The sequence below is a fragment of the Paroedura picta genome, chromosome 3, assembly GCF_049243985.1.
Source record: "Paroedura picta isolate Pp20150507F chromosome 3, Ppicta_v3.0, whole genome shotgun sequence".
NCBI classification, from domain to species: domain Eukaryota; kingdom Metazoa; phylum Chordata; class Lepidosauria; order Squamata; family Gekkonidae; genus Paroedura; species Paroedura picta.
In genome coordinates, this window is record NC_135371.1 from 151,387,010 (window position 1) to 151,459,098 (window position 72,089).

Sequence of the window (72,089 nt, forward strand, 5' to 3'; positions counted from 1 at the left end):
TTCTTCTCAGAAGACACAGGTCAGTTTCTCTCTCTCTCTCTCTCTTTCAATAGGACATGTAGTTAGCAACTCTCCTCTGCACTATCAACTGTGTTAATTCCTAAATAAACATTTATCTATTCTTTAATCGGGCTGTGTTATTTACTCTGCTAACAGAAACTGTTGTGTGATTGCACATCCAGAATCCTTCACGTGAATTCCTTATATATAGAAAAGCACAGTGAATAATTATGGATACCTCTTATTGAGGACCAAATATGAGGATCTATGTACAGTCTGCATGCTTTCTCCTATATGGAACTGCTTCCTGTGTAGAAAATTCTTTGGAAGTGTGGATTAGATATGTTAAAATAGCAATATGCATTATTGCCAGTTTTTCTAGCTTTAAAATATAGCATTGGGACTTCCACATGTCATATTGCTTCTCTGAATAACTGTTATAGGGCTGGGCATTCCCTTGGGCAACTGCAACACTAGGGTTATCTGAGTTGGGAAATACCTGGCCACTGGGGGTGGGGGTTGGGAATGGGCGGGATTTGGGACAGGGAGGTGTTACCCTGGCATGACCCCCCATAATAGAAGGCAGTCTTCAAGAAGACACCTCCACATGCCTGGCACATATTGGACACTGCTCAGAATGGTGTACACATCATGGCACCAGACAGACCACCCAGATACACGCCAGTCTTGCATCTGCACCCCCCCAACCCCCACTTTTCAAGAACCCTCTCGCTGCTGGAAAGGTTGTATGCTTTCCTTGGCCCTCACATCCATTCCTCTATCTTGGATGTTATAATAGTTATTTCTCCCTGAATGCTAGTGTATGTGTATGTTTTCTCCAGGGGAACTGATCACTTTGATCTGGAGATGAGCTGTAAAACCACAGGGGTCTGGAGGCTGGCATCCCTATGCAACACTTGCTGGAAAGGGGGGGGGCACTAAACAGATTATGCACAAACCAATCTAGTCCAAGGACACAAGAGAGAAAATAATGGGTGGAACATATTCAGTGTATGGATTGAGAATGAATATGCTACATCCACATGCCCATAATGAGGAAATAGATTGGTTATGTGTTCAATACACTGTCTATTCCAGAGTAATTTATTTCCACTCTGAAATATTTCCATGTCTTACTTTCTCTCCTGTGTCCTTGGATTGGTTGGTGCGTAATCTGTTCAGTGCCTTTCCACCCTTCTTCCCCTCCTCTGCATCATTTTCCTCTCTAACTCGATTGCATCATCCTTTCCCCTTATATATAACGGTTACTACACCTTGTACTACCTTCTACTACATACACATTCATGACTCCATTCGGTGTTTGAGGATTAATTCATCTGGACCTTGAAAGGAAGGTAAACATTTTGAATTTCAAAACATTGTTCTATAATTTATTATTCCCAAAAGGTGTTGGAGTCAGGCAACAAAAAATGGTTTGCAAACAAAGACCTGTGAGGTGAGCGAACTGTGTGGGCAGTGAAAGTATAACTTTCCATGATCATGCAGGATGGAGGTCATGGAATAAATGCTGTACTTTTTGATGGCCAGATTTTTAGCACTTTAGTTTCTATTGAGGTAGAAAACTTGCAAGGGCTTCTTTTTTTGTGTGACAAAGGAGCAACCGTCATTTTTCAGTTGATGAAGTTTTTAAGCAACCTGCACTGACGTACAATTCACCCAGAAATGCTGGCGGTGGCAGATAACAGCACAAGAAGGGCAAAAACTTGGATTTTGACTGTGGCCTTAACCCCTAGCAGTGTTAATGTAATGGTTAATCCAAACTGGGGCCAAAATAAACACAGGAAAAAGGGCCCATTGGGTACAGATCTTAAGTTAATGGATCAGAAAGGTAGCATAATGCCATTTATATGAACCCTTTATCTTGTGTTATCAATGATATACTTAATGTGGCATGACTGTTTAAGTAATTAAGGACCTGGTGGGGACATTAACAATGGAAGACTTTATTTGCATTTTCACTAATGACTTTATAATGAGGGTTTTATTATATTAATGAACAGTATTGGCAGGAAAGGTGGAGAGAAGCAAGCTGAAAAGTGGAGAATGCCATTTGTTATTAAAGTATCTGCTGCCGACACTTTGTTGACATAGGTGTTAATTTGCATGAAGGGAAACACGAGCATTTGCAATGATCTATCATCATATGCTCAATGTACTTTGGAGTAATTGCTATATTAATTTAGCCATTATCTCAGAATTTAGACAAGGATCTATTTATTTCAAAACAATATTGATTATAAGGGTTTGAAAGAAGTGGACGAGAACAAGACCATTTATGCACTGGAGGTTTCATGCCGGGCTGCAGGCTGGAGTTTTAGTCATGGCAGGTTGTCCCACCTCTTCCTGCACCCACAAAGGGGAGCATTTGGCCTGTGCTCATCTGCCCCTGATTTTTGCTCCTGCACGGGAGCTGGGACGGTGAAGTTCCCAGTGCATAAATGGTCCAACAGAGAACTTGCTGTTGGATTCCACCCTATCCAAAGCTGGATTTATTTTTTTACAAGCTCAGTAAACTACAGTTTACTTTATCACATTATGAAGGGGCCTCAAAATACAAACCCAAAATACTACAGGATCATTTGAGGTCATGCTATGAGCATCCCTGAAAACTGACACATCTTACGACCTCAGCATGTTTCAATAGCAGCTTGGGCATGGTGATCTGGAGGTCCGCTGGTACCATGTTTTCTTCTGGTAACCTTTTGGCACCTGGTGCCCTGTGACCTAGATTCTGCAGGTTAATGCCTAAAGTTTCTCCTTTTCTGTTGGTCTTATGGTGTAAATGTAAGTAAAATTGCACCCTTCACAGGCAATTATTTCAGAGAACATAGAAAGGTGCCATTCTTCTTGTTTATTTAGTTAGGAAATTAGTATGCCATATCTCCAGAGCTGCTTGAGGCATGGGACTCAATGTAAGTTAGCCCATCTTGTTGTCCACCTTTGCCAGTGCAACCATAAGCAGAGAAATGACATTTTCAGTCCACTGAAGTCAATAGTTTTATTAATGTTCAAAAACAGTTGGGGAAATGTCTGTTTGTTTTAAAGGCAAAAATTTTGGTGCCAGAGAACAGAAAACGGTTTGCAAACAAAAAACCCATGGGTTTGAATGACTGAAAGGAAAAGAGATGTTGAAAAGGGGACTTCAGGGATGAGAATGTTAATAGCATCCCTAATATTTAGTTCTTCTTGCACATTATGTATATAGAGTTCACATGCTTGTAATCTCTCTCTCATGTATGCGTGTGTGTTTAACTATGGCCAGGAGCTCCAGAGTTCAAAGAAATCCCAAGGAAACAATATGCAAAATCCAGGTTTGCTTACAGGTTGGTTTTTAAATAAAGCATCAAGCTTACAGAAATAGCAGGCTAAGCTTTCATCTGCCAGACCTCAAGCATGCATGCATCACACACACACACACACACACACACACACACACACACACACAAACTTGCCAGAATCCAAGACCACAAGCATAACTAAAACTAGGCATCTTATACTCTAGGTGCTGGAACAATGGGCTTAGATGTAGATTTAAGACTGTACTAATTCCTTTCCTATCAAACATGAATAATCCAGTGTTTGTATCCCATGAAACACAACTGGGACAATAATGTCTAGTGGGCTGGTAGTTCTGCTAGGATGCTTGTTTCGCTTAGGACTACAAGCATCTGCTCTGTCCCCTCTATCACTTAGTCTACTTCCTTGTGGCGCTAACTCCAAGTGTCTTCCTCCTATGCAAGTGAGAATTGTAGATGTCTGTCAAACTAGAACCCTTTCTTCAAGCTGGCTGAAATTTGACAGAAAGGATTCATTTAGTGAGGTGTACAGTCCTGAAGAACATCCTCCCAGTTGTTCAGAAAACAGGCATAGCTGTAAATGTGTCATAAGTAAACTTGGACCCTCTTGTATAACAGGGAGTGTTTCCACACTGGGAACTTTGCTGCCCCAGCTCTGGTGCAAGAACATAGATCTGGGGTAGATGACGTGCACTGGGCCAAATGCTCCCCCACTCAGGAGCAGAAAGTGGAGAGGCAGCCTGCCCCAACTCAAATTCCAGCCTGCAGCTGGCATGAAGCCTCCAGTGTGGAAATGGTCAGGGTATAACCCAATTCTAAAAGGGCCCAGAAATCAACTCCGCTCCTATGGATCCAATTGGATTCCTGAATGCTCTGTGGGATCCAATGCCTCCTGGCACTTCTCTCAATGGCCTGGTCAGCAACTGGCATGACAGACTGCTAACTGCCATTGACAAGATAGCTCCCCGATGCCCTCTCCAGCCCCGTCTCAAGCGGGCTCCCTGGTACACGGAGGAGTTTTGCACTAAGAAACGGGAACTGAGACGGCTAGAGCGAGTTTGGAGGAAGACTCAACACGAAGCCTCGAGAACATCTTATAGAATGCAGATGAAGGCCTATGAGATGGCGGTGAAGTCAGTAAAACACAATTTTTACTCAGCTTCCATCGCAACTGCAGACTCATGCCTGGCTCAGTTGTTTAAGGTAGTTTGGTCTCTCATTGCCCTGGCTGAAGGGCAACAAAACAGGAGCAAATTGAATATCAGCTGTGAGGCATTTGCGAGTCATTTTGCAGATAAAATCTCGACACTCCGCCATGACCTCCCTCCAACCTTAGGTACAGAAAGTGAACTAGAGGCCCCTTGGCCATCTTTGGAGAAAACCCTGAGAAACTTCAGATGACTCACGCGGACCGAAGTGGACAGGATGCTAGCAACAGCGAGGCCAACCACATGCCCACTAGACCCTTGCCCATCCTGGCTCTTAAGAACAGCTGACATAAGGATAAAGGGCCCCCTCCGGGAGATAATCAATCTATCTCTGACAATGGGAGAATTCCCGGAGGGATTGAAAGAGGCTGTGGTATGCCCACTGCTGAAAAAAAATATCCTTAGACCCATGAGAGCCCAACAACTATCAACCTGTTTCGCATTTAGCGTTTCTGGGGAAGATGATAGAAAGGGCAGTCGCAAACCAACTGACAGAATACCTGGAAGAAGCTTCGATCCTAGACACATCCCAGTCAGGCTTGCGGCCTGGCCATGGGGTAGAGACAGCGCTAGTCGCCCTGACGAATGACCTCCATCGCCAGTTGGACCAAGACAGGTCGGCACTGCTGATATTACTAGACCTCTCAGCACCGTTCGACACAGTTGGTCATGAGTTTCTAGCTCGCCACCTCATCGATGCCGGAATACGAGGGACAGCCCTTCAATGGCTGATCTCCTTCCTCCGGGATCGTGGACAGAGGGTTGCAATAGGAGAGAAAACATCAGACCGCTGGGAACTCATGTGAGGAGTTCCCCAAGGAGCGGTCCTATCCCCTATCCTATTCAACATCTTCATGCGCCCTCTCGCACAACTGGTATGGAAGTTTGGGCTGGGTTGTCATCAATATGCCGCTGACACCCAACTCTTCCTCCTGATGGATGGCCACCCTCACTCTCCAGAAGCATTAGCCAGCTGCCTGGAATCAGTGACAAGATGGCTCAAGCAGATGCACCTAAATCCTTTAAAGACAGAGGTCTTGTGGCTGGGTAGGAAGGGCCCATGTGAGGAAGCACACCTGCCTGCCCTGAATGATGTGCAGCTCTCTACGGTTGACTCCGCCAGGAACCTAGGCATGATTCTGGATGCTTCCCTTACAATGGAAGCCCAGATCACAAAGATAGCGTGGCTGGCATTTTACCATCTCCGCCAAGCCAAGCTGCTAGTGCCCTACCTGGCCCTGGAAGACTTAGCCACAGTTATCCATGTGATGTTCACCTCTAGACTGGATTTCTGTAACTCGCTCTATGCAGGCCTGCCCTTAGCCTTGACCCGGAAGCTACAACTGGTCCAGAACGCAGCAGCCAGGATCCTCACAGCAAAACCATGGAGGTCCCACATCCGGCACATTCTCCATCAACTGCAGTGGTTGCCAGTTGAATTCCGGATCAGACTAAAGGTTTTGGTACCATATTTGCTGGCGTATAAGACGATTGGGCATATAAGACGACCCCCCCCCCAACATTTCCACTCAAAATATAGAGTTTGTTTTATACCTGGCCCACCCCTGCATCTCCGTGTGACCGGCACTAGTGCACAAATGTGCACGTGCAAGCTCTGCGTAGACAAGGGGTGGGCCAGAGCGCCACTGCTTCCTGCCGAGCAGAATGTGCCAGTAACACCGAAAAGGCTGGCCCCCCTGTCTCATTTCTGATGCTCGCCGCAGCCATGCTGATGACCTGCCGTGGCTGCACTGGATAACGCGCGATACTGGATGGAATGTAGAATGAGGTGGGCGGGCATCGGGAGGCCACTATGGGCAGCTATGTCTATCCCAATTGAAGTGCACTCGGTGTATAGGATGACCCCCCCCCCCACTTGGAGGCATGTTTTTCAGAGGGGGGAAGTAGTCTTATACACCAGCAAATATAGTAATTACCTTCAAGGCCATATGCGGTCAGGGCCCATTGTACCTGAGGGACTGCCTCCCTGCCTATGCCCCCCAAAAGAGCTCTGCGCTCCACCACTACCAACCAGCTAATGGTCCCTGGCCCTAAAGAAGTCCCCCTGGCCTCAACCAGGGCCAGAGCATTCTTTGTTCTGCCCCCGCCCTGGTGGAATGAGCTCCTGGAGGAGATCAGGGCCCTGATGGAGCTTAAACAGTTCCGCAGGGCCTGCAAAAAGGAGCTCTTCCGCCAGGCATTTGGTTGAGACCAGGTATAACCAACAGCAACTGAAGGGCCCCTGCTCCCCCCCTCCCTCCCAGAACTCCAACAGAGCACTCTGGACTAAGGATGGGCGATTCGGATTCGGAAACGCCCGAATCGGCCGAATCGGGGCCGATTCGGGCGTTTCCGAGCCAGAAACGGTCCGAATCGGACCTCTGGCGCCCCCTAGCGGTCCGAATCGCCGAGATTCGGCGATTCGGGCCGAATCGATTCGGCAGGCCCGAATCGATTCGGCATGAGTCGGAGGCTTCAGGCAGCCGTTGCCTGAAGCCTCTCTGCTGTTTGGCTTTTTTTTTTTTTTTCAAACAGTATTTTTTTGCCGCCTAAAATGGCGGCGGGGGGGAGGGGGGGAGTGAGTGGCCAATCAGAATGCCTGTAGCTTTTCAGCTCAGGCATTCTGGCCACTCACAGAAGACTTTTTATTTTTAAATCCCCTTGCTTTGTAGCCTGCCCGGGAGGAGGCTACTTAAAGCAAGGGGCTGCTTGCTGGAGCTCACTTTGAGCTCTGGCTGGCTGGCTGACTCCTAAGCTCTGCTTGGTTGAGCAGCCTGCCTGCCCTGCCTGCCTGCCTCCTCTCCTGGGTGGACTTCTGGACCTGGCTGTGGACTCTGCGCTGGACAAGACAGCAATAGTTTGTTTTAGGGGTTTTTTTCTTCTGCTTTTCTATTTTTCTCTATTTTCCCCTCTCTCTCTCTCTCCCCCTCTCTCTCTCCTCTTTTCAAAAGTTTTTTGCCTTTGGGTTTCTGTGGGTGGGGGCCTGGGGGGGTTGGGGAATTGTGTTTGCTGTTCATTGTGTTAACTGTTTGCTGTGTTGTTTTTTGTTAAAGTATTTTGGGGGTGGGGGTTGGGGCTTGTATTTTAAAGTTGCCTTGCCTTGTTTCTGATTGTTTTTTTTGGGGGGGGGTTGGTTGTTTTGGGTTTTTTTCTACAGGTTTCCTCAGTTGCCACCTTTGGGCTTCGTGCCCTGGGTGGCAGCTGGTTGTTTGATAGGTGTGTAGGTGTTTTTTTGGTGGGGGGCTAGTTTTAGTTTAGTTTGTTCTTTAGTTTAGTTTAGTTTGTTAGGTTGTGTTTGTTAGGTTGGTTTAGCTTAGGGCCTTGCAGGGCCAGTTTTTGCCAGCCACCTTTGGGGGAGTGCCCTGGGTGGCTGCTGCTTGTTTGTTGGGAGCTGTTTCTTTGGTAGAGTTAGCTTGTTTGGTTAGGGCCCTGCGGGGCAAGTTTTTCTTGGTGGACACCCTTGGGGGAGTGCCCTGGGTGGCTGCTGGTTGTTTGCAGAAGCTGTTTGGTTGGCCTAGGCTAGGCTTGGTTTGATTTAGCAGTTTGGGCCTTGCAGGGCCACTTTTGCTTGGTTGCCACCTTTGGGAGAGTGCCCTGGGTGGCTGGCAGCTGGTTGGTGTTTTGGGGATTGTTTGTTTCCTTCCTGGGGGGAATTGCTGCGTTCTTCTTGGGGTGTCCAATTAGTGACCCTTTAAATAGGCAGTAAAATCCATAGTGTTAGGAGAAATTATAAAGTGCAAATAATTTTTTAGAATAGATAGTTTCTTTCCTAAGTAGCCAGATAGGATTTTTATAAGAGAACAGTGATTTGGGTTTTAGGTTAAAATTGTATTTTCTTGATAGTTAAAAAAACATTTAAACCAGCAGGGGCTGTGCCTTATTGAAGGCCAGCTTTCCTGGTAGAGACAGGAATTGATTTAGAGGCCAACAGGTTTAGGGGTTCTTCTTAGCAGATCAGGTGGGGGCTTGGTGCACAAATCTGCTCCAGCCTTCCTTCTAGCTAGTAACACTCAGGTAGTTTAAAACACTTTGAAAGTCTAAAAAGGTTTTTTTTCCTAATTTTTCCCTGCTGTAGGTTAGGTAGGGACAGTTAAACTTAGCTAGGACCAGACAGGTTCCTTTAGTTTAACAAAAAAAAAAAAAAGGAGAGAGAGAGAGAGAGAGAGAACAGGAAAACTCCATAGAAGTTAGGTCAGCTTAGGGTCTAAAAAAACTAAACAGGTAGCTGGTGGGAGGGTTTTATAAGTTTCAAGGTTTCCTTAGAAACAAGTGTTAGGGCAGTTAGTGGTAGGGCCTCAAATTTCCCTGTCTCTTAGATTACAGACAGTTAGTAGGAAAAGTTTGTCCAAGGGAACATGAGTGGGAAGAAGGAAGGTCAGGCTAGGGGCCCTGGGGGAAAGGCCCTACAGAAAACCAGAGGGGTGGAGGGGAGTGAGAGGGGGAAGGAAGCGTCCTTCCCCCCACCTGAGAAGAGGCCTGTCTTGGGTCGACCTTCCACCACTCCGACCTCTGGCCGGAGTGGTGCAATAAAGAGTGTCCGCAAGGGTCTCTTTATTGAGGCGGCTGACGGGGCGCCCCCTTCTAAGGTGCGGCAGGCAGGGGTCTTTGCTGGCACTTCTGCGGGGCCTGCTGATCAGGCAGCCCCTCGTGCTGCTCCTTTTGCTAGCGAGGCATGGGGGCATCAGGAGGAGTTGCCTGATCTCTCCCTCGGGGTGAGCCTTGGGGACATGAGTGGCTTGTCCTTCATGTCCCCAGGCATCACCTCGGGGGTGCAGAGAGCCCTGGAGGAGATGGGTGAGGGACTGGCCCGCCAGTCTACTCCCCTTTCTCCTCCAGGATCCAGCAGGCTTCAATTGGGGGGGGAACAGGAGCAGATGGTTGAGGTGGTGCAAGAGGGAGAGATGGAGGTGGCACCCCCTGCCCCACCATCTCGACCCCTTCCCCCTCTCTCACCTCTTTCTGTCCCCACCTCAGGACACGGTGTGTCCGGCCCGAGCTCCTCACAGGAGGCAGCTCAGAGGACTTCGCAGGCTGCAAGCCAGCCTGCGTCGTCCAAAGGCTCCAAAGTCTGGAATTACTTCCAGATAGTGGAGGGAACCCACCTAGCAGAGTGCCAGCTCTGTAGGCAGAGGGTTAGTCGTGGAAGGCAGGAGCGCCACTACACGACTAGCGGCCTCATGAACCACCTGAAGAGGCACCACCAGGCTGTCCTGCTTCAGGGGGAGAGACAGGCTGGCAGTGGGGTGCCTGCGCAGGCACAACCTACCAGCACGGGGCTGGAGAGTCTCCCTGGGACCTCCACCTCGAGAGCTCTCCCTAAGAGTTCTGCTCAGGGGGCGGGTGGAGTTAGAGGGAGGCAAGCGACCATGGTGGAGATGCTTGCCCGGGCTGGCAGTGGCATGCCAAAAGGGGGGTTTGAGGCAGGGTGTAGGGCCGCGAACCATGACCTAGCTGCGCTCATGGCCGTGGGTGGGTACCCCTTTCGTCTGGCCGACGACATGTACTTCCACCGACTATGCCGTCGCATATCCACCTGGTACACGCCTCCTAGTCGTACCACGATTAGCAGGACAGTGTTGCCCTCTCTTTATAGGGCAGCCAGGTGCCGGGTGGAGGTAGAGATGTCCCGAGCTTCAGGGACCGTACACTTCACCTCGGATATATGGACGTCATGTCATGCGCAAGATGCGTACATCTCGCTGACTGCGCATTGGTGGGACGTACGGGAGGTGCTGGGTGGGGTTGAGCCTGTTAGGCAGGGTGAGGGCTGCCGGGCAGGCTATCGCCATGCCTTGCTGCACATCGAACCCTTCGATGTGCGGCACACGGCAGACAACATCGAGGGCACCATTCGTAGAATGGTAGATGGCTGGGTAGGCAGTGGGACGGGGGTCACCAAGGGCTTCTTGGTGACAGATGGTGCCCTCAACATGACCAAGGCGGTCAAGGGCATGGGCCTGAAGCACATCTCCTGTGCGGCCCACCTTCTCCACCTCGTGGTTAAGGATGCCCTTGGGATCGGCTCCAAGGGAACCGGTTCATCCGCCGAAGCCATTGACTTCAGGCATCTCATCGAGAAGTGCCGGAAGATCGTGGCGCATTTCTCTCACAGCTCGTACGACGTCTCGAGGCTGGAGAGAAAGCAGGTCCTGATGGGCGTGCCGCAGCACTGCCTTATCAGAGACGTCAGCACGCGCTGGAACTCCACCCGCGCCATGCTTGAGCGCTTGGTGGAGCAGAGGAGAGCCTTAGACGCCCTTGTCCAGGAGACGAGGATGTTTATGCCTGGGGAGTGGCTCACCCACCGAGAGTGGGAGATCATTTCTCAGACCGTGGAAGTGCTTGCGCCCTTCAAGACTTCCACGGAGATGCTCTCGTCTGACACGGCGAGTTTGGGTCTGGTCGTGCCCATGGTCCACAAGGCCCGTGTGGTGCTGGCCCCCTTCCTGGACCCGGCTCGAGGACGTGCAGACGTTGTTCCAGCCGTGCGCGCGCTTGCGAGGAGGCTTCTGAGAGGGCTTGAGAGCCGCTTCGAACCCCTCTGCAAGTCTGTGACATACAGGCTCGCCGCCATGTGTGATCCGCGCGTCAAGGGCAGCTTAGCAGAGAGGGAGAGGAGCCTTCCTGAATGGCGCGAGCTGCTCATTCAGAGGCTTGCCTGGTGGAAGTCCAAGGAGGCTGAGGTGTCAGGCCAGGCAGGGGAGGAAGGAGCCAGCACGTCCGCTGCTCCTTCCCCCCCAGCCTCTGCTGGCACATCAGCCACTGCGGGCCACCCTAGCGAGAAGGCTGAGCAGGGCAACTTCTTGCTGGGGTTCCTCCAGCCCACTCCTTCTCTTGAGGGCAGCGGGTGCCCGAGGGAGGACAGTGCGTCTGGGATGGTGAGGGCTTACCTCGGTGAGCCCCAGGAGTCCGAGAACGCCTGTCCCTTGAGATACTGGGCCAGGATGGAGGCGGTCTGGCCGGCCCTCTCCCGCCTGGCCCGTGTCTACCTTTCGTGCCCGCCAACGAGCGTCCAGAGCGAGCGGGCATTTTCTCATGCTAGCAGCACCGTCTGCGAGTATCGCTCCCGCCTGGCGCCCGAAAGAGTCCAGCAATTGGTCTTCCTCAAGGTCAACTTGCCGGCTCTTGGCCATCCAGAACTATTCTTGGAGGAGGACTGAGGTGAGCACAGAATTGCTGTGACTGCATCCTCTCTGAGTCTGTTCTGGGTGGCGGGGATGAAAAACGCTCGCCCAAGGTAAAAATTCAGACAGGACCAGTGCCCTGGCCAATCTAAATTGCCCCCCCCAACCACACAAACAGAAATTCTGCAATCACCAGAGGGCCAGAGATTAAATCTGGGTCCCTCAGTCATGCCACCCATTTGGAAAACTTTTCCCAGTCCCAAAGTGAGCCTTAGAGCTCAAGGTAAACCCAAGAAGTAACTGAGCATTTCTCAGTGGGTGCCCAGGAGGAGTTTGTTGTTGTGCGTGCGCCGATTTGTCTTTTTGCTGCTGCCAGGGCTGTTCTCCCAGAACAGCTCTGCCAGGGCTCTCTCAGGATGTGGCCTGAGTAGAGCAGTTGGGTTAGAGGTGGTTTGAGGCGGTGGCCTGTTAGGTTGTTGGATTCCCCACCAGTGTCCACTGCGCCGTGTGTGGACTTCTGGGGGGGGAATGTGTCTTTTTGCTGCTGCCAGGGCTGTTCTCCCAGAACAGCTCTGCCAGGGCTCTCTCAGGATGTGGCCTGAGTAGAGCAGTTGGGTTAGAGGTGGTTTGAGGCGGTGGCCTGTTAGGTTGTTGGATTCCCCACCAGTGTCCACTGCGCCGTGTGTGGACTTCTGGGGGGGGAATGTGTCTTTTTGCTGCTGCCAGGGCTGTTCTCCCAGAACAGCTCTGCCAGGGCTCTCTCAGGATGTGGCCTGAGTAGAGCAGTTGGATTTGTGGTGTTTGAGGGCGGTGGCCCAAGCGTAGGAAGGGAAAGGTGAGTGGAAGCTGCTTTGATACACCTTTGGGTTGTGAAAAGCAAGTCTTCCTCTTGCTTTGTATTTGTTAGAGGGGGGAGGCTGGATGGGAGAGCCAGTGATGAGTCCACAGCATGGATGGAGCATCCAGATTCGCCTCTGAGCTCCTCCATTTGCTTTCTGAGGCTCTCCTGGGTTAGTGCGTAGGTGCCGTGAAGCTTTACAGCTTCACTGGGGGTTTCTGGGGGGATCTCCAGGTCTCCCCTGGAGGTTGACATCCCTGAGCCACTAGTGTTCCTAGTGGTGCAGGGATATCCCCCCCACAGGCCAGTGCAGGGCCCCCCTCTCCTCTGCAGGGGAACCCAGGTGAGAACTCAGTGGACCTTATTGGTTCTGCAGTTCTCACCTGGAGGCTGCTTAGGCTGACAGCCACAGGTTCCCCTGCACCTGGGAGAGAGAGTCCCTTCCTGGCCTCTGTTTGGAGCCAATGCAAGTCAATGTCTCCATTGACTTGCATTGGCAAGCCTTCCCCCGCCTTCCCCGGGGGCTGGGAGGGAGGGGGTGCAAGTTGCACCCCTGAAACTTCTTGGGGATCTCAGGGAGGGTCTTCCCTGAGTCCCCTGAAAGTTTCAAGAAGATTGGACCAAGGGGTCCAATGCTACGGGCTCCCAAAGAGGGTGCCCCTATCCGCTTCATTGGTTACAATGGAGCGTCAGGTTCTCTAGGCTGAACATGTTTCTCCATAGACTTCTATGGGGGATGTTCCTTGGGAGCCCCCAGGATGGGACCCCCTGGTACAATCTTCCTGAAACTTGCAGGGGATGGAGGGAAGACCCCCCCAGAGATCCCCTGCAAGTTTCATGAATATTGGACCAAGGGATCCCCATCCTATGGGCTCCCAAAAGCGTGAGAAAAAAATGATTTCAGCAGGTAAATTGCCAATTTCCTTGTTCTGTAATCATTTTTTTCTCACGCTTTTGGGAGCCCATAGGATGGGGACCCCTTGGTCCAATATTCATGAAACTTGCAGGGGATCTCTGGGGGGGTCTTCCCTCCATCCCCTGCAAGTTTCAGGAAGATTGCACCAGGGGGTCCCATCCTGGGGGCTCCCAAGGAACATCCCCCATAGAAGTCTATGGAGAAACATGTTCAGCCTAGAGAACCTGACGCTCCATTGTAACCAATGGAGCGGATAGGGGCACCCTCTTTGGGAGCCCGTAGCATTGGACCCCTTGGTCCAATCTTCTTGAAACTTTCAGGGGACTCAGGGAAGACCCTCCCTGAGATCCCCAAGAAGTTTCAGGGGTGCAACTTGCACCCCCTCCCTCCCAGCCCCCGGGGAAGGCGGGGGAAGGCTTGCCAATGCAAGTCAATGGAGACATTGACTTGCATTGGCCCCGAAACGCCCGAAACGATTCGGGAGGCTCCAATGCAAGTCAATGGCTTCCATTGACTTGCATTGGCCCCGAATCGGCTCGGACAGCTCCGAATCGATTCGGGAGCCTTTCAATGCAAGTCAATGGCCTCCATTGACTTGTATTGGCTCCCGAATCGATTCGGACCGGTCCGAATCGGTCCGAATCGGGCCGGTCCGAACCCGAACCGGTCCGAATCGGGCCGATTCGGATCCGAAACGGTCCGAATCGGGGCCCCCGTGCACAACCCTACTCTGGACCTGTTGCACTGTTGCACTGTTGCATTGTTTGTACTATTATATTGTTATATGTTAAACTGTTACAGAAATTGTTATCAATATTATTGTATGGTTATTAATATAGATTGTTTCAAGTATTGTTCCCATGTTCTATGTAAATTCTATGTAGATAGATAGATAGATAGATAGATAGATAGATAGATAGATAGATAGATAGATAGATAGATAGATAGATAGATAGATAGATAGATAGATAGATAGATAGATAGATAGATAGATAGATAGATAGATAGATAGATAGATAGATAGATAGATAGATAGATAGATAGATAGATAGATAGATAGATAGATAGATAGATAAAGGTGGAGTTGAAGCTGGTTTGCACTAGTCACCATGCAGAATTTTAATTGCTCTGCTGCTCTTTGTTGCTTTCTGAAGAAGAGCTGGTTTTTATATGGCGCATTTCACTACCTGAGTGACTCTCTAAGTGGCTTCCTCGCCCCACAAGAGATACTCTGTAATGTAGGTGAGGCTGAAATAGCTCTGTCAGGATTGCTCTTTGAGAAAAGCTCTAAAAGGACTGTGAATAGCCCAAGGTCACCCAGCTGACTGCATGTGGAGGAATGGAGAAACAAACCTGGCTCTCCAGATTAGAGGCTGCCACTCTTAACCACTACACCCAGCTGGCTCTTGGCAACTAGCAAAGGAGAAACAAATGATATATTTGTTGTATGGTTTTTACCCTGTGATCTGCCTCCACAGACAGCATAGGCATTTGACAAATCCCTAAATAAAATCCTAAAAAACAAATATACAATTAGCAATCTATGAAAGCTCCATCTGATAGATTTTGGAATGAATCTGAGAAATCTAACATAGATAGATGCCTACTCATGCTTATTTGAAGTCTATTTGAAAATATAAGGCTGTGGGTCAATTGTAAGCAGGCTGGAAACCTGGCAGCTCCTGTTCCTAAATTTATTTAGGCTCCCAAGTTCATTTAATTTTCAAATCAATTTTGATGGTTAATCTAATTCACCTAACCTCATTTTTATTCCCCCCCCCAACCTAGTCTCCAGAGTTCTTTCAATTTTACTTTATGAGGGTGATGCAACATTGCTCTCCCAAATCAATACAGGCTTCCGGCATCATTGGAAGACTTTTCCCTTGTATTGTGATAAGGAACTTTTGACCATTAATTCTAGCCAACCTATTTTTTTTGTTTGTTTTCACTAGAAGGAAGACTAAGTAGAGTAGGATGATTAATGGGAATCATATGGAACAGGTATCAAGCTAAAAATATTTCAGAGTAGTTTTTCACTGTTCTACTCCCTGCCATGAACAAGTAAAAAAATACTTTAGGGAATGCCCAGAGTTTATGCTTCAACTAGATTTTTCTACATCAGGTCAATAGATATCCCTTCAGCTATTCATTTTCTTGTCATCAAGGTCACTGCACAGTTATCATAAGCTTCCCAATTATGCACACAAGACAACTTTTAGATCTTTCAGCATTAGACATACTAAATTTCTGAGAGCTCCTTCTGTAGCTCCTCAAGTGTGTCTCCAAAGGAGCCCTGCATCTTGAGTTGGGCTTAATTTTTGAATTCAGTGCCTGGATTCAAAGGGTACATGACTTGATAAAGCTTCTTTGGCATTAACTGACACCTTTCAGTCCAAATAGAGAAGGTTCTTTTCAGAGAAACTCCTGACTTGGGTAGTCTCCCAGTAATTTAATACTGCTTGGATGCTCAAAAGCCAACTAAGCAAAGAACTATTGTCTTGTGATACCCTGGGATTTTTGTGATAGCCCTGGAAGGTGCTTGACTAAATTAATATTTAATACATTTTAAATGTTTAGACAATTTATTGGGTGATATTACTATATGTGGTCATGTTGACTTGCTCCCCCCAAAGACGTGGAAGGGGTACGAAGGGGAGGGGCACCAACCATACATATCCTTGCTGGCCAAGGCTCATTGCATATGGTATCATCTGGAGATCAGAGAGGAAATTACTCTAATTTTAACTGGGGGGGGGGGAATAGACCTGCCCCAGCTCTCTTCCTAGCCTGAGTTATTTCTGGCAGAGGGGGTGGGATGATGGAGAAGCATAGACCTGCTCCAGTACTGTGCCTGACATGGGAGGTGGGGGGTGGAGACAATGGATTGGCATAGGCCTGTCCGGACCCTATTTCTGCAGGATTCCACTGCAAGCTCCCTTTGGTGAAGAAGTGTAAACTGGTAGAGAGAACAGGGCTACAGGCTTCCCCTGCAGAGCTTGCATTGGCAAAGAAGAGCAAACTGCCAGCCCAGAATGCAGGTATAGTTCTGTGCTGTCACTTTCTGTGCTGTGGGTGTGGCCTGGTGATGTGACTTCTGGTGGAAGTGTCTAGGTGATGTCACTTCTGGTGACATGTGACTTCTGGGGGTGTGGTAGGAAGGTGTGGCCTGCAGGCATTACTTCTGGGGTTTCTCGAAGTCTGAAGAATGTTTCAGAGATTTCTCAATGGTAACAAGACTAAGACTAGATTAGGGATAATGAATTAAAAATCACATTTCATTACAAAATACTATTTCTTTAGGGATAAGAAATTTGTGTCCTGGAATTGTTTGGTATATCTTTCAGTTTCCAAATTTAGAAAATCTTTCACTTTGGCCTGATTCAGTCCCCTACCTTTTATACTTGGAATAGCATGGAATATACTCTTGAGCAATTCAAGTAGGTAACTGTGTTGGTCTGAAGTAGCAGAACAAATGTTCAGTTCAATGGCACCTTTAAAACCAACAGAGTTTTATTCAAGTTGTAAGCTAGAGTAGTGTTGAGTACCGTTTGAGGAAAGCATGTGCACCTAGGGATGCCAGTCTCCAGGTAGGACCTGGGAATCCCCTGAAATTATGGCTCATCTCCAGACTAAAAAAATCAGTTCTCCTAGAAAAAATGGCTGCTGTGGAGGGTGGACTCCAGAGCATTATACTCCACTGAGATCCCCCCACCCCAAATCCCACCCACCCCCGGCTCCACCCCCAAATTCTCCAAGTATTTTCCAACCTAGAAGTGGTAACCTGAAATGTGCCCTTGTACGAGTGGGGAAGTTGAAACTGCTGGGCATGTCCTGTTGTATTGCCCTTATCTCAGAAAACATTTCATTACTCCAAACATACCGGTTAGTTGTGAGGATACAGCCTTTCTTCTCTTAGACCACCATCCTTAGGATTCTGGACAGATTCTGAGCAGCTGCTAAAACCTGTTCCGCATTCATTTAGAAGAAGAAGAAGAGTTGGCTTTTATATGCCGCTTTTCTCTACCCAAAGGAGGCTCAGAGTGGCTTACAGTCGCCTTCCCTTTCCTCTCTCCACAACAGACACCCTGTGAGGTGGGTGAGGCTGAGAGAGCCCTGATATCATTGCTCGGTCAGAACAGCTTTATCAGTGCCGTAGCGAGCCCAAGGTCACCCAGCTGGTTGTATGTGGGGGAGTGCAGAATCAAACACAGCATGCCAGATTAGAAGTCCGCACTCCTAACCACTGCACCAAACTGGCTTGAACACCAATAAGTAACTTTCTATGGCTCAATGTTGCTGTTTTATGTACTTTAGAATTGGTCTTTAACTGTAATGAATAATTGAGTAACCTTGAGTCTGTCGCTCTCTCTCAACCTAATCTGCCTCAAAGGGTTATTGTGAGGATCCAAGTTGGAGTGGGGAATGATGTAAGCTCCTTCGGGTCCACTTTGGGGAGAAATGTGGGCATATAAATGAATGAAATATTAAATAAAGTTGAAAACTAGGAGAAGTAGGACAGATGAAAGAGAGCTTGGTTGGTGGGAGAAGAGAAGAAAGCAGGGACTGGGGAGAGGATATGGGGGCTGCCAGGAGAAGAGAAAAGGAGACCAATGCGACAAAGAAATTAAGAGACCCCCCCCCCCACCCACACACACAAACATATACTAGTCCTTGAGGTTTCCCTGATTATTATGTTTTATTATGTAAGTTGCCTTGGACAGATTCCCTGGAGAGGTAGCATAAAAAAATATCTGAATAAATAATTCCTGAGGGGGAAAGCTCCAGCAAGGAGCCCCTTATGAACCTATTCAGCAGCATAAAAGAGTAAGTCTGAAGCAGCCCTCAGTGAAGCAATATCAAAAACAAACAAAGAGTCCCTCCTATGAAAAACTTCATCAAAAACCTGCCGAAGCAAAAATGTCTGGGCCTGGCGCTGAGAAGTAGAAAAGTTTGGGAAGTGAATCTTACCAGGTGGGCTTGGCCGTAAGAGATGGAGGAGATCTTTTAGACCTTAACTAAATAGAGCCTTAAGGCTATAAGAAGAACCAACCCAATTGCACCCAGAAACAAACAGACAGCAAGTACAAACCTTTCAATACAGCACGTATATGAAGCTTCCTGGACCAATCCCCTTGCAATTTGTGGCTAGATTTAAGCCGAGGCCGCCATCGACGTGGCAAGTGGGGTGGACAGGCAATATGCAGGAAGGGGGAAGAGGAACCCAGGATGCACATGCTGCTAGGGAAGCGTGGCATGATAAGTGTGGCTGAAGGGGGCAGGTGCAGGTGCAGTTGCATGCCTCATGCTCTGCCTGTCCTATTTGGCCAGAAAGTGGATGAGATTCCCACCCTCCCTCCCTGTTATTTATGTAGGTGCCAGTTGCATGCAGTGGGTGGCTGGTAACAAGGGTTATGCTGCTTGTTTAATTTGCTGTTTGTCACAACTTTTGGGTTAGCAGATGACAGAGCCAGTTTGGTGTGGGGTACACCCTGCGTGGCCTATTCCCCAGGAAAGGGGCCTCTTTAAAGAGGTAGCAGTTGTGAGTGGGTGCCAAGCCCGGTTGGACAAAGCATGGATTTCACAGAGCCAGGTGGCTCTGGATGGGTCCAGAAGAGGTTTGCACCTCCTCTGGAGTCCAGGATGGGACACTTCCCTGGATAGGAAGGGCAGAAGCTTGGGGACCTGCATCTCCAGATGGGAATTGGTGTGGGAGGGGATCAAGCTGTTGCCAGCGAAAATTAGGGCAGTCGTCTGACTGCTCCAACTCCTAACTCTCTGCCATGTCAACCCACTCAGGGTTGTTGTTAATAAAGTTGTGGCCTCTTTTCACATCAGTTCGTTGTGAGCATATTTATTAGCACAGGACTCCGACCCTGCAAGTCAATAGACTGCCTGCTGCATGTTGGACCAGCTAACATTTCCAGACAGCTTTCAAAGAAAGCTGCCATAGTCTATACCTAGGATTTGAGAGCAAATGTTGTACCTGTACTCAGATAAATATGTTATTTGCATACCATCCCATTCCTGTTAGCTCAGGATTGTTAGCGACATTTTAAAACACTAGAGAGCCAGCTTGGTGTAGTGGTTTGGAGTGCGGACTTCTAATCTGGTGAGCCGGGTTTGAATCTGCACTCCCCCACATGCAGCCAGCTGGGTGACCTTGGGCTCACCACAGCACTGATAAAACTGCTCTGATCGAGCAGGAATATCAAGGCTCTCTCAGCCTCACCTACCCCACAGGGTGTCTGTTGGAAGAGGAAAGGGAAATTGACTGTAAGCCGACGCCTCCTTCTACATAAAGGTAAAGGTAAAGGTATCCCCTGTGCAAGCACCGGGTCATGCCTGACCCTTGGGGTGATGCCCTCTAGTGTTTTCTTGGCAGACTCAATACGGGGTGGTTTGCCAGTGCCTTCCCCAGTCATTACCATTTACATCTTCTACATAACGAGCTATAAAACAGTAAATTCCTCATAAAACCACCTCCTATGACTAGTCTTCCTATGGGGATTGATCAGGGGGCTCCTGTTGGTGGATGGCTTTCATGATGCTATCGCCTGGCCTCCTCATAGGCTGGAAGAGCAGCTCAGTTTTTCAGGTCTTCCAGAATTGCTTAAGATCCCAGAGGGCCCAGATCACCTGAAGCAGAGCATTCCATCAGATTGGAGCCACAGCTGAAAAAAACTGAGCCCTGGTCGAATCCAGCTTTATCTCTTTGGGGCTGGGGACCCTAAGCAGATTTTGACTTCCTGATCATAATATTCTTCAGGGAGTATAGGAGAGGACGTGGTCCTGAAGCTACGGGGTCCCAGACCTTGATCCTAAGAGTCAAAACCTAGAATCTGTTTCAGTCTCCCATCTATTTCAGAGAAAGGCTTGAAGTTAAATGTTACTATTATACTACTGAAGTTTAGGAGCTTCGGTCCTTTAATTTGCATGGCTGGATGACTGCTTGCGAGTTCAATATCAGCCGTTTTGAGTTTTTGGAAGAAGAAAACAGGGTAAGTGTAACAGGGTAAGTGTAACAGAAAAATTCGCCAGTTGTTTGGAAGCAGTGGCTGGATGGATCAGGAAGAGCCGCCTGAGACTCAACCCCTCTAAGACGGAGGTCCTTTGGCTAGGCCGAAGGGAGCAGGAACAGGAAGCGCGTCTTCCCTGCCTGGACGGGGTACAATTGTCATCTGTGCCCCAAGCCAGGAATTTGGGAGTGATTCTGGATGCCTCACTTTCCATGGAGGCCCAGGTCACTAAGGTAGCCCGGACGGCGTTTCTCCATCTACGCCAAGCTCGGCTACTAGCGCCCTACCTGCCCCCGGAACACCTGGCCACTGTGATCCATGCAACGGTTACTTTTAGATTAGACTTCTGTAACTCGCTCTACGCGGGCCTACCCTTGTCTCTAACCCGGAAGTTACAGCTGGTACAGAATGCAGCTGCACGGGTCCTCACTAAATCATCTTGGAGGTCCCATGTTCAGCCTCTGCTGAAGCAGCTGCACTGGTTGCCAGTTTGTTTCCGGATCAGGTTCAAGGTTTTGGTATTAACCTTTAAGACTATACGCGGCTTGGGTCCTGCATACTTGAGGGACCGCCTATCTCCTTATGCCCCCCGCAGGGCACTTCGCTCTGCTGGTAAGAATCTGCTGATGATCCCAGGACCCCGGGAGGCACGCCTGGCCTCGACAAGGGCCAGGGCCTTTTCGGTCCTGGCCCCTACCTGGTGGAATGAGCTCCCTGAAGAGCTGCGGGCCCTGTCGGAGCTCTCTGAGTTCTGCAGAGCCTGCAAAACGGAGCTCTTCCGCCAGGCGTTTGTCTAAGGCCGGGTGATGGCCCGGGGCTAAGATCGGACCCCTCTCCCCAGAGGGGGGAGGCCAGTACTAGACTGACCTGGTTCCCCAGAGTGTTCCATCCTATGCCCAATTATCCTCCGTTCCCTTCTGCTCATCCAGTGGGCCTGTACGGGAATAGTTTTAATCGCCATCATTGTGACTTAGTCATTGTTTTAATGGGGTTTTAATGGGGAATTTTAATGGTTAATATATTGTATCTGTATTAAAATGTTGTGAACCGCTGCGAGCCGGTTTCCAAGAGCGGCGGTCATACAAATCAAATAAATAATAATAATAATAATAATTTACATGCGTCATCCACAATTTGGCTTTTCCTAAAACGTTTGGATTTATATATTTAATGCACAATGCACAATTGGTTTCACGAAGGCTGCAGTGGCCAAAACAGAAAGGAAGGTGTTCTGTCTAGGATGGTTCTGTGTCTTGTTTGCCAAGCCATACAAATCAGGACTCAATTTGTGTACAAACATGTTCCTCCAGGGAGATTTCTAGCAGATAGGTAGCAAAGAGCAGTAGGAACAAGGGCTGCTTTATTGATTTCTGTGGTCTTCATTTTAAATCGTGAATCCCCAAATGGAGCTCCAGGGAAAGAGAGGACAAGTGATGCATGCTACCTCTGGGTATGCCCTGCACTCCAACATTAGCAATTGAATTCAGGCCTGGATGTGGTTTGTGTAGTGCCCTGAAAGAAACAGTTATAACCTACTCAACCATTAACCATGATTGACTATATTTTTCCAGAACACAACATGGCCCAAGGATGCTCGCTGCAGCAAGACAAAGAAACTCCACTTATGCTGGGAATGAATCAAAACAAACAGGACACATTGAACCCTTTGTGAGAATTGCATGCATAATTTTTTCCCCAGCATTTCAGTTCTGGGTTTTTCATTAATGGCATTTTAAATATTGAAATGCCATTTTATTTGGATCAGCATGTACTATACAGGAAACAAGTGTTCAAAAGAGGGCTGGCTGAATGGAGTAATCCAAACGGCTGTGAAAACCGTAGAGCAGCAGAAACCTCCAGGAAATGTTGAGCCTAGGATAACAAACCACTGAGGAAGAGAACAACCTTGGAAACGGGCCACTGAAAAAAAATGTGTTTATCCAGAACCCATTTTGGTTTATGTTTGCACATTATAGACACGAAGGCAATAAATTGGAATAAGTATAACCCAAAAGATTACATTTTTGTACCAGCCAATTGGTTGAAACAAGTATTGGCAGACTAATTAACATAACAGTGCACAAGCTGATTAAAATGTAGATCAAGGTGTACTTAGGAATGAATATACTTGATACTAAAGAGGAAAGAGAGAGGTTGGGTCCTGGCTACACTTCTGTCTGGGAGTGGGAGACCAAGCGTGGAACTTCCAAGGAGAAGCAGGATGCTGCCATAAGAGTGGTGATCTGGAGGCAGACAAGGAGGAAAGAAGGTGTTGGCCTCATTATCCTGTCTAATGGTCTTCTTGCAGCCTCCTTAAGGCTTTCTTCTTATCTTTTATCTACACCAGACATTGGGAAATGATGCACTGGAGGAAACCTCAATAGAAGTCTGTAAAAAAAAATCCCCCCCCCCCATGTTTTCCCCATAGAGGCCCCACAGTGGAATTTTTAATTTTACATGGGATTCACTCCTTCTGGCGGTGAGTGCGCCTTTTCCATGTGGTTTCTTTGTGGCTTTGTGATGCCTTTTCCTTTACACCTGTACCACGGGCGCCTTTTGGGGCATGTATAAATGTTCATTGTCTATTCCAGAGATGGCCATACTGTGGCTCTCCAGATGTCCATGGACTACAATTCCCAGGGGCCCCTGGGAATTGTAGTCCGTGGACATCTGGAGAGCCACAGTTTGGCCACCCCTGGACTCCATTCCAACATCAATGGTAAGACAATCTTATTTTTGCCACCAGTGGAAACACAAAGCGGATCAACATTGTTTTTCTTTCTTTTGTTTTGTCATCACAACCACCATGTCAAAAGGGTTATGCTGAGAGAGAGAGAGAGAGAGAGAGACAGACAGACAGACAGAGAGAGAGAGAGACTGGCTTGAAGTCACCCAGTGAGTTTCAGTTAGTCCAAACCTGACCTCCTGATCCAGTACTCTAACCATTATACCACTCTGGTTCTCAATGTATACGGAAGCACAGGGCCAGAGACATATGATATTATGGAGAGCTTCATTGTACGGGAAGTAGATCTCTATTTCAGATATTTCTGCAGACTTGTTTAAAAATGTCCTCACTCCACCAACAAAAAATTATGGACCTTTGGCAACTCCTGATCCTATCAGTTCTGTTGGTCATGACCTCTGTGTGTGTTGTTTCAAGTCATCTCATCTGCTTCCAGTGTGACTGGAGGGGAAACAATGCTGCCTGGCACAAAGGCTGCCAGAACAGTTAAACTAGATTTACAAGTTTGCTGGGGCACCTGAAAACTAACAAGTTTTTGTATTTGAGACCTGCTGCTTTGCCTCCTGGCATCTTTATGTGTGTTGTCCTACTCTCCTGCCAAAATTTATATCCTTTTGTGCATACTCCAAACCACAATCATCACAGCGATCAATCTGAAGAGTGTTTTATGTGATAAGGTAACGGCTTCACTGGACATTGGGCATGCTGTTCTGTCGTGCATCCAGTGGTCACCTGGTTAATGCAACTTTCTTTGGAAATTTGACACAACTGTAATAGGTCAGAGTTATAGACTGCCAAGCTGAACCTAGAAGGGACAGCCAATGGAGAGATGACCTCCCCTTGCTCAGGACAGGTCCAGAAGTGAGACTGCAACAGGATATTTGTTCTGGAATGGGCTAACCAGAAAGGGGGATATCATCAGGGAGTACCTTGCTAACCAAATAACATGCTTATATGCACACCATATTTTAGCTGCACAGTACAAATGTGCAGGTAATCGATAGACCATAGAAGCACCATGAATGAATTATGGCCTGAATTTTCAAGCTTTGTCAATTTACATCTGAGTGGGTGGATGACTTGCAGGATGAGCTGTTGTAAAATCACACACAGACACTCACACACACACACACACACACACACACACAGAGAAAGAGGGGGTAACCAGAAATGCTGAAGAGGAAGTGGAGATAACAATAGGTGTCTTCAGAGAATTCTATGAAAAAAGAACGACTGGAATGGAATATGAGTCAGGGTGCACAAAGCACAAAGAAGCACAAAGCACAAGGTTGGGGAACAGCAGAGCTAAGTGCCCAAGACGTTTCAAGGCACAGGGAGCAAGAATGGACAGACATGAGTCTATTCTGAGTCAGGAGGAGTGATGGAGGTTGAAACTTGCACGCTGTCTGATCTCAACTGGAAGAAAGGAGGACCACAGAAGAGGATAAGAAGGCCTAGATTAAGTTAGAATACATCCAGCAATTTGACATTAACATCTCTGTGCACTCTTGTTTTTGTTTGTTTGTTTGTTTGTTTGTTTTGTCAGCAACTGTTCATGCTTGGACTGGCAAATAAACCTGTATCATGACTGCATTGCTTCAGAGTGTAAATTAATAGATACTGCCGAAGATGGGGGAAATATTCCAGCATGGAGCCAAATGGATTGCTAGCTTACAAATATTTACCCTAGTATCTAGATTCCTATGATTAAGAAAGTTTTTTTTATATGGAGGAGATCTCCCTTCCCTGTTGTCTGTACAGCCTAGAAGCAGGTTTACTGTCTCATCCGCCACTAGTCAGAACAAGGCATAAAGGTGGAATATTTGTGGCATGGAGGGGACAGATGTTTTCCATTTTCTTGCAGGCATGCTGAGGTGCCAACAGGTGTCCAATGATCATGACAGAAAGATGACATTTCGACATTCTACCTATTATTTTTTTACAAGGGATTAAGTAGAAGCCACTTGATGGATGTATCATAATCCTGGGGGGGGGGGGGAGACAATGTGAAATGAACATGTTTGCTGTCAGAACAGCTTTGCTGTCCTTTGACTAGAGAAGAAAGAGCTGAGAGATCGCGGGTTTAACGCTTTCTAATGTCACTGTCATTTTAAAGAGGCTCAGCACTTTGCTGCCATGATCTGTTGTTGCATGTAAAGTTGCTAATCACAGCTATCTGTGGTACAATGTGAGAACAACTGGCACAGCACATAAACACAAGGGCCAATCAGAGTTGTGTACTAGAAAAGTTAAGATCTGGCACGAGAAGGTTGTTGGTCAGAGGTTAGGGATTTTTGTGGGGACGGGAGGGACAAAGATAAAAGGGTTAGTCCAAGAGGCATGTGAATGAAATTTCTGAGGAGACATCAGGTCTTTTGCTAAATTTAGGAATGAGCACAAACTGAACCACAAAGGAAAATTCATCACGAATTTTGCCCTGTTCATGGTTCGCTAACCAAATTTCATTACCAAGCTACCATCACAAACTTCCACAAACTTTTAAAGATGTTTGTGGAGGTTAAAGACAGCTTTTGGACATAGCAGAAAACATGGGTGATGAACCTTTGGTTTGCGGTTCAATTCCTGCTTTGGCCATGAACCACAAATAACATGAATTACATTTTTTGAGTTTGTGGCCATCCCTAGTCAGGTTTTCCTGAGTGCACAAAGACATTACAGTATTCCATTTCTGGCAAGTTTTGTCAGAGCTGAGGTGTAACTTAGTTGCAGCAAAATATTATTTATTATTAATCAGATTTATAAGACTGCTCCTCTCAGCACTGTCTTCTTATGCTGTTTTGATAGGAGATAGCCAGCCTAAGAGAACATATTTCTGAGGCATTTACTTTAAAGAATCCACAATTCCTAGTTAGTGGTTAATATTTACCTCAGTTGTATGATTTCCTTTATTATTCTAGTTCACTGAAAAAAGGAAATCACCTTGTGCCTGTCCATTACCTCAGTTATCAATACTGACTTGGATGAGTTTGTATCTAGGCCCAGATTTCTTGACCTGTTTTGATTTCCTGCTAAGAACCTTGGTGCAGTAGGGTAGGCAAGATGTTGGGTGGAGGGAAAAAATCCTGTGAGTAGTGCAAGGCCAGTTTATCCATGAAGCACATGCTAAGAGCCCCACACTTCCATGGGGCTCGTACAATGCTTTCCCCCCATGGATCAGGGCCATAACCTCTCTCCTCCCCCCTTTTCCCTCTTTAAAAACAGTAGGAGTGACACCCCTTTCCACTGTGGGGGCTCCCTCTTTTATCAGTCTGGCTGCTCCCATTGAAATTGTACTCTACTAGGGCCCCTCAGATCCTTAAATTGGCTCTGGAGCTATGGGCCCCACAAATCTTTAAACCACTCCTGGAGTAGCGTCTATTCCCCAGAAAATCTGTCACCAAAAGAAGCAGAAGAAGGTTACATAGCAGAATCACACACTGGTCTTCCCACAGAGCGCTCTCAAACAGAATTATGCCTTTCCAAGTCTGTTGAAGTCTGCTTTATCAGATGCCATGAACAGATCTTTATTAAGCAGTCAATTTGACCAACAATTCAAGTGGCCATAAATATAGGAAGTCCATGTAGAAATGAATCAATTTAAAATTCAAACTTAATTGAGAACATGCAATATGCAAATAATTTCCAGCTCTATATATCCTTATACAAATCTCTTGGTGACGAGGTAGAGCTCCTGGGCAACAGTTTGATTGGTGTGGTTAATTTGCTAAGAATGAACAAATCAAAGTGAAACCCTGAAAAGACAAAAGGTGAAAGGCAGACATCTTGAAGGACATTGAGCTCCCCACTTTAGGTGAAGTTCTGCTCACCCTTGCTGGCTCTTTTAAAAGACGTTGGGGTTATGCTGATCACAATGTTATTTCTGGAAAGACAAGATAATACAGGTGCAAAGATGCTTTCTTTCAATTCAGCCTAGCCTGAAAGATGCTCCCTTACCTTGATTTGGTTTATCTGGTCACCGAGAGCCACATCACAGTAACATCAAGACTAAAATACAGAAAACAAACCTGCCTTGCTTTTCTCTCTCTCTTTCTTTTCAGAATCCCAGGACAAGGAAGGAGCAAGAATGCAAACTGATTGGATAAGACCATAATAGCTCCATGATTCGTGAGGATGAAAAGATCTTCTAGCGACCTTCCCCAAAGAAAAGGAATAAAATCAGAAAGGATTAGACCTGGAACAATCCCCTTATAACAGGACATGGATGAAACATATCCAGATAATAATGGTGGGGGTATCCAAACAATTTGTAACACAAGGAAATAACAGATATATCTCATATGTATAATTCTCAAAAATAAAAACAAAAATAACAACATGGTGGTGGTGGGGAGGGACTATATTGAATGTCCCCCCCCCCAGTGTTTTCTCCAAACACTTCTTTGAGGATTCTCTAACTCAGGGGTAGTCAAACTGCGGCCCTCCAGATGTCCATGGACTACAATTCCCAGGAGCCCTTGCCAGCGAATGCTGGCAGGGGCTCCTGGGAATTGTAGTCCATGGACATCTGGAGGTCCGCAATTTGACTACCCCTGCTCTAACTCCAGGAGGCTGATACACTCTTTCCATTTCCCAGTCCCCTTCTTGAGTTTTTAACTAATTCTTAAGGTCTCTAAAGCCAGTTTCTAACCACACCAGAGCTAACTCCCTGTTTGACTGGGTAGAGAATTTTCTTCTCTTAATTCTATCCACTTTCCCTGGCCCTATTGGCAAAGTTTAAAGGCCTTTGTATAGAAAGAGAGGTGAAAGACCAAGCTATCTAACTGTTAAAGGTAAAGGTAAAGGTATCCCCTGTGCAAGCACCGAGTCATGCCTGACCCTTGGGGTGACGCCCTCTAGCGTTTTCATGGCAGACTCAATACGGGGTGGTTTGCCAGTGCCTTCCCCAGTCATTACCGTTTACCCCCCAGCAAGCTGGGTACTCATTTTACCGACCTCGGAAGGATGGAAGGCTGAGTCAACCTTGAGCCGGCTGCTGGGATTGAACTCCCAACCTCATGGGCAAAGCTTTCAGGAGGCTGCCTTACCACTCTGCGCCACAAGAGGCTCTTAATCTAACTGTTATGTTGTCTAAATAAATTGAATTAAGAGATCTAACTGTTATGTTGTCTTAATTCAATTTATTTATGGGGGCAAGCATGAAGGAAGTGTGCTCAAAGGAGCAGGAAGTCTCCTACTGAGTCAATCAAGGCACTGGATGAGATTTTTTTTAGAAAACATCAAGAAGTTCCTATTCTAACTATGCTAAATGAATATTTCCCCCGATGCCCCCTAATGGATATTCTTCATATGCTTTTGTTCAGTCAAGCAAGCACATAGCAGATCTTCCATATTCCATCAGACCCAAATGGGAATTTTTGTCTGTTTCTCAGAATTCCTTGCCATCACCCACTCCCCAGTTCTCTTGTCTGTGTTAAACTGTTCTCAGATTGAAATCAGACCCTCTTCAGTCAAAGCTGAAATCTGACTTGACTTTCTCCTCAGCATGCAGCTCTCAAATCTTTCTCAAGGCTTTCTGTTTCTATGAAGAATTAACCCTTCACAGTTCTTCAGCTGTTTGTACTTCTGTCTTAAGCTTTAAAAAAAAGTGCAGTCCTTCACAGATGCAAATAAAATAAAATGAACAAAATAATGTAGAGGCTATCCACCAGTTTTGGAAAGATGGTCAAAACCTCTAGTCTGATTTATCTATCAAGAACTATGCTTAGTTTTCTTAAACGGTAGACATGGTCATACATGTGAAGGCATGAATGGTCCTCTTCTTCCTTACTTATTACATTTTTCATTTTGTTTTCAATAAAACTGAAGAAGAAGAAGAAGAGTTGGTTTCTATATGCCACTCTTCTCTACCCGAAGGAGTCTCAAAGTGGCTTATAGTCGCCTTCTCTTTCCTCTCCCCACAATAGACACCCTGTAAGGTGGGTGAGGCTGAAAGAGCCCTGATATTACTTCTCTGTCAGAACAGCTTTATCAGCGCTGTGGCCAGCCCAAGGTCACCCAGCTGGCTGCATGTGGGGGAGGAACAGGGAATCAAACCCAGCTTGCCAAATTAGAATCTGACACTCTTAACCGCTACACCAAGCTGGTAGTTGTCATGCCTTTTTCTAAGGCCTCATTTAGACACGCTGGAGAATGGACTGCACCATTTCATGCTGCAAGCCAGAGAAGTGAGTGCCGGTATGCTCCCGCTTTTTCTAGAGGCTCAGCACTGAGAACCACCAACTCTCATACTCTGGGCTAAAGAACACAAATTCCAGGAGCACCTCTACCGAAAGCAAGAGGGACCAAGGTCAAGGCATCATCAAGACATGTTGCAGTAGCAGTATTTGTGGAAGAATATATTTTCAGGCCAGTGCTCTCCATGTTTATTTTTCAGAAACGGGGAAGCATGTCCCCAAATATGTGGGCATAATAGGACTGCAGTCTCAGTTCAACACATCCATTAGGCCTAAGCTGGTGAGCCACGTCAAGATATATAGGCAGAGGAAGAGGGAAAAAAATGAGCCTAGGAGTACTTGCCAGCATACAGCCAACTTCAACTTTTCAAGGTTATTTAAAGCAAATTAACAATGACAGTAATGTAATTTCTCTGGCACTATTCTCTCTCCTCCCCCCTTCATTCCTCCGCAGCTGCATCTCGCTTGAATCTTTAGAGGAGTTTAAACTGATTGCCAGGACCTCTTCTGAAATGAAGGCACTTTCCCACCCTAATATTCCCCAGCCTGCCGTGGAGGTGCGGAAGAAAGAGCATTTATGTTTCCATTTAAATGCACGGCTTATGCAGAAGTATGGATGGAAAGTGACAGCAGAGATTTGCACGAGGCTGGAAATATTTACCTTCTCCAGAACACAAAGCTCAGATTTTACAACAGTGTCTCGCTTCAGATAATCCTTTAGGCAGAGATGGGGGAGGGGAGTTCTATTGCATGATGGGCTCACGGGAGTAGAAGCTGGGGAAAGAGCGGGGGGGGGGGAGGCTGCCATGCTAACTAATGCAGCGACTGGAGCTGTGAGTTATATGGGCCCAAGGAGCTCTTGCACTGGAGTTATTTCAAGCTTTTGAAGCTGGAGGCTCTGCTATAGCAGGGAGGGGCAAAGCTCAGCCTTTGTTTTTGCTAATGGGAATGGGCGGTTGCCTTCCATAGTTTCCATTTTTAAAAGCTGTAAAGGATGCCAGGCAAAGGACCCCAACAACTCTCTGTGAAGTAATACTGACCAACAGGCAAGAGTTGGTGGATGAGGTGAAGGAGGTGGGGACCCTAGGGGGAAGTGACCATGTCCTCATAGAATTCCTTTTGAGATGGGAGCCAAGGAAGCTTGTAGCCAACGCGGATGTTGGATTTTCGTAGGGCAAACTTTAATAAACTCAGAGACATCATGAGTGTCATACCATGGACGAGAATGCTGGAAGAGAAGGGAGCATGTGAAGGGTGGGCGCTACTCAAACAAGAGCTATTGCATGCTCAATCAATGACTATCCCAGGAAGACGAAAACACTGCAGGAGCTCTAAGAAGCCTATTTGGATGAACAGAGAACTTCAAGAGGAACTAAGAAAGAAAAGGAAAATGTTCAGGAAATGGATGGAAGCACAGAGCTCTAAAGAAGAGTACCTACAGGTTACTAGGCACTGTAGATCAATCATCAGAAAGGCCAAAGCTGAGAGTGAGCTAAGATTGGCCAGGGAAGCCCATTGTAACAATAAAAGATTTTTCAGTTATGTGAGGAGCAAACGTAAAGTAAAGGAGGCAATAGGCCCACTGTTGGGTGCGGATGGACAAACTCTAACGAAAGATGCAGAGAAAGCAGAAAGGCTTAGTGCCTATTTTACATCTGTTTTTTCTCACAGGCCAATGTGTTTAGGCACATCTAGAGATGGCCGTAGCCAAAGGATAGTGTCTGGGTGGCAGGTTAACATGGATAGAGAGGTTGTCGAGAGGCATTTAGCTGCGCTGGATGAGTTCAAATCCCCTGGTCCGGATGAAATGCACCCGAGAGTACTCAAAGAACTTTCCAGAGAACTTGCACAGCCCTTGTCCATCATCTTCGGAACCTCTTTAAGGACTGGAGATGTCCCGGAGGACTGGAAAAGAGCAAACGTTATTCCGATCTTCAAAAAAGGGAGGAAGGATGACCCGGGAAACTACAGACCAGTGAGTCTGACCTCTGTTGTGGGAAGATAATGGAGCAGATATTAAAGGGAGTGATCTGCAAACCTCTGGAGGACAATTTGGTGATCCAAGGAAGTCAGCATGGATTTGTCTCCAACAGGTCCTGCCAGACCAACCTAGTTTCCTTTTTTGACCAAGTAACAGGTTTGCTGGATCGGGGAAATTCGGTTGAAGTCATTTACTTGGATTTTAGTAAAGCTTTTGACAAGGTTCCCCATGATGTTCTGATGGATAAGTTGTAGGACTGCAATCTGGATTTTCAGATAGTTAAGTGGATAGGGAATTGGTTAGAGAACCGCACTCAAAGAGTTGTCAATGGTGTTTCATCAGACTGGAGAGAGGTGAGTAGCGGAGTACCTCAGGGCTCGGTGCACGGCCCGATACTTTTTAACATATTTATTAATGATCTAGATGAGGGGGTGGAGGGACTACTCATCAAGTTTGCAGATGACACCAAATTGGGAGGACTGGCAAATACTCCGGAAGATAGAGACAGAGTTCAACGAGATCTGAACACAATGGAAAAATGGGCAAATGAGAACAAGATGCAATTTAATAAAGATAAGTGTAAAGTTCTGCATCTGGGTCAGAAAAATGAAAAGCATGCCTACTGGATGGGGGATACGCTTCTAGGTAGCACTGTGTGTGAACGAGACCTTGGGGTACTTGTGGATTGTAAACTAAACATGAGCAGGCAGTGTGATGCAGCGGTAAAAAAGGCAAATGCCATTTTGGGCTGTATCAACAGAGGCATCACATCAAAATCACAAGATGCCAGTAAATGCCAGTAAAGGTGAATGAATGAATGAATGAATGAATGAACCATCTTTTAAATAAAGAGTGAGTAAACTGCTCAATCAACCAATAATCATCAATAAAGATTGTGCTGTTAAATATTCTTACCATTTTGTGTTTCTCTACATCCATGCTATCAGCATACACATTTTTGCATAGCCGTATTGGAGTCACCATGCTGTGGTCATTTAATTAACTGACCTGGTCATTCATGACCCTGGGAGAGAGCTGATTTCACCTGCTACAAAGATGCCAAAACAGTTGCAAAGCATAAGGACTGAAACTTCACCACCCCTCTTCCTGCACAGCAGCACATCTCTTCAGCAGCTGCTGGAGTCAGAGGATGGTGAGGCGAACAGATCCAAGGCTTTTCTCATAACTCACCACAGCTGTTGAAAATGTTATGTTCACCTGGCAAACAGATTTACCTTAATGATCATGGCACTTCTCGTTAAACCCTGACTTGATGATGGAACAAGATGGGGGAAAAAATGATTTGATGGGTAGGGGAGAAAAGAAAGCAACAAGTTACCTCTTGAGGAGCCAAGAACTGTCTGTTACGAACTAGCCACTTATTAACTCACGGTGCATAAGAGCTTCTCCGTGTGCCATGAGAGAATTAAGGCAGAGACCAAACTTTGCAACCTGGCTGGTTCAATTGGAATAGACCACTTTTGATTTTCTTTCTCCCTTGTGAGATAAACTCCTGAATCGTGATTTTTGTGTGTGTGTGCTAGCTTCTCTTTCCTTGTGCCAGATTTTCCCAATTAAACTTCACACACTTTTCAACATTCTGTATGAATTGCTGCTCCCTTTCCAATTAGAGGGCACACCTAGAACAGTGGTTAATGCCGAAACGAAGGGATCACACTCCTTTGACGGAAGGTAATTCTTCCTGTTTCACACTCTAAAAGTAACTCTTTTCAGACAAATGTATAAGGAGTACCTCCAATGTTACTTCAGAAAATCAGTGCCTCAGCTGTCAGAAATTTGGGGAATACTGTGCTTGCAAAATGCTACTCTGTGGTGTTGGTGGAGAGCAAAATGGGTTTAAGTAATTGCACGCATGTAATATTAAGTCACTGATTTATATTAAAAGCACTTTTCAAATGCAATAGCTTAAGAGTTTCTGAAATATGAGCATTTGTACTTAAGGGATGTAGACTCAGAGCCATAATATTGAATGTCGTCTATAAAAAGATTATCTAACATACTTGAAAGCACAGAGCTTTCTAGCTGTTTATTATCCTGCCCTTCCTCCAAAATGATCAAGTTGGGATATATTTCCATTTCATCTTCACAACTTGGGGAGGGTTGCTGGGGGAGGGAGCTGCGTCTCAGTGGTAGAGCATCTACTTGGCATGCTGAAGGTCCTATATCCCACCTCAGGACCTAAAGTTAAAACCATGAGGTAGCAGGTGATGTGAAAAGCCCTAAGAGTCTGGAGAGCCATGGACTACTGATCTTGATAGACCAATGGCCTCACTCAGTATAAGACGGTATGTCAAATTTCCTGGGGAATAAGACACCATTGTACATAATACAATTTCCCTGCTCTCTCACTATACCTGGGTTCTCAGTGGGAAATCAAAATTGTTCAAGAAGAATGATGTCAATCCACCCAATCCTGGGCTGATAACTGAGGAAGCTGGTTTGCATCTTAAAAGTGAACATTTGTTCAGAAAAAAATAACTCACATGAAACAAGGAAAATTGTACCAATCAGCTAGGAGTTGTGGGATGGTAAGCTTCAGATTGCAGATGGCCTTCTGCATGCCTCAGGAAAATCTTATCGCAGGCAGATTTAATAACATATAAAATATAGCACTCTGTTGCAGCTCAGTTACACAACAGAACCCAGCAAATCCTTCTGGCCTCCTTTAACATCTGTTACCAGCACACGACTGTTTAATAAAAATCTGCTATCTTCTTAGATGTTTAATTTGCACTCCTTTTAGCCTAACTCTGCCCTCCTAACCTAGTTTCTTATTCTTGCCCCTCCAAATCGAAATTATGAACTTAACTTCCCCCTGGTGGATCTTGAGACCCTTTCTGCACAAGGAATATGACCCTGGCAGCTTTAGAGCCCCCTCCACATGACACTGCCTACATCTTGAGGCTGTCCAGTAGCTGGGTTGAGTTTTGGCCATTTTTAAAACTGCGATTAAAAAAATCGCCAAAACTGGATTCACCACCTTCATATTGCATCCCATCGGTGAGCAAACAGTGAGCAACCAGGGGCAAGTCTATATGGAGGGGGAAAGGCACAATAGTCTCTGCAGCTTTTTCCTGCCCTTGCACCCTCCCTCCCCTCTTCATTTTCTGCTCTGAGTAATTTTTTTTTAATGGTGCGGTCTGCATTGCAGTGCAACTGCAAACCTACATTGTCAAAGGTAAAATAAAATCTTCTTTAAAGTGTCTGCAGTCTTTTGGGGATCGGGCAGGCAAAAACAGCCCGGCTTCTGTTTTCTGAAGGTGGGAAATTAATTGGAAAAAAGGGGGGCATATGGGTGATCTAGCTTCCTTTTTCTGATCATATAGGGGTCTGAGCACTATGTTTTTAAGCCAACCGTTTACACAAAATTTCTTTTTTGTCTCCAGGGACCATGTTCAGCATCTCAGAAATCTACTCAGACAGAAATGAAGTCCAAATGAACATGACCCCCCCCCAAAAAAGGGGGGGGATCTGTATCATTCCAGCATTTCTCCATAGCAATGCAGCAGTGCTGATTTTTATTTAAAAACATTTGTGTTGTGGCATTACCACATAGCAACACAGAAGTTTCAGGGCTTGGTGGGGGAAAGAAAGTTTCAATCCATGTGAGAACTGCTGTGCTGTGATTGGCTGCTTGTTGTGATTGACAAGCCAAGGAGTGGAGGGAGAAGTTCATTTTGCTTTCCCTTGTAGCCTCATCAGGAGGCAAAAAGCCATGATGGGGCAGAGGGAAAACATGGGATGGGTCTTCCATGAGGAGGGCTGCAAACATGAGGTTTACCATCCTGTGTTTACAAGCAAGAGGCCATGTGCATTTTAGCCATCTATGCAGAAATGGTCTAATTTTCCCAGCCCACAGCTCCTACTGGCTGGTTCAGAGAGATACCCTGGCTTGGATCCTATGTGCTCACAAAGGTAGCTTCATATGTTTTTGTGAGGGCGTTAATTCTCTATAAGTGTGAATGGTCAGAAACCTGGAAGGCCTGATGGACTGGAACCCTCATCTCTCCAATCCTAGTTCAACACTCCTTGATGAACTAGATTAACTTCCCAGATATTTTCTGCTCAGAATATAATTCATGGGTCTTAAAACAAGCAGTCCTCTGCTTGACTGAGCCATGAGGCTCTATTGGCAGACCTGGATGGATGGAATCTAGCCTATTTGCCACTTGATGCTGACCCAACCTCTCTCCCCTCCTCAGGTACAGCATGAAATTAGCCTGTCATCATCAGGGGTGAGTAAGCAATTGTTTGCATCTTTTACAACTAACCATATGGGAAGATCATTTTTGCCTGCTTCATGCTGTACCTGAGGAAGGGATACAAATAGGATCAGACTGTTTAAGATGCAATTCAGAATGGCAGGAATAGTGTGGGTCAGTCTACGTAGCAAGGGAAAATTGGTGAGCATTCTGAGGCATCCATCCAACAATAATATATAAGGCTAAAGGGCCATTCCTGAAACAGTCCATCATTTGTTGCATGGGATTCGGTAGAACGTATTTGGTGCTGAGAAACTGCATTCAAACCCTTTGTGGTCTCAATGGGATGTTGGAGAAAAGGAGATGAAACTTGGCATCTACTGGCATAGTTAATATACAGACTGGAATTAACAAACCCAGCATAAATTTCTAGCTCAGAGGAGTTGCCAGTCATGACAGTTTCCATTAAGCAGTCATGTCATGTCATCATAAAGCACTCAAAAAGATATCAAAGTAGTAAGTCCCAGATTAAAATATCTTTTAAAAGAACGTGTTTTTAATGAGGAAGAAGACATGAGGGTGAGGACAGCAGGAATACAGAATCCTGCATGCTCAGTAACCTCTTTTTCTGTAGCTGAACAGGTATGTTGAAGGAGGAGGAGGAGGAGGAAGAGGAGGAGTTTGTTCTTATATGCTGCTTTTCTCCACTTGAAGGAGTCTCAAAGTGGCTTACATTCACCTTCCCTTTCCTCTCCCCACAAGAGACACCCTGTGAGGTAGGTGAGGCTGAGAGAGCCCTGATATCACTGCTCGGTCAGAACAGCTTTCTCAGTGCTGTGGGGAGCCCAAAGTCACCCATGTGGGGGAGTGCAGAATCAAACCCGGCTCACCAGATTAGAAGTCCACATTCCTAACCACTACACCAAACTGAAGAAAACCTGGTTCCAAACTTTTACATTCATGACTGCTAACACAAGAGGAATGCAGGTGGAACTGATGGATAATCAGTTCTACCTTGAAGAGGAGGAGGAGTGGCATTGTATGTGAGGAAAGGGCTTACCTGTCACGAAATTCTAGTGAAGGAGAGTATATCTACAGTGGAAAGCATCTGGGTGAAAATAAGCGAGGGGAAAACAAACAGTGTGGTGGTTGGTGTCTGCTACCGACCACCTGACCAATGAGAGGATGTGGATGCTGCACTTTGTGAGCAGCTTGAGAAAATATCCAAGCGGCAGGACCTTGCCATCATGGGTGACTTCAATTTCCCAGATATGTGCTGGGAAACAAATTCTGGGAAGCATCCTCAGTCATGCAACTTTCTGACCTGCCTGGCTGACACCATCCTCTGACAATTGAAGAGCCAGCTTGGTGTAGTGGTTAGGAGTGCGGACTTCTAATCTGGCACGCTGGGTTCGATTCTGCACTCTCCCACATGCAGCCAGCTGGGTGACCTTGGGCTTGCCACAGCACTGATAAAACTGTCCTGACCAAGCAGGGATTTCAGTGCTATCTCAGCCTCACCCACCTCACAGGGTGTCTGTTGTGGGGAGAGGAATGGGAAGGCGACTGGAAGACGCTTTGAGACTCCTTCAGGTAGAGAAAAGCGGCATATAAGAACCAACTCTTCTTCTTCACATTTCCAGGTGGTGGGGGGAGCCAGTAGAGGCCAGTGCCCATGTGGCTTCCCCCAATAGCCTGCTGACCCCTGAGGTGCCTGCAGGCAGGGAGGAACTGGGCTTCAAGCAAGGAGGTAACAACTTGATGCAGTTGGAGCTGCTGGACAGGGGCTCCCTCATGGTTGGCTAGCCACCAGATGGCGGGATCCACCCATGTTGCATCGATACTCTTTGCCAGGGGCTATGTTTTTGCCAAATAAAGCTGTGATGTAATTTACTGCCAAAAGACTTCTGTGGGAATCCTCCTTTAAGGCCTCCGATCATGTCTGCCTAATACACCATTACCTTTAGACTAACAGCAAAGTCATTTAATCAGAAAATATGCCTAACATTAACAAGATATTTTAAAGACTACATTCTGTGTTTTGGGAACGCTGCAAATAAAGTTCTCTTTTGAAAGATCTGATGTATTCCATAAATATCATTGCTGCTTTTCACCCAAATATATAATGTGTTCTTCCCCATTTGAAAAAGGCAGTTTTAGTCTGTCTCTTAAATAGCAGCTACGTGTCAAAATGAATTTGAAAACTAATACTACCTTAGACTGCGAATGAAAAAGTATGCCACATTTCAGAAAAATAAAACCATATTGCACTCATCCTTGACATACTTCAGAACAGTAAGGAACTATAAAGGTGGGAATGCAAGGAAACCTATAACCGCTGATTAAAGCGGCATTTGCCTTTATGGTGGAAATCAGATCTTGTGAGGTGGAAAAATGACAGCCAATTTGTTCAAAAGAGCAGCTTGGGAGTTTGGAAGGAGCAAAGTATTTCTCACCATTACTAAACCCAGATATCTTCTTGAAAGTTTAAGTTTTTCAAAAATGGAACTGACAGCATGGCCTGAGGTTACCATTGTTGGTGGCCCTCTAGATTAAATCAAGCTGCTGTCTTGAGTGGCCCAGGCAGTATATTTTGGCTAGATGACTGCCCTAACAATAGCCCTTGGAAACACAAATAGTATTGTTCAAAAATCCCAGAGACCTTGGCTATGACCACCTTCATGCAACAAGGACATACACATGAGATCGTACTAGATGTTTTACGCACAAAGATGGCTGCTAGGCATAAAATGGCACAGACCTAAAAGAAACATTCCCCTATATATCTGGCACCATAACCGATAAACTCATTCAACATAATTAGGGAAGCACAGACATGAGGCTTTCTAATATGATGGATTTTAATATTACATTAGAGAGTCTAATGATTAGTGACTGTATACATATTAAAATGTTGACACACTAGTGATTCTTACTTGAAGATTAGGAATTGCTTTTCCAGTGATCTGTAATGTTAGGAAATGTGCACCTAGGGACCTCAGAAATTAAGCTTGGTGTACACTAGAGGATCATAGGTAAACCATTGCAGATGCTTATTCTACAGTCACCGAACTTTGGAATCATAGAAGCATGAGACCATAGCACTTAGAAAATATTTCCCCCTCTTGTCTGTGGCCTCTGATGATACTGGATAAAAATGGTACAAGGAGGAAAGGACTATTCTACTTTTACACCCTAGGTGTTCTACACCAAAAAATCAATGAAGAACCTTAAAATTTGAGAGAAATTCTTATTAAATCAAATCCCATGGAGTAGATAAAGATTGGATTTGCACTGGGCAGATGTCTAAATCCAGCAACCCTAATCATCTATACAGTATAATTGAGTGTGTGTACTTCCAATGACATGTTGAACATTCCAAAGCCTCCAGGCAGAGCCCAGGAGGCTATGGAATGTTCAAGTTGCAACTCCCTCAAACCTTCGTAGTCAAAGCTTTGACTGCAAAGTTGTGGTGTTTTTAAAGTTAGTGTGCTGCCATGTTACAGCTGATCATGGCAGAGCTGTCATGAGCAGCTGAAAAGTGCCCCCCCACTCCTTTTAAATGTTCCCCCCTGCCTTACCAGGCTGGCAGGGAGCATTTAAAGCTACCGGGCCCCATGTTACACTGATAATTACAGCCCCGCAGCCGGCATTACCAGCTATTATGCAGCCCGTGCTCCTTTTCAATATTCCCTTCACATTCCCATTGAAAAGGAGAGTGGGTGGCTTTGAGCGTATTGTATTACTAGTCATAATATAATGTCCACAATGATATCAGTACTTCTGTGGAAAATTCACTTTATGTCAGTATTTCTCTGGCACCTTGTTTGTTAGATTTTATGTGCCAGGCAAAGATATTTTTATTTATTCAGGTATTTGGCATGTATGTTGTTGTGGTTGGTCTTGTTGTTGCTCTTTCCCAATAGCTCACTGAGGTCAAGCACCCATGTTGCTACTGAGAGTGAGAGGGTTCTGAATCCCACCAAGCATGAAGCAGTAGATAAGCAAAACTCACCTTTTGTCATGTTTTGGCTAGCAACAAACTGATAAGCAGCAAGATAGGAGGAGGCAGCAGGGCTAGAATCCTCACCTCATTTCATGCACTGTAGGCCATCTCTCTAGCAATGCACCCAGATAGGCCAGCAAGAAAATGGGCACATCATAGAGCACTCGGAATTATCTGTTGGGTCTGGTACAGCCAACTGTACCATTATGGCAACACTGTGCTGTGGAACAGTACAGTACAACACATGCTGGGCATAGATGTGATCTCTGGTTCAAATATTTCCACAGGCTAGCTACCAGACAGCCCTGTAAGTTGTATCAGGCACTCCTGAGATCTTGTACCAGCAGATCCAGCCATTGAAGATGGGCTGTTGATGTTGATTGGCTGCCTCAGAATCCAATAATATTACTTAGCACCTTCCCATGCAACTATCCCTATATTTCATTCATAAGTTTGTTAACACCACCTATCAAAATCCTACCCTTCAGTGTTGGTGATAATCACTAGTGACATTCATGGCTGCCATCTCACTGCTATAATATTCATTTCTCTTAGCAGACAACATATCTGACCAACACATCCTGGCTTATTATTCGTCATAACACAGCGAGAACATGGAAATGACAGTCTAAATATTATTTTACATTGCACTGGAACTGTATGCATGTACTTGTCACAGTGAGTTGAGTTGAGGTCAGAGAGACAACATGCACAGAAGAATGCTTTGACCCCAAGTGATCTTTCAATAATCAAGGAAGGCAGCTGTCTGGCCACTGGGGGTGGAACTGACAACTCCAATAATAAACCCCAATGGCATTGCTTCAACAATTTTTATTATAGGAGTTTTGTATAAAAAAAGCTTTGCCAAAGCCACAGGGAGCATATTTCTCTATATTACCAATTTGTCTGCTATCAAAGTTGTGTCATGTTGCAATAAAGGCAAAATAATAGAACAAAATATTAAGAGTAATTTTTCCTTGTGTGTATTGTTTTTTGCAGAGTAGTTCTAAAAGTTATTTTTCATAGGCATCAAACAGAGAGCTTTAACATATACATTATGGGATTTCTGTTTCTCTTTGCAAGTATACCAATGCTAGGATGGAAATTATTTATTTATATACTTGCTTATTATATTTGTAGCCTTCCTTTCTTTATCCCAAAGTGGATAACAAAGTGTAAGCTTATGTAATCAATGGGATGAGAAATCTAATAAGTAAGAATATAAGAAGGGACCTGTTGCATTAGTCTATATAGTCCAGCAACTTGTCTCACACAGACCCATTATGCACGGGGGTTTTAGCGCACATTCGGGGTGGAATGGCGGCGACTAAAATCACCGATAATGCACGGTGCTGGCTGCAACCGGCCGCAGCTTCGGTGCATGCCGCCGAAAAAGCCGCGTTTGCGAAACGCTGAAGAAAGCGCAGCTTCCAGGGCGCAACCAGAAGCGGTGCCCGGATCGCCGCGTGCATAATCGGTTACTCTGGGTTTTGCCGCCGTCGCGCCCCACCCCATGCATAACCGGTCTTCCCCCTCCGCGTTTTCCATGTGACCCGAAATCGCTGTTTCGGCGGCCGTGCATAATGGGCCACAGTGGCCAACTAGTTCCTCTGAAAGATCAAAAACTGAGCATAGACTGCCCACTGGCTGCCCTTCTCCTTCACTCTGGCACTCCTTACATAATAGCATATCTGAGATCATGGGGGTCTATGTGGTACAGGGAACACTACCAGCATCAAAAATTCTAAAACAATGTTCACAAGTGTGCCCTCAGCATAGCACCAGATTGAGCAAGAGATTCAAAAGAAATAATAGAATACAATTCCTCTGTCCCTTCCTCTATACATGCCCTAGCATACATTAAATATAAGGCAAGCTCCTTAGCTTAGAAAGTTACAGATGTTATATAGAGTTTCCTTTATCTTGAAACTTCTGCTCATACATGTGGATCATTACATGGAAATGGCCACCTCCCACAAACCCCAGGGAAGAGTTCTGTTCACCTCCATGGAATCAGCAGAAATAATGCCTTCCCCATTTCTACTGGGAGTTTTAATACCTATTTTGCTTCTCCTCCTGACCAGATCAGACCAGGTGAAGGAAGCTTTCCCTGAAACCTTAGCAAGATTTTTCCTGAAGTCTTTCTAGCTTATTAAGTCTTCCCTATCTGTGTTCCCTACTAGAAATCACTTGTCTAGCTGGAGGAGTTTGTGTGTATGACTTGACCATCTCATTGTGTTTGCCAGGCTTATCACCTGTTTAAACAGTTCCGCAGGGCCTGCAAAAGGGAGCTCTTCCGCCAGGCATTTGGTTAAGACCAGGCACAACCAACAATGAACAAAGGGCCCCCGCTTTTCCCCCTCTTCCTCCCAGAACTCCAGCAGAGTGCTCTGGACCTGTTGTGCCATGTGCACGGTTGCATTGTTACACTGTTATATTATCATTATTGTTATACTGTTTACTATACTGTTATTCTGTTACAACCACTGTTATTATTGTATGATTATTAATGAAGACTGTTCTATGCATTGTTTATAAGTTTAATGTAAACCACCCTGAGCCTCCGAGGAGGGCAGTATAGAAATATAATAAATAAATAAATAAATAAAACCTAAATTCTTGGTGGGTGATATTGATGAACAATTGACTCCAGACACATGTGGCCTGTACTCTGACAAGGGAGAGAAAGACATTTTCAAACTCAAAGTGAAGATTTTGCTAAGTTCAAACCTTCAAAGAAAAATAAATTTCCTAGCACTTCCCCAGAACTATGATAGACTACTGTATTATTAAAGACATTTGCAATTGAAGGATCATTCCCACAGCACTTGCTAAGCAGCCTGTGCTGTCCTCACCCTTTCCTGACCATACCTAGGAACAGTCATGATGCCAGTGAGAAGCAAAAGGTTGTGCTCTTCTACACTGGGCTAGTCACAGTCATGTTAGAGGTATTCTCATAAAACAGTTCTATCAGGGCTCTCTCAGCCCTACCTACCTCGCTGTGTGTCTGTTGCAGGGAGAGGAAGGGACGGTGCTTTGAGACTCCTTCAGGTAGTGAAAACCAGGGCATAAAAACCAACTCGCCTTCTTCATTAGCTCTTACTTCTTTTATAACAGGGCAATTTATGCTCCTGTTTAAAGTCTTGAAACCAGAAATGAGAATGCAGGATCCTCTCTTTGATTAGTCCTGGTGCAAGAGTTGCAACTCTCCTATTAGCAACAGGATCACAACTTCAGCAGGTGTGCCCAACCAGGCATATCAACCAGGTGCATGCTTTCCATCTCTTCCCCTGAACAATTAATTAATTCTCATTTCAGGTTTGTTTTCTCTAGATTATGACAAAGGCTTTTACATTTCATACAGTAAGAAAGAAAGCCCACATTACTTTTTTTTTTTTTTTTTTTTTGGCAAGGGGGAAACAGGCGGCACGATTTCTTTGATATTTCCCCCCACAAAAGAGTTTTGAGTGGCACTTCAAACTGAGCTGCCTGTTATCAGATCCACTCTTGTTAATTGCAATTCTCATTTCATCTGAATGCCTGAGCATCTGCACACATGCTCAAAGGCAATTTGCTAATGCTTTTGTGGGTGCGTGTGAGCGCTGGTTTGTTTCCCCACATTTTGCAATCGAATCAGCACAAATCCAAGAGTAAGCTATGTAAACAACCATCACGATGCTTGGGCTTTTGCCAACCCCATATTTCCTTCTTGTCTCCCACGCGCATCACACCTTCAATATTTGTCACATGAAAAGACCTTTCTAAATTAAAAAACAAAACAAAAAATCAACAGCAATGTCCCTAGAGCAAGCAAAACTGTTCACGGTCTTGACTCCCATCTTTCTGTTTACAGTAATTAGGCATGGCAGTGTATAAAAAGTTAACACATGAAAACCAGCTAAGAACCATATATAAACGGTAGCAGGCAACTTTTAAAAGCATAAGCCAGTTCAATGGAGGGAGGGGGGAAGGCCTTCAGAAACAGAGCTGTGTTTAAGAGCATATAAGAACCAACTCTGCTTCTTCTTCTTCTTCTTCTTCTTCTTCTTCTTCTTCTACTACTACTACTACTACTACTACTACTACTACTACTACTACTACTACTACTGTAGGTTTTCATTGTTCTCCCACCTTGTTGCAGACCAGATCCAGGCCTGTTTGGCTTAGCAAGATGAGGTGCCTTCTGACCATATGCTACAATCTATATATAACAGTACAATCTCACTGAGTCCAATCTCACTGAATCAAATGATTGCACTATGAGGTTCCCTGGGAGAGTGAGACCTACTTAGATTTACAGCAAAGATGTATTCTTAGGAGATGTTTTTTTAGCATCTGAAGACCAAACCAATTATGTATGTATGTATGTATGTATGTATGTATGTATGTATGTATGTATGTATGTATGTATGTATGTATGTATGTATGTATATGCCACCACATTCCATTCGGACTTGCGGCGGTTCACAATAAAATAATAAAAACCAGTATAACCCCATTAAAATTAACATTAACACTAAGCATTAAAAAGATGGTGATACAGATTTCTAACCCCCCTCTCCCTCTGTCCAACTATAGAGGGCCAGAGCTCTTCTTCACTGGTAGTGAGAATCCAGATGTACCATTGCAGAGGGATATGATAGTAGGAGACCCTGAACACATCTCAAGCTCATACCTTGAATAAAACTTTGTTGGTCTTAAAGGTGCCACTGCTGCTTTAGGCCAACATTCCTACCCACATGAATACATCTCCCTAGTATTATTGAATGCAAAATAGTAACCATGTGAGATCCTATTTCAGAACTAAGCTGGTAAAAGAGGAAGGTCAGTCCTTAAAAATACCATGTTCTTTTCCCCCTTAAAAATCTGGTTCTGTCCTCAGAGCTTGACCCCTAATTGAACAGCAGTGGACTCAGAACAATGTGGATAGCCAACTAAGATGAAGGTCATTGGAAGGGTTTATTTGTAACACTGTAGTCCAGGCTTTCTGGCAGATAGGTGTAAAGTTCTGCATCTGGGACAGAAAAATGAAAAGCATACCTACTGGATGGGGGATACGCTTCTAGGTAACACTGTGTATGAACGAGACCTTGGGGTACTTGTGGATTGTAAACTAAACATGAGCAGGCAGTGTGATGCAGCGGTAAAAAAGGCAAATGACATCACATCAAAATCACAAGATGTCATAGTTCCATTGTGTATGGCACTGGTCAGACCACACCTGGAGTACTGTGTGCAGTTCTGGAGGCCTCACTTCAAGAAGGACGTAGATAAAATTGAAAGGGTACAGAGGAGAGCGACAAGGATGATCCGGGGCCAAGGGACCAATCCCTATGAAGATAGGTTGAGGGACTTGGAATGTTCAGCCTGGAGAAAAGGAGGTTGAGAGGGGACATGATAGCCCTCTTTAAGTATTTGAAAGGTTGTCATTTGGAGGAGGGCAGGATGCTGTTCCCGTTGGCTGCAGAGGAAAGGAACCGCAGTAATGGGTTTAAACTACAACGATATAGCCTAGGGGGGGGGGGGAATTCACAGTCAAGAGTAGTTCAGCAGTGGAATAGGCTGCCTAAGGAGGTGGTGAGCTCCCCCTCAATGGCAGTCTTCAAGCAAAGGTTGGATACACACTTTTCTTGGATGTTTTAGGATGCCCGGGGCTGATCCTGCGTTGAGCAGGGGGTTGGACTAGATGGCCTGTATGGCCCCTTCCAACTCTATGATTCTATGATTCTCAATCAAGGTTTCATGAAAGCCTGATGTTCCATCATGGCCCTGGAAGGGTTTCCTAAATGGGTGGGAGTTAATTAATTTGTATATATTTTAAAAACTTGTTAAATTTGTTATCTGATCATATATGGTCATGTCAATCCACGTACCCCTCCCAAAATGGCCAATGATGGGCCTGGAGGGGTGGGACCTCATGTAAGTATGCACACAGCTATGCTCCCCAATCATATTCTTCATGATTGCTCCACTTCTGGGGTTTTTGAAGAATGCTTCTGGATGTTGTGAACAATTAAAAGGTTGAGAAAGGCTGTTCTAGTTTCTTTTTTGTTGTTGCTGTCTAAGCCCTCATTGTATTATAGTTTGTACTTCACAGAAGGCTTATCAGTTCTGATTGGCATCTTTTGCTACCTTGGCTTACAAAAACTAAGCCTTCTCATAAACCACACCAAAGTCAGCATTCTCGGGTGATTAAAGGCACTAGAGATGGATGAATGTAAAAGGGGTAGGAGACTCAATGGAGTTCACTGCCAAGATATTTTACAGCACTACCCGCATATACTATTATCACCCAGAAATGGAACACCTGTCACCTCCTGTTGCTGAAATGCTTTGCTGACACCACTAAAATTTTGGAATTTCTTCTCTCTCTCTGACAACTATATCTTTTGGCATTGTAATTACCTCCTGATCCAAGTTGTTCAGGAGACACTCTCCTTGCTTTCCCCCCCCCCAGAAGTTATGCTAATTTTTCTCCTCAGCCGGACCCTGAATAGCCCTCAGGGCTTAGCTGGTGAAATACCTGGGTCTACTTAAGGGGTATCCCTGACCTGGGTAATGTCTGCATTCACAGTTTTTTTCCTGCTGTTAATCCTGACAAATTCTCATCAGTCTGAACTGATCTTGCAACAATCTTGCAACAGATCTGCAGCATTCCTTGTTTCTGACTCGAAACAGCTTTCAGTCAGACACTGTGTTCTGCACTTGAATTGTTCCAGTTTTCAGTCTCCTCATATCCTCTTGCTTGATCAAGAGAGCAGATAGAGTGCTGGGGTGGAGGATTTGATGAGTGAGGTCCCCAACCTTTTTATCACTGGGGACTGGTCAACGCTTGACAATTTTACTGAGGCCTGGGGGGAAGAGTAGTCTTTTTCCGAGGGACGTTGCTGCCACCTGAGCCCCTGCTCCACTTGCTTTCCCACCACCACCCCTGACTTCCCGCCGCCTGCTGCAGGGCACTGCCAGCAGCAGCTGTGCAGTGCCACATCGAGGGGGAGCCCCAGCCATGGCGGCCTCTGGAGAGCACCAAAAGTGAGCTGGCGGCAGAGTGACAGGGCAGCCCCCAAGGCAGCAGCCAGGGAGGAGGATGAGGAGGAGTTGTGGCCCGATACTGTCTGATCTATGGACCGTTCCCGGTCCCCAGACTGGGGGTTGGGAACCACTGATTTACAGGACTGCTGTTATGGCTTATTAATAGCTTGGAGACACAGCCATAATATTGGTGAACTTGTGAACAAGAAATAACTGCAGCCAACAGCCCCTTTAAGCAACTTACCTAATGGGAGTTACAGATGTGGCTCATGTGCAGTTTGCAACAACTTATTACCTATTAAGGAATTTATAGAACCAAAAAATGGATTTGTGGTCAAAGCAATAATTTCATAAATTGTAAGAGCAAAAACATGATTTATTGTATCCAATGCCCATGTGCTATATTGTCTATTGGAATTAGTAGCCAACATTTAGTACCAGTCTCACATCAGAAACCATGTGCTGGATGCTCATCTCATGGGCCATTTCCTACAGTGGAAGAGCTGGGTTTTCGGGGGATTGAGAAGATATCACAAGGTTATCATAAAATGGACATACAGAAAATATTAAGAAAGAGAGAAGGTTTTTATATTTACTCATTGGATTCTCTGAGCCCACGGGGTTTAAACACAGCCATGGAACTCTCCTGCTTTTTGTAAAGTATCTACCTTTAAGTAACTGAGACTGTGATTTACTTTTAAACTGTAGAGTTATCATAAGATTTTGGGAATAGTCATTTTTACAGGTATCCCCATACCTGTGGGAGCCAAGGGCTAGAGTATACTATTATCAGGGTTTTGAATTATTGAAGAATAAGATAGTGTATCATTTGCATTTGATGTAATGCTATATGCATAAGCATTATTACTTAATTATGTATGCAGATAATTATATGAGTGTGTTTATATTTTTAGGAATAATTCGTTGAATTTTGAAAATCCTTATAGAACACAGTTATAGTGTACAGAGAGTTGTGGTATTGGATAATTTTGGTGATGTAAATTTTGGCATGAATATGGAAATATTGTAATATATTAATTTTGATTGTTTATGATTTAGGACATAACCACTGATGAAAAGTAATAATTGAAAACAGAAAACATCTAGACACCGTATTGGTTGGATCCTTGCTAATAAAGAGAAGAACAATATTTTGTATTTTTTGGAAAAATTCTTTATTGTTAAAAATATTCTTATTGTCATAAGCTGTGGAATTGGTTTTTCACTTCATTATTGTATTGTTACTGCAAACCGTCCCGTTCACTTCTGCTGGGTGGATAGGGCAACAAACTGTGAGAGTCCTAGGCCTAGTCTGCACACAATATATAATGCACTTTCAATGCACTTTAGAAGTAGATTTTCCTGTTCTGCACAGGACCGTTTATGCACTGGGAACTTCACTGCCCCATATCCTGTGCAGGAGCACAAATCGGGTCCAGATGAGGCACACCAGACAAAATGCTCCTCCATGTTGGTGCAGGAATAGGCGAGGCAACCTGCCACAACTAAAACTCTAGCCTGCAGCCCAGCATGAAACCTCCAGTGCATAAACGGTCCAGGAGAATCCAGCTGCCAAAGCACATTGAAAGTGCATTATCCTATGTGTGCAGACTAGGCCCTAGTGTAGCCACAATATACTGTGTACCCCATTTTGTATTTTTGGCTCCAATCCAGAGAATAGCATTTCCGCATGGATGTTAAAATTCCCAAAGACTATAAGTCTGGTGCACCATAGCACCCACTCGGCCATCACCTCTACCAAGTCCGACGGGGCATCTAATGGCGTGTTAGGCCACACTGAAACAATCATTCATACTTGTCCAGTTATTTCTTGATAACCAGAACCGATCCAATCCAAAGGCTGTTTCCCAACTAAAAATCCCCAAATCTCAAACTACGAGAAACTTGAGTCTAAAGGCTAATGGCTACCACTTTATCTGTGACTGACAAAATGCTTGGTTGTTCTGTCCATACTGTGTGTTTTTTTTAAATAAAATGCTTGGGTATGTTCCTAAAGGACTGTCCATTATTTCCTGATTATGTTTTGGGAGACCCTAGGGAAAAGACCGGCAGACCTGGCCACATGAGAGGTATGAGACCACTCTCATATGCAGATAGTTGCTAAGATGGAATGCAGGACTTGGTGTTATACAGGCACGATGGCCACCCATCAGGGAACCAAATGGAACTGTCAGCCTTCCCCCATGATGGCTTGCAGTACCATGGAAACAAAACAGATGGCAGACATGTACAGTCAGTTGGCTAAGATGAAACAGCTTCCTGTGTGGTTCACTTGCCCTGCAGAGGCAGCTTCAGTAGTGCAATTTTGGTGACAATTGGCCCCTGGTCAACAAGGGTTACTCTTTCACAGAAGGTCTTCATGGAAAGGCTGAGCAACCATATATAAAGAGAAAGTTAGGTGCAGGGCAACCCATTTAAGTTAGGGCAATTAATGTAGGCATTAAATAATCGATTAAGAATGAACGAGTTTATAGTTCAGACTCTGTCCTTAGCTGTATGTGCAAAGCAATTAAAACCCGAGTCTTCAAATCATCACATTTTAAGTCTGAACAATCTATTTCAGGGCAAGAGAGGGGTTGCTCTGCTCTATGTACTGCAATTTCCAATCATCATTGACTTGCAACTGACATCATGCAAAGGCTATCTTCCTTATCTAAATTAACTGGCAGAGGCACTGAGGACTGCAAGGCGCTCCGGGATTCTTCAAGCGGTCCAGTTTTTGTTGTTGTCGCAGACTTTGTGAGTCACCTTTTATCTTAATTGCCAAGAATGTGGTTGAGGAATATTCAATGAAATGCGCATGCACACACACACACACAAACATTCCTTTGTAGTCTTTGAGATTAAAACGACCCAGATAAAAGCAAAATGCTAAAATGTAGATCCTATTCAAAAGTGTTTAGTAATACAGATCAAATGTAATGATGATGGGTGAGAGTCACAGGAAGGAGAGCCTGAAGTTCTGGGAGAAGTAAGGAGAATATTAGCCTGTGCTTGATGTAAATTTTTAGTGATACTCCATCGTTGTCCATGGAAAATGGAAAATACAGTTTTCATCGGTGTGTTGGTGGGTGTTCTGGCTTTAGGGTTGCCGATCTCAAAGTGAAGGTTGGAGTTCTACCAGGGATATGGTCTCCTGGTTGAAATGGCAGCTGCCCAGGGAGGGGGAGGGACACCACGTGGCATTACATCCCTGCAAAGCTCTTCTCTGCCATGATTCTTGAAATGTAGGGTGCTTTGAAGCTCACCAGGGTGTCTCTGGGACCTCGACAGACATTTGCTTTCTCAGGGAAGAGGACTATGAAATACACCAGGGGGGCGGGGTGTCAGAAAGAGTAGAAATAAACAGTTTTGACCAGGGCTAGTAAATTCTTCGGGCTCTTGCTAGCAGTGTGCCAGCAGACTGTGCAGAGGTTTGGAAGAGACAAGGACAAAGAGTGTAGCCATTTTGCCATCTGAACATAGAGACTGGCTGAATGGTGGTTAGTCAGATCTCAAGTCCAGTCTAGAGACTTTGCTACTAGTGGCTTTGATTGATGTTCTGCCAAAGTCAATGCAACTGTGGAGCTAAGGGATCTCCATGACCTTCAGCGGTGGCTGAAGAGGCAGATCAGGTAGAGATGACAGAAAGAAGAGGAACAAACTCAAAGACAGCACACAGGGGATGTGCAGAGCTGGGCAAAGGTTTCCAGACTCCAAACCACCCCTCACCCAGTTTCAATTGGAAATAAAGTGAAGAGATTATTATCACAGCACCACAAAAGCATGACACGGATCCCTGCTATATTCGAAAGAACAACTACTGCCCACAAGATATAGTTTAAGACCGGAGTCCTCAATATTGTTGACCCTATGGACACTTTTGGAATATGTGGGTTAGTAGGAATCATCACAAAATGGCTGCTATGGGAAGTGGGTGGAGTCAACCCACAAAATGGATACTGGACGAGCTGGAGCCAATCACAAAATGATAGGAGGTTTCAAGGCACTTATCTCACTAAGATGGAAACCACTGCATCAAAATGGATGTTCCCTGCAGACCCAAAAGCTATGTCTTCAGGAAGCAACCCCTGCCCCTATGAGGGCAAGGAAAGCTAGGATTGGCCCTTTGCTTTGGGGAAGAGATGTTGGCAGGCACCATGGTGATGACAGGCACCACAGAGATCACTGTTCTATATGCTAATATTTGAAGGATGCAGAGTACCATTGAGCAGGACTAGTTAACTGAAGACCTGCAGCAGGGATTGGATGGGAACAGGCTTTCCACAATGCTTCGAAGATGCTCTATCATAATTAACATCATACCAGGCAGTTCTGCTCTATCCTCTTGGTAGATAGACTTGGTATTGTTCCCCGGCATCCTTCAGCACACTCTGAGGCATGCACAACCAATGACCTCATTGGTTACATGTGGCCTTGGAGGCCTAGGAATGTGCATAGACAGTATTGTGAGGCCTACATCCATCTGCACTGGAGCCCACAATCTTCATGTGCATCAAATGGTCAACTATTCAGTTGGGGCAGCCCTGATTTTTGCAGATCTATTTTCCACAGGTTTTCCACATATTTATCCCTGCAACAAAGACATCCTGGGGGCTAGTATTTTATTCTCTCTGTGTCTGGTCCACACACATTCCTTGACAGCAACCATTGCATAGCTACATTTGATGCGGAGGCTGCTAGATGCCTAGGGTGCCTTTTCGACATTGGTTATGTCTACATGTAGCACAGGAATGCTTGCACTCCTTTTGCCCAGGAGCAATCTGTCAGCCAGGTGGGTGTCAAAATGAAGAGCAGCTCCAGGGCTTGGATTTGTTTCAAAATGGGAGCCGACTGGCCGCCGTCAAGTTCAGCGGAGAGTTTTGTTTCGATCTCCCAGTCGGGGAGGATTGTTTAGCTGACGAGCGGCGGCAGGGAAGGGAGGGAAAGAGAGCCAAGGCACGAGGCTTCATTTGTTCTTCTATCAGGTTCACAGGCAGGCGGGCAAGGAGGGGATGGGAACCTGTAGGGAGGTTGGCTTTCTGTTCTGCGTAGAAGCGCAGTGTTTCTTTGTGAGACTCATGGCATATCTGAAATCTGCCTTGAAAGGTCAGAAAGGGGGGACTCGCAGTCTGGGAAAAGCTTTTCCCAGCTCTCTCAATAAAAAAAAACTACAGTCACAACAACAGCAGGAGCACAAAAGAGCTCCAATCGCAGGAATAAAAACAGGGTTTTCTTTCTCAACCTTTACTCACTTCTACAGCTACTCAGGACGGATGTTTAGTGAAGAGCTCAAAAGCAGTCATTACAATATCCCACAGCTAGCCACACGGTGGATGCTGGAAGCGGCTTGGGGCCGTACGATGAGGAGCCCTCAGCCTCGGACAAGATTTAACATGCCCCTGACGGAGGCAGCCGCCTTCACGCTGGTGTTTCCCTTCCTCTCTACCAAGCAGCACTGCTGAGTCTCTGAGTGAAGCTCCGCTGCAGAACAGAGCATAATAGAACTTGCTCGCAGGGTAGCAAGACAAGTCCAGTTCTCATTAAGGATTTGTGATTCAGAAGACAATGTCTCACTGGGAAGACGCTGCCCCTCCACAGAGGGAAGCCGTTGAAAACAGAGCCTCCCCCCTACCCAAGTTCCCAAAGAGAAGAAGTTTCTCATTTGCACAGCATGTCGACTTGGCTGAAGCAAAGAGCTGGCATTTGGGTCTCATCCTGGGCTTCATTTGAGCCGGGCATTCTCAATAACAGTCCTAGAAGATAAGGAGTGATATAAAGGGAATCCATCAGAGCCTGCTTACAATTTTATACTGAACAACTGCAAATAGGTTCCCATATGGAAGAAAAAAGCTGAAGAGAAAGGTCATTAAGAGCTCCCAGCTGATTTTGTTTCTTTAAATATATATTTTAAAAAGAGGCTGCCATGTTTTAACAATGACACGTGTCCTGCCTTAGGCTGAAGGTGCTTCTTTCATGCTAAGGTGACATCCTCCAACTTAACTGGTTCTTTCATTGGCAGAAGACTTCCAAGTTTGCTCAGTGGAGCAGTACGATACATTCTGTTGTTGTTGTTAGGTACAAAGTCATGTCCGACCCATTGCGACCCTATGGACAATGATCCTCCAGGCCTCCCTGTCCTCTACCATTCCCCGGAGTTCATTTAAGCTCGCACCGACTGCTTCAGTGACTCCATCCAGCCACCTCATTCTCTGTCGTCCCCTTCTTCTTTTGCCCTCAATCACTCCCAGCATTAGGCTCTTCTCCAGGGAGTCCTTCCTTCTCATGAGGTGGCCAAAGTATTTGAGTTTCATCTTCAGGATCTGGCCTTCTAAGAGCAGTCAGGGCTGATCTCCTCTAGGACTGAACGGTTTGTTCGCCTTGCAGTCCAGGGGACTTGCAAGAGTCTTCTCCAGCACCAGAGTTCAAAAGCCTCAATTCTTTGACGCTTGGCCTTCCTTATGGTCCAACTTTCATAGCCATACATTGCAACTGGGAAGACCATAGCCTTGACTAGATGCACTTTTGTTGGCAGGGTGATGTCTCTGCTTTTTAGGATGCTGTCATAGCCAAAGCTTTCCTCCCCAGAAGCAAGCGTCTTTTAATTTCTTTGCTGCAGTCCCCATTTGTAGTGATCTTGGATACATTCTAGTGCAATCCTAAACACTCGATTCCTATCTAAGCCCATTAGGGTTGCCAGCTCAGGACTAGAAAATTCCTGGACATTTGGGGTTAGAGACTGACATGGACACATTTTGGGCAAGAGAGGAGCCAAAGCAAGGTAGAATTCTATAGAGCTGACCCTTCAAAGCAGCCATTTTCTCCTGGACAGCTGACCTCAGAGATCCAGAGATCAGTTGTAAACCTTGAAGAGTTCCAGGACTTTCCTGGACTTTGGCATTTCTACAGATCATTGGTTCAATGGGCTTAACCTAGAGTGACTCCATATAGGACTGCACTATATATACTGAAAGCACCTTCCCCATATGTTTTTTTCCGTATCAGTCTGGTTGACATTCAGCAGGTTTTCATTCAGACCTAATACAGAACCATGGTTCATTTTATTTAGATATGGTTAATTTGTGCAACCGTGATTTATCTCAGAGATGTCACTGCAATCCTGGTCTGTGACAGCAAATCCTCATCTCAACACCTTTTCTCTTTCTCTGGTTGATATCCTGGCTCGCACTGTAGCTACTGGGCACAGCCATCCCAGATTAGCAGTGCTGATGATGATAAGGCACTCTGATATGCGGTGCATACTTCAATGAATATTATTGTTTTAATAACAGCATAATAATATGGTCAGCTCACTTTTCCCTGGCAGTAAATCCCCTTCGGCAAAGTTGGTCATTCAATAAAAAAACCTGTTCAGCTCTTAGCACATTATTTGCCCACAGAGATTTTCTTTCCTCCTCAGTTTTTCCTTCACCAGCTGGATTTCACTAAGGGTGGTTTCCTTTTTCCCTGGACTGAGCCCAGGTTTCCCTGAAGGAACCCACTGGCTCATCTGAAAGTTATCATTATTGGCAGCCAGAGCCAAGGAGCAAAAGTCAGTTCTTGTTGTGCTCACAAAGATTAGAGAGCTTAGCTTTTAACAATGTTGACTCATCAGCTGTATGTATGTAGCCCACCCCTACCACCATCGAGAACAAGAAAAATCCTGAACAAGGCTTCTCACTTTGAGACTTGCATATATGGTCATCTATATACCATTCTCACGCTCACAATAACCACTGCTTGTTAATTTGAAAAAAAATTTCTAGTACTGTGTTTGGATTCAGTTTTTTGATATTTTTCAGCTCCATTACTCGTTATAGAGAATCTTTATGGGGAACTGTGGGGTGTTTTTTAAAGTACTGGCACCAAAATTGCAGGAGAGCTGTTGGTGCCTGACTTTTAAATAAACCCCCAATTTCAAGCCAATTTCAAGTCAATTAGACCGTGTCCAATTTAAGATGTCCCCAGCCATTCTCCATTGTTTCCAATGGCAAGGGGGAGGGGGGAATGTGAAAAATGTAAAACCCAAGAATCTTCCCCACATGGAAACCCGAGAACCTCATCCTATGCAAAACCTGAAAATCTGAAACTGTAAAACACAAGTATACACACACACACAAACACACAAACACAAAAAACCCCATCCAAACCAACTCCAGCAACGAAGTCTCAGCAAGGACTCACCTGTAGCTGTCTTTGCGGCCTTGGGGTTGGATGGCAAAGTGGTATTGGCCACGTGGTCTTCTAGTCACATGGTCGCTAGCCGGGGAGTTACTCGAACACAGGGGTAGTCCAACTGCGGCCTTCCATATATCCATGGACATATATTCCATATATTCCCATGAGCCCCTGCCAGCGCTGAGCCCTGCTTGCTGGGCTGCCACTGCCGCCCATCTTCTGAGGCTGGCCTCACACTCCCGAGGGCTGGGTCGGCTGTGGAAGACAAGTGGTGTATTGAGTAGGGCTCAGCACTAGGTCTGACTTGCTGACTTGGGCTCTTAGGAGTATGGGGGTCCTGCACCCTGGGCCAAGCAGAATCTGAGAAGATGAAGAGCCCTATGGCGTGCTAACATTTCCAAAGTACCGAAATGGCAAAGAGCCCCCTGGCATACACTTCCCACATAAAGCCCTAGAGTGGAACTTAGATGGCTATTACATTAATGTGTTCATTCTCCTAAATCCCCAGGGTCAAACAGCTAAATGTGTTACGATTCAATTTCAATATAATGAAATAGCACCCCTCCACCCCACATTCTCTTTTTTAGTTAGGATTTAACTTCATACTTGGTTTTAGTGAGATTGGGGACAGTGTCTGTGTGTGTGTGGGGTGGAGTAGCATGATGAAACAGCCCACCATTTTGTATCCTCTTGTTTATGTTATAGGGCCTCTTATAGGACAGATTTTGCATGATGACACAATTGTGGGGATTTTTTAAAAAATTAAGACTTGGAGGGTGGCACGCAAATGCGACAAATGGTGCTGGAAGATGATAGTGAGTTTTCGCCATGAGACAATGATTGACATGTTTAAAAAATGGTGGGAAGTTATGACTTCCTCTCCCTCAACTATTGCGTCTGGACACAAATCTGGGGGCAAACAGGATGGGGGAAGGAGGCAAGAGCTCCCCCATGTGGACATGGGGAAAGATACTGAGGCAAAAAAAAAGAAAAAAACAGGGGACAGTGTGAGATAACAGCTGGGTGGAAGCAGTCCCAGTCAACTTTGCCCGGTTTACCTCATGGATGACTATCTAGCGATCAGTCCCACCTCTCTGTCTCTCTGTCTCTCTGTCTCTCTCTCTCTCTCTGCATGCTGACAGCTCTCAGCCGTCTTGGTTTCAATTTGTTAGCATCATAAGCACCTGCTAGTAAGTACTGGAGCAGCTCCAAAGCACTTTTGACGTACACTTCTCTCACAAGGGCACCGCTGCAATGATCTCTGTGCTATTTGCCACTGGTAGTCTTCCTAAACATTTTGTGGAGCAGAGTGGTAAGGCAGCTGACATGCTGTCTGAAGCTCTGACCATGAGGCTGGGAGTTCAATCTCAGCGGCCGGCTCAAGGTTGACTCAGCCTTCCATCCTTCCAAGGTTGGTAAAATGAGTCTGCCATGAAAACACTAGAGGACATCATCCCAAGGGTCAGACATGACTCGGTGCTTGCACAGGGGATACCTTTACCTTTACCTTTAGTCTTCCTAATACAGGTCTTATGTCTCTATTTTTTTTCTTTCAACTCTTTTAGGAGGTGCCAAGTCAATTTTGACCATGGACCATGACATTGTCTTCTGGGCTGGGATGTGTGCTTTAACTTCTGGATGGGTGGCGGGGAAGCCTTGGGGCTCGGTGAACATCTACAGATTACCTGGATGGGACATAAAGGAACGTGCTGGTCCTGTCTCTTGTATATTATCTCCTGTCATTTGCCTTGGTGGAACCCTTGGACAGAAGTGTTATTGGTGACCTAGACATTTGTTTTAGACAACCTACCCTCTTATAGGGCAGACAGGGTATACCATGGACAAGAATGCTGGAAGGGAAGGGAGCATGCGAAGGGTGGGTGCTACTCAAACAAGAGCTATTGCATGCTCAATCAATGACTATCCCAGAAAGACAAAAACACTGCAGGAGCTCTAAGAAGCCTATTTGGATGAACAGAGAACTTCAAGAGGAGCTAAGAAAGAAAAGGAAAATGTTCAGGAAATGGAGGGAAGGACAGAGGTCTAAAGAAGAGTACCTACAGGTTACTAGGCACTGTAGATCAATCATCAGAAAGGCCAAAGCTGAGAGTGAGCTAAGATTGGCCAGGGAAGCCCATTGTAACAAGAAAAGATTTTTCAGTTATGTGAGGAGCAAACGTAAAGTAAAGGAGGCAATAGGCCCACTGTTGGGTGCGGATGGACAAACTCTAACGGAAGATGCAGAGAAAGCAGAAAGGCTTAGTGCCTATTTTACATCTGTTTTTTCCCACAGGTCAAAGTGTTTAGGCACATCTAGAGATGGCCATAGCCAAAGGACAGTGTCTGGGTGGCAGGTTAACATGGATAGAGAGGTTGTCGAGAGGCATTTAGCTGCACTAGATGAGTTCAAATCCCCTGGTCCGGATGAAATGCACCCGAGAGTACTCAAAGAACTTTCCAGAGAACTTGCACAGCCCTCACAGACTCACTGGTCTATAGTCTGACCTCTGTTGTGGGGAAGATAATGGAGCAGATATTAAAGGGAGCGATCTGCAAACATCTGGAGGACAATTTGGTGATCCAAGGAAGTCAGCATGCATTTGTCTCCAACAGGTCCTGCCAGACCAACCTGGTTTCCTTTTTTGACCAAGTAACAGGTTTGCTGGATCAGGGAAATTCGGTTGATGTCATTTACTTGGATTTTAGTAAAGCTTTTGACAAGGTTCCCCATGATGTTCTGATGGATAAATTGAAGGACTGCAATCTGGATTTTCAGATAATCAGGTGGATAGGGAATTGGTTAGAGAACCGCACTCAAAGAGTTGTTGTCAATGGTGTTTCATCAGACTGGAGAGAGGTGAGTAGCGGGGTACCTCAGGGCTCGGTGCTTGGCCCGGTACTTTTTAACATATTTATTAATGATCTAGATGAGGGGGGGGAGGGACTACTCATCAAGTTTGCAGATGACACCAAATTGGGAGGACTGGCAAATACTCCAGAAGATAGAGACAGAGTTCAACGAGATCTGAACACAATGGAAAAATGGGCAAATGAGAACAAGATGCAATTTAATAAAGATAAGTGTAAAGTTCTGCATCTGGGTCAGAAAAATGAAAAGCATGCCTACTGGATGGGGGATACGCTTCTAGGTAGCACTGTGTGTGAACGAGACCTTGGGGTACTTGTGGATTGTAAACTAAACATGAGCAGGCAGTGTGATGCAGCGGTAAAAAAGGCAAATGCCATTTTGGGCTGTATCAACAGAGGCATCACATCAAAATTACAAGATGTCATAGTCCCATTGTATACGGCACTGGTCAGACCACACCTGGAGTACTGTGTGCAGTTCTGGAGGCCTCACTTCAAGAAGGACGTAGATAAAATTGAAAGGGTACAGAGGAGAGCGACGAAGATGATCTGGGGCCAAGGGACCAAGCCCTATGAAGATTGGTTGAGGGACTTGGGAATGTTCAGCTTGGAGAAAAGGAGGTTGAGAGGGGACATGATAGCCCTCTTTAAGTATTTGAAAGGTTGTCACTTGGAGGAGGGCAGGATGCTGTTTCTGTTGGCTGCAGAGGAGAGGACACGCAGTAATGGGTTTAAACTTCAAGTACAACGATATAGGCTAGATATCAGGAAAAAGTTTTTCACAGTCAGAGTAGTTCAGCAGTGGAATAGACTGCCTAAGGAGGTGGTGAGCTTCCCCTCACTGGCAGTCTTCAAGCAAAGGTTGGATACACACTTTTCTTGGATGCTTTAGGACGCTTAGGGCTAATCCTGCGTTGAGCAGGGGGTTGGACTAGATGGCCTGTATGGCCCCTTCCAACTCTATGATTCTATGATTCTATGATTCTAAAGCTGTTCTTGCGGGCCTGCCTCCTCCAGTTTGAAGGCACCATTCAGGGGTCTTGCAGTGAAGCCATTTCAGTGGCATGCCCATCACGGGGGCTGTCAGTGGCTCTATAACCACCTGGTGGCAAAGGAATCACACAGGGGACAGTGTGTTGCTCTTGGGGGTTCCCACTCCATAGTTGCACCTTCAGCAGGTAGGCTGGGCTGGGGTTCTTTGGGTGGGAGGCAGGCTGCCTGATTCCAGATCTGCCTCTACACTATGCCAATGCTCCTGTGTTGCTGTCAATAAAAGCTGTGGCCTTTTACCTACACATAGCAGATCATATTATTTTCATTCCTCTCCTGCACTCTTCCTATGCCCCTGGGGCCACAATGAACTTTAAAAACAGCAAAAACACTTGAAACTGACAGAATCTTACCTAAAGCAGCCCAGCATGCTGATACCAAGGCCTGGGAGACACAGATGCATGGGAGGGGAAGGGGAGAAGTCCTGGAGACTGTAAATGCCTTCTCATGATATTCCCTGTTAATCCCAAATATTTCTGGGATATTGGGGAGCTGGTTTTGGAAACCCCTCAAAAAACTGTGCCTATGTCTATGGGAGACCCAATTATATTTGGTTTAATTCTGTCTGTGTGTACTTCCCTAGAATGGAACTCTCCTCCTGCTGTGCTCCGCCCAATTACCTGCCATAATTCCAATTCAAGATTAAGTCACAGTCTAATACAGGGGTGGCCAAACTGTGGCTCTCCGGATGTTCATGAACTACAATTCCCATGAGCCCCTGACAATTGGCCATACTGGCAGGGTGCATGGGAATTGTAGTCCACAGTGTGGTCACCCCTGGACTACAATAACATTTGTACTATTAGGATAGATTCAAATGAGTAGCCTCATTGGTCTGAAGTAGCACAATAAAAACAGAGTCCAGTAGCACCTTTAAGACCAACAAAGCTTTATTCAAGGCGTGAGCTTTCGGGTGCAAGCACTCTTGAACGTATAGCCTGCCACTCCCAGCCTAGCTGGTTCATGGCAGTTTACCCCACAATAAAATCCCCAATAAAACAATATAACTTTATCCTTCCCCAACAGAGAAAAACTAACCCCCATTCCTCGCTCAGTGGATGCAATCATCTCGTGCCTCAGAGGGAATAGATGGTAAGGGAGTAGCCTGCTGTTCCACCAGTCTCGGGGAGGGGCCCTCAATCTTAACTGTCCTGACCTCAACCAAAGACCTGGCAGAAGAACTCCACCTTGTAGGCCCTGGATAAGGCTCCAACAGGGCCCTCAGCTCTCCTGGGAGCTCATTCCACTAAGTTGGGGCCAGGACACAAAAGGCCCTGGCCTTGGTCAAGGCCAAGCATACCCCTCACGGGACAGGGATTGCCAACAAGTTTGCACCAGCTGTGCAAAGAGTCCTGCGGGGGGGGGGGCATAAGGAGATAGGTGGTATCTTAGGTATATAGGGCCCAGACCGTGGATAGCCTTGAAGGTCAACACCAAAACCTTGAACTTGATCCAGGCTTCAACTGGCAACTGATGCAGGTGCCTCAGCACAGGCTGGATATGGGCCTTCCAAGATGTTCCTTTGAGGATCCTAGCAGCTGCTTTGGCAAGAGAGCTGGAGTCTGAAAGGACCAAAGGCACTTAGGGCAACCTCCTGACACCTATTCAGTACTCAAAGACTAAATTACGGACCTCAGAATAAGGTATTTATGTTATGTATATTCCATCTTTTTATTTACATACTTCAATTATGCCCCATCATCCTCCACAGTGAGAAGTCAACCAATTCACACCCTTTTCCTCCATTCCATTTTATCCTCACAACCACCCTGCCAGGAAGGTAAGGCTGAGAATTTGTAACCGGCCAAGGTCACCCAACAGGCTTCCATGACAGGATGCGGGATTCGAACCCCTAACCCTAGCCCAACAATCTACACCACATTGCCTCCCATGTCCCAAAGAGGGAACTTCTTATAGATAGCTGTTTTAAAGGAGTGCTTTAGTTTTTGTCAGGAATGACTTCAGTGGCAGATTTAGAACCTTTTTGCATCTTTACTGGAATGCAACCTTGCATTGTTATGTTACTACTTACTATGTTATTACAGGCAACGGGTATGAACAACAAGGACTTTTTCTCGGAAGGTGAGCTTGTGGTACATATCAGAGTTCTACCATCTTAGCGAAAGGCTTATTTTAAAATACCAAGGGAGTAGTGGACCAATCCCTTTGTCTGAATTGCTAGTTGAGAGTGGCATCCTTGAACAGTTCCAGATCTGGTTTTCATGCTTTAAAAAAGTCATATTGTGACTGCTGTGCATGGGCATATTTGATATTGTTTTCTGAAGCTGTTCTGATCCTCATTCCTTCATCTTTTGTCTGCCTAGCCTATCAGACAGAATATAATATCCATGTATTGTCCTAAACCTGAGGGCGGGTGGAGGGATCACAATGATTTATCCCTCTGATCTTCCAGCCTCACGCAGTTAGTCTTCCTGGCTCCTCAAACACAGACTTAAGGTCTGAAATCCTTTGTTCATTCTCACACTGTCACCTGGGAAATGCATGGCAAGCAAGTGACCAAATGATCAAGACTATCAGCTGAATGGATGTCATCAGCTGGGTAGCCTTCTGTATCATCAGTGTGCATACTGCAAAACCTATGCTTCTAAAATGATGCATGATGTGCCCTAACACCTATGTAATGCAAGCAAACCGGCAAATTGTAATCCTACAGTCCACCAGTTGTGGGGTCAGGTCTCCCACTATACAAGGAGGAGAATTTGGTATTGTGAGTTCAGGCATAGAACCAGAAGTGATGTGATCATGCTTGGGAAATACTTCAACCCAAACTCTAAGGGCCGTTTTCATACACAAAAGCCAGCTCAGTGTAGTGGTTAAGAGTGCAGACTTCTAATCTGGCAAACCGGGTTTGATTCCCCCCTCCTCCACATGCAACAGCTGAGGGACCTTGGACTCACCATGGCACTGATAAAGCTGTTCTGACCGAGCAGTAATATCGGGGCTCTCTCAGCCTCATCTACCTCACAGGGTGTTTGTTTTGGGGAGAGGAAACCAATTTGAGACTCCTATAGGTAGAGAAAAGTGGCATATAAGAACCAACTCTTCTTCTTCTACATTCCCACAGGCTGGTGAGGCCCTTGCCCCTACCTGGTGGAATGAGCTCCTGGACAAACTGAGGGCTCTGTTTCTGTGTATGTGGCTGGGACCTTGTTAGACTCTCACTGTGCTTCTGGCTTCCTGCTAGGACTGATAACCACAGTTCGAAACCAAGGTCAGCACAGCTGAGCACAGAGCCAGTGTGTTCTGGCCCCACCAGGAAAAAGGCTGGACTTCCAACCCAGCTTGGGACAGGCTATCATAAGGTTCCCATTTGGGGTCTATAGAAGCACAGCTCACTGAAATTAAATACTTGGTCATCTAAAACAGGGGTAGTCAACCTGTGGTCCTCCAGATGTTCATGGACTATGATTCCCATGAGCCCCTGCCAGCAAACGCTGGCAGGGGTTCATGGGAATTGTAGTCCATGAACATCTGGAGGACCACAGGTTGACTATCCCTGATCTAAAAAACCCAAAACCAAAATCTGTTTCTTCCATTTGGGAGCTCACTGAATTATCCTATATTAAATTTCTAAAAGAATATGTTTTCAGATATTACATACCTTACGGTTGACAGGGACACTAAGTAATTAGCTATTTATATGCAACGAATACAAGAGATAATTAGAAACATGGATTATGGGTGGAAGCAGTCACGGTGACAGAGGGCAACGGAAGCCAACATATTAATGCATATGCTCATATGGTTTATCATGTGTCATTTGTCTTGTATTACATTAACACTTCATTTAATAAGGAGCTAACACACACGATTGTAATCTGCTAATTTAGAAATTAAACAAGTATCCTAAATACAGCAACTATTGGCCCGGCAAATCAGTTAAGCCTCCTGGAAAATGTTAAATTAAGTTACATATGCTTTCAAGCTCTTGGGTAAAAGGTCTATGCATTTGTAATTACATCTGCTGGTTGCATTGAAGTAGCCTGGTTTTTATACTTTGGCATGATTGCTCAGGAAACGGAGAATGTCAGCAGGAGCAGGAAAAGGAAACAGACATGTTCAAAGGAAGATTTCTGGCACTGTCTAGGCAACACACCAGTCACAAACGGGCATGAGGTCCAGAAGGTCAGCCTGTGGGTTAAGCATCACTGGCAACTGCTCAGACCCAGTTGTCTCTGGCTGAGTTGCCACTCAGCACCAAATGGGATTGTACCTGACCCTTGTTTCTGGGTGGTGGCAGTAAAACTATTGGGCTCCTTTGGAAGATACAGTCTGTCCATCTTTGCTGTTCCACGGCATGCATGCCCTTGGTGGAAAGGGATGGCTCTTCCTCTTTCTTCTTAATGAGATTGTCAAAAGCAGTTATGGTGCTGTCAATCCAAAATTGTGCACAAATGCTGTCAGTAGCAAGCAGATGGGAATGACTACAGTGAGAGAGGCCACAGAAGGAGGCTGGGGCCAGGAAGGAAGAAATCAGTGGGAGATTTGGAGGCAGGAGTATGAGACGATGGTATGACATCACTTTTGGGGAGACCTGGAAGTGCCTTCATGGCTCTGTGGGAATCATGGGAAGCTCTAGGAAAATCGGGTTTGTCTTGGATATAACACAAGCTAGCTTGGTGTAGTGGTTAGGATCACTGACATCTAATCCGGTGAGCTGGATTTGATTCCATGCTCCTCCACATGCAGCCAGCTGGGTGACCTTGGGCTCCCCGCAGCACTGATAAAACTGTTCTGACCGAGCAGTGATATCAGGGCTCTCTCAGCCTCACCTACCTCAAAGGGTGTCTGTTGTGGGGAGAGGAAAGGGAAGCCCTGGCTCTGGTTGAAGCCAGGTGCACCTCTTTGCGGCCAGGGATCACCAGCAAGTTGGAATTAGCTAAGCAAAGAGCTCTTTGGGAGGTGTTTTTGGAGAGGTGGTCCCTCAGGTATGCAGGTCCCAGACCATGTAAGGCCCTTAAGGTTAAAACCAAGACTTTAAACCTGTTCTGGAACAAAATTGGCAACCAATGCAGCTGCTGGAGAATAGGTCCAATGTGGGTTTTCCATGGGGTTCTCATAAGGATCCAAGAGGCTGCATTCTGTAGCAGTTGTAATTTCCATGTCAGGGAAGGCCTGCATAGAGCAAGTTACAGTAATCTAGCCTGAAGGTGATCATTACATTGCATTGTGGCTAGTTGTTCCGGGGTCAAATAGAGTGCTGGTAGCTTTGCCTTGCATAGATAGAAAAACACTTGGCAAGCTACCCTAGTGACCTGTGCCTCCACATTCAGGGAGGTGTCCAGGATCACCCCAGATTCATGATGATCTGTGCAACCTGAAGCTGTACCCTTCAGGAGTTGATAATGAAGACGCTTTATTACATTGGCTTGGGTATAAATATTGTTGTGTGTTTCATCCTAAAAAGTCAGGGCAGGTTAAGGACCATAAAATAATATCTATTTGTGCTGCAGGCAAAGAACAATATATATATAGGGCAAGGAATAATATATTACACATACACCTACCTATGAGTGAGTGGGTTCTGTTTGTAGCGGAAGCAAGACACAATTCCCGGATCAATAAATCCCAGATAAACCACAAATAAATTCACAGATAAATAACTGCTGAGATGCTGGTTAACTATATAGCTGATTAACTGTACTGCAAATCACTTAAATTGTAGCACAGATGGAGAAGGAGGAATCATTAAATTGGTTAACAACGTGCAAAAATAAAGGAAAAGGGAGAACATTCATCATATGGGGAAATAGTTTACTGTTTGTTTTTTTGTTGTGTTTCTTCTGAGAATGCTTTGCACAATTTGGAGGGTGAGACTACCCCCATCTGTTGATATAAATCTCCAGGGCTGATTCTATACTTTCTTTGTTTTTTCAGTTGTAGATCCTGTTGAATTCAGATTGATTGGAACCCAGGTCTTCCTCCATCCTCCCCCCTCCCCTGAATTGAAACAAAAAGTGTTCTGCACTTGATTGGGGAAGCTTATGGGGGGATGGGAGTGTTGGTCATGAAGCTAAACTACCTTTCCTGAACAAGTGAGGGGTCGGGTGAAGTCCAGCTGGCATTAGTGCTTAATTTCTTTTCTTTTGACTCCCCAGCCAGCAGCAGCCTCTCAGAGAATGAGGCAAATCTCTGCTGAGAGAAGTGTGAGCTTGTGGAGCACAGTCACTTTAAAACAGGGAGGGAAGGCTTGCAACCAGGAACCAAGAAGTCTTTGAACTGACGTCCTGGCCAATCAGGGAAGACTGCTTTGCTACATCAGCACTGCAGGCATGAAGCAGGAAGTTAATTTGTAAAACGCAAAAATCTACACTTATACTGGTGGCGGTTTTTCAAATACCATGGCTTATATCTATTCCTGAATATCATGGGGGAAAGGTAGGGTCACTATTCCAGATCTGTTTCAAACTTGACACTTCTTTCACAGTACTCACTCCACTGCAATTCTGGTTTCATTTGGTTGATAAACAGTCACTCCAACACCCCCCACTCCAAAATGTTCCCCCATAGGGTCACATGTTAAGTTGGATTGGGATTTCCCCCAACTCAATTCACATTTAACATATTGGTTAATCAGACCCTTTAGCTCATGTTCCGTGTCCCAGATGCAGCCAGGTAGCCAGTTTATCAATGGGCTGTTCAAGTATTTGAAACACATTTAAGTCTGTTCTGTACAAAAAGACTTCGTGCACCTGGGGATCTGTAGGTGCCTCCCTGATGAACCTGGCTTCTGAAAAACATGGTAACAAGCTTGTTCAATAGCCACTCACACCAATTAGTACCAGCTGAACATATCCAGGTTCAGCTCACAGTCTGATTGCAAGTGTCAAACATGGTATATTTGGCTGTCAAACTTGTTCAATTCAGAATGTGGAAAATTCCACACATCCTTCAACTAAAGTTCAAATGTACCCCAGACTTTGTGGTAGTTGAATGGCAAAACTGCATACCATACATTAGCACTACCCCTGCCATAGATTTCATTTATGGTTGTATTAAGAATTATTTTCTCTGGTATTTTACCAATGAATATTGAAAAATTCAAGTCTGCAACTGCAGAAATGCACTAGATAAAAAATATTTTGATGTAATCGTATACACAATCACATTTATTTTGCCATATTTTATTAATCTGCACTGAAAGTGGCACATAACACGGGGTTCAGTTCTGGAATTCATTTTCGAAACTCACCGGATGAGTCAATGGACTAAGAAGGGTGTAACACTACTTAAGTTGAGACTTTTATATTCAGATCTTCGCTTAGCCCCATGAGGTTTACTGGGTGACCTTGGACCAATCACTCTCTTTTAATTTAAGCTACCTTACAGAGTTGTTGGAAGTCACCAAATGAAGGAAGCGACAAAGACGTTAGCCATGCTGAGCTTCTTGGAGGAGAGACAAGACAAAAATTTGGACAGATAAGTAGTTAAAAATGAGTAGAACAGAGCAGAGTATAAAATTCTGGAATGACAAAGAACTAAGGAAGACATTCTATCCCCAAATAATACACAAACAATCCAAGATATTTTGGAGCCAAACATTAACTTCAAATTGAGTTCTAAATAATGCTAAAAATATAATAATAATTCTGTTGAGAATTGGACAGTTAATAAGAAAGTCATCTGCCCCTTAGCAGTATTGTAAAAGGTAGGCCCCTGGGCCTTGTCAAATAGTCATGAAGGAACTCGGTAACATGGCCTTTGTCAACAAATGGTCTGCAGAATTATCCTGCCACAGAAAGTCAAAAAATTGGCCAATATTTGGTAAGGCCGACATTCCAGAGGCTAATAGGAAGAAACAGAAGTTGAACCTCGATTTCAGCAAGCAAATTCAGGAGGAAAGGAAAAGCAGGAGAGTGCATTCCCCAAATTGACATCCGGTCACAGCTCTTGATAAACATTTTATTTGTGAATTTACTGGGATAATGCCCATGACGTTTAGATAGCCAAATATAACAAATTAGTTCCAATTTGTTAAATGACTTTTACACCATCAATTAATGTTGCCATTTAAATTTGGGTCTGCATCCTCCCCAAATCTATCATTAATACATTTGCCTCTGCATCATGAGGCTTATGCAGTCATCTTCTCTTGAAGGCTAATTAATTTTAATATTCACAATAACAGCAGAAGAATTTCCTTCATCAAACAAGGTCTTAGCTGGGTGCGTCATTCTCACCAAATTGTACTGTCGACTGCAGGTGTAGAAAGTGCCATTTGTTTAGTGCATATTAATTTCCAAAGAGAGCTTCCCTACTATTATTAATAGATTTATGATGGTCTTCAGAAGTAAAAGGGAAAGGTCTGTTATGCATGTTCCCTGTACCATCCTTTAAAAATAAGTTAACCCTTCTAAATCAATTGGAGCCACCCACACCAAGTGGCTTTTGTACCCACAAATGAAAAGACACAACTATCAGGCAAAAGCTCACTGCTCCACATGTGGAAAGTGCAGCTTAGTGTTCCTCTCCATTGCTGAGGCTCTTTTTGATCCCTGAAGGATCGTTCCTGGGGATGCAAGAGCTGAAAAAGTGCAGTTGCATAGGATGTGGCTACCTGAGAGAAACAAGGAGCTGAAATTGTTCCTCCCTGTTTTACACATGCAGATCTGCTGAGGGGGCAGGGGAGGGATGGTCCCTCCTTGCTCCAGTCTGCCATGTTGTCCCTCATATCTGTTCATCTGTACATATCCTGAGCCTCCAGAAGTGATCTTTCCAGGGTCCAAGAGAGATACAGAGATGGTGGGGGACAAGATTTCCTGGACCTGAAAAGATCGTGTGCAACAAGAAGAAATTTCAGCTCTTTCTCCCGTTCCCTCCACATGCTGCTTCCCTCCAACTTACTTACTTACTTATTTGTATGTTTGATTGATTGATTTTTAGCCCATCACTTGTACAGCTGTCTTCCACATGGTTCCCAGGACTGCCCAACCCTTAGGAAATTCTTATTCATTTCTGCTCTGTAGTGTTCCAGTATTTAGAATGGTATAGAAGACATGGGGTCTGACATGGGAACACTGAAGGCTGAAGACATGGGGATAGACAAAGGTAGATTGGTTGGTGGGAGGGAGGGAGACAAGAGAGCAGGAAAGTGAAGAGAAGCCCAAGTGGACAAGGAAAAAATGACATGCCTTCTGCAAGTCCTTGCTGGTCCTCCCACTAGTCCAATTCTAAAGCCAAAGTCTCATTTTTAATGGAAAATGGCCAAAAATAGTTATATAAAAGCACTGCATTTAAAAAAAAACATCTTTAAAACATCATATGTCTATTTGATTCAGCATTACTGCATGCCAATTATTGTTAAGTTTTAGTTTTATTCTTTGCTATGTTATGCCAGTAAAGGTACTCTGACACTGGATGCCAATCTATCCGTATCTGCAGCAGCCTGCACATGTCCATAGCACCACTGTTGTCATGGTTTCTCCATTCCCCAGCATCACCTAACCCTATCATCCACAACACTGGGAGGAAATCAATTGCAAATACTGTGCAGAAGTAAGGCTGAAGAAATGAAACTCCACTGCCACAGCTAGTGTTCAGCTAGTCTTCAGCCACAACATTGCTCAGTATGCTGCTCAAATCAGATGGCTGTGAGACAGAGCTCGGGTGTTCATCTCACAAGTGATTGCAGCTGTCCGGAGTGGTATATTTGCCTGCCAATCAAGATTGCCACAAAGCTTTCAGTATCCCTAGCTAGAACAGGCCTTTATGAGCCTCATGCGGAGCTTCCAAGAGGAGGAAGTCCGCTTTTATTAAAGGAAGGTATTCATTACAAACAGGTAAACACTTCTGTGGGTAAAACTAACTGTTCTTAGGCAGATTCTACCTTTTTAAGGCTAATAATTCATGAACTCTAGAAGACACAGAGGCCTTTGGGTTTGGTGGCAACATTCTAGATGTTTCTGGTGGTTAAACCACTAAAATTGTACACATCTGAAAATTTGCCAGCTACTCATATCATTGATGACATTTTTTGCCCCACCTTCCTCCAAAGAGCAAAATCCATATTTCCCCTTTCTTTTAGCCTTCAACTGTGGCTCAGTGGCAAAGCAGAAGGCCTCAGGTCCAATCCCCAGTGTCTCCAGTTAAAAGGATCTGTTAACAGTCTGAAGTATAGTCTGAAGGACAGACTATACTAGTAGACTAATGGTCTGATTCAATGGAAGGCCACTTCATGTGTTCAATAACCCTGAGAGATGGCTTCAGATTTGGGAACGACTTGCTCAAAGTCATCCATTATGAGTGATTAACCTTTTTACCAGGGTTTCCTAACCAGAGTACAGCAGTGTACCTCAAGAACCTCTCAGCTGTGCCACAGCATGGGGAATTCCAAGATGGCGGCTGCATGGAGCCAGCAGCCACCACTGCAGCTGAGCTGCTGTTTCCTCTGTAGCTGCAGTAAGTTGGTCCCATGGGTCTTCTGTTGAGCATCGAGGCTGTCTTGTGTAGGGGGAGGCATATTTTTATTTGCACTTGGGACATTGTGGCAAAGTATGATGGGGTGAGGAGATGAGGGGGCTGGTTTCTATGTTTAGTTGCATATTTTTATTTGTGTATGGGGTATGGAAGGGGGCATACCTAGCTGACATCACCTCCATGGTACTTTGAAGCCTGAAAAATATTTCAGGAGTACCTCCATGTTCAAAAGGTTGAAAAAGCCTGCTGTATACCATGGCTTTTCCACCACGGAAGACTGCCTGGTGCCTGTTGCAATGTGCAACCAAGGCTGTCACCCAAGAGGTTTTAAAATGAGGAACACAGTATGAAAACCGAACTAAAAGTGTATGTTGCCGCATTCCATATGTTTTATTATAACAATGTTTCTAATAAATTGCTTTCTGAAGCTCTGATACATCTCTTCTTTTCATGATGATGTGTGAAATTAAAATAATTCCTTGCAATGAATGAAAGAGGGAAGGCCTACATTTATTTTGAAATTAATACCTTGTTTTTTCTCCTAAAAAGAGGCTTTCTCCTGCTTTGGGTCCCCACTGGAGAGAAAGGCAGGGCATACGTATAGCAGCTCACTTCCTTCTTTCCACCATCATTTTACCCTCCGAGAATGCAGTTAGGGTGAGAGAAACCCAGTGAGTTTCTTTGAGAGAGTAAGGAGTTCAACCTGGGTCTCTCTGATCCTCATCCAGCATTCTAACTACTTTACCATGCAGGATTTGTATGTAACTGACATGAAAAAAAAATACCGCACACTAGAAGCACATATCAAATCACAATTTAAGGCAGGGGTTTTGAAATGTAGGAAGTCTACTGCTCTTGCTTACTATCCCACCCAGGCCCTTCTTTCCCTCACGAGTAAGCTTTCTGACATGGAACAATGGTGGGAAGGTTAACTCCCCAAATCCATCTGCATCCAAAACACTTTGAACTCTCACCTGGCATAAGCTCAACACATTTCTCATAAAACACTGTTGCAGTTAGCAGAGCTCAGGGGCACGCGGGTGAATCCTCTCTCACAAATGGAGCATCCTGCTGCTTTACCACCCCTACAGTTAGTGATCCCCCCCCCCTATTATGCTCCTCTGGATATGGAATTAAATGTCAAATATAATTTGGCGTTAAAACATGACAGCTGCAGCTGCCCTCAGAGCAAAGCTGACAGATGCTTGATGCATCATCTCAATGGGGAGCTATAGAGAAACAAATAGCTATTCAATATATCAACCCAAACAGCTCCACGTAACTTTTTATAATGGAAGGCTTTGGAAATTTTTTATGCCATCATGTTAGCAGAATGCACCCTTTTGCTCAATTAGTTAAAGGCAAACCCTGGAACTTTTCCAATTGTGTTTAATTGCCTTTATTTTATTTTTTAAAAAATCAGTTCTAAAACCACATCTCATTTAAATGGCAAAAGCCAAACCTGTGAACCAGCACTTAAAAATCTACCTGCTGAATCCCATTGAACTTCCGTCACACTGGGCTTAACTGTGCACACCTATGCACAAAACTACAGTGAAGACTACTCTGCAGATTGCTGTAGGAACCACAGTTCAGTGGTAATGCAGATGACTCCAAGTTCAGTCCATAGCATCTCCTGTTTTAAAAAAGGACCAATTGATGTGGAAGCCTGGAAGTCACGGCCAATCAGAGTGAGCAATATTGACCTTAATTGTCCAATGGTCTGATTCAATATAAGACAGCTGCATGTGTCCACTACTTTCCTGCTCTATTCAGCTACAAAGGAGCTGCTTTTTGTGTCTCTTGGCATTTCTTCGGCCTGATGCTTTTGTACCCAAAGAAATGCAGTATGCCTGTGGTTCAAAACACAGAAAGTGATTGAGATCAGCATGGTAAGGTAGCTGGCCTGATGGCCTCTGAAGCTCACTCTTCCCTATGGTAAACTATTAAAAGCCAGCTTATTGAGATCAGATTGGCTTACCAGCTCAGTTTGCACATTTCTTGTTTTTTATATAATACAATGATCATGATAATGATCATAATGATTATGAAAATTAGGTTGTTCTTAATTATCATAACTAATATCATAAGCAGCTTGGTGTAGTGGTTACAATTGCTTAAGAGTGGTGGCTTCTTGTCTGAAGAATCTGGTTTGATTTCCCTTACTTCCCCCGGCAGCCTGCTGGGCCAGTCACAGCTTTCTCAGGGCTAGGCCTGATACAAAAAAGGGGACACTGAAATGGTAAAAAAAGGGATGGGTGTTAAAAATTCTGTATTCATGAAAGAAAGTTGATAAAAAGTTTTATAAACATATTGAGCTTACCATTAGACTTCAGTGACAGAATCCATATACAAATTTAGGCAGACGTAGGCCAGAAAAACTCAGCTAGGAGAAAGGGATTTTAGCCATAACTTTAATTACAAAAACCCTTTCTTAAAGCAACCCCTCAAAGGCCAGAAGAACTGAGAGGGTGGGTCTCATATAGCTGCCCATGCTTCATGATCTTTTGCACCCTAGGTCCAAATTCTAACTGTTTAATTGAAACTGATATATTAGCAGATGGGCAAAACAGAAGCAAACATTAAGACCAATTCCACACGCTGAATCTGCCCCTGGACAGCCTCTGGTTGCTGGTGAGTTTTAGAGCTTCCACAATATGACATAATCTGCATCCTGATACTGTCCATGGGCTGGCTCAGATTTGCCTCGAGATGAGGGAAATCACCAAAACTCGATTTGCTACTTGTTATCTCACTTCTCATCAAGGACCAACCAGGAGGAAACCTGTGTGAAGTAAGAAATGCTTGATAGTTCCTACAGTGTTTTGCCCACCCTCGCACCTGCCCTCTCCTCTCCATTTCCTGCTTCAATAATTTATTTTTAAAAAATCGTGCATTCTGTGTTACTACAGGACTGCAAAGCTACTTTACATAAGTTTAAATAAAATTTTCCCT